At 45.9% G+C, this 69733-nt stretch overlaps 2 protein-coding genes across 3 annotated transcripts; one reads left to right on the top strand and one right to left on the bottom strand.

The window, feature by feature from the left end:
* Positions 1-15721: 15721 nt before the first annotated feature.
* Positions 15722-25767, bottom strand: LOC137347539 (mRNA decay activator protein ZFP36L3-like). Its single transcript, XM_068011999.1, has 2 exons — positions 25186-25767; positions 15722-15842 (listed from the first exon to the last, which is right to left on the bottom strand). The coding sequence occupies exons 1-2, from the start codon at positions 25626-25628 to the stop codon at positions 15824-15826; spliced, it is 462 nt and encodes a 153-aa protein (XP_067868100.1). The 5' UTR covers positions 25629-25767; the 3' UTR covers positions 15722-15823.
* On the top strand, positions 25312-59302 carry agpat2 (1-acylglycerol-3-phosphate O-acyltransferase 2 (lysophosphatidic acid acyltransferase, beta)). 2 transcript variants are annotated; one of them, XM_068011997.1, is made up of 7 exons: positions 25312-25503; positions 25543-25802; positions 30605-30738; positions 42871-43046; positions 52304-52399; positions 55461-55533; positions 57635-59302. In XM_068011997.1, the coding sequence occupies exons 2-7, from the start codon at positions 25627-25629 to the stop codon at positions 57784-57786; spliced, it is 807 nt and encodes a 268-aa protein (XP_067868098.1). In that variant the 5' UTR covers positions 25312-25503; positions 25543-25626; the 3' UTR covers positions 57787-59302. The 2 variants fall into 2 exon arrangements, with proteins under 2 accessions (XP_067868098.1, XP_067868097.1); XM_068011996.1 differs by having other exon boundaries at positions 25312-25802.
* The last annotated feature ends 10431 nt before the right edge of the window (positions 59303-69733 follow it).

Raw genomic sequence — 69733 nt, 5'->3', positions numbered from 1 at the left:
TTTGAAATTCTACCATGTTGTGATCTCTACCCCCTAGAGGATCCTTAACAACGATATCTCTTATTAATCCTACCTCATTACACATTACTAGATCTAAAATAGCCTGTTCCCGAGTAGGTTCTGCAACGTATAGCTCGAAGTAACAATCCCTGATGCACTCTACAAATTCGTCTTCCATGTTACCTCTGCCAATCTGATTTGTCCAGTCAATATGCAGATTAAAATCACCAATGACAATTGCAGTGTTCTTCTTACACGCCTCCATTATTTCCTGATTTATACTTTGTCCTACAGTGAAGCAACTTTTTAGGGGCCTATAAATGACTCCCACGCGTGACTGCTTCCCCTTGCTATTCCTTATTTCCACCCAAACTGATTCCACATCACGATCTATTGCACCTATATCACTACTCACCACCACACTGATACCTTCCTTTATTAACAAAGCTACCTCGCCTCCTTTTCCTTTTTGCCTATTTTTCCAGAACGTCAAATAGCTTTGAATATTGGGTCCCCAGTCTTGGTCACCCTGCAACCACGTCTCTGTAATAGCTATCAAGTCATATTCATTTATTTCTATTTGTGCCATCAGCTCATCTATCTTTATCTAAATGCACGCAGCATTTTTAACAAGAGCCTTAAGCCTTGACTTTTTGCCATTATTACTCATTCTGGTTCTAATTTCTGCTGCACTTTTCTGCTTATATTTTCTGCCCCTTGCTGTCACACTTTTATTACTGTTCGCCTCTTCACTACCCTGTACCTCTACTCTCGTTTCTTTTGGATTATTTTAAACTTCCCTTTAATTGAACCCTCCTCCCACTAATTAATAAAAACAAGAAATGCTGGAATCACTCAGCAGGTCTGGCAGCATCTGTGGAAAGAGAAGCAGAGTTAACGTTTCGGGTCAGTGACCCTTCTTCGGAACTGACAAATATTAGAAAAGTCACAGATTATAAGCAAGTGAGGTGGGGGTGGGGCAAGAGATAACAAAGGAGAAGGTGTAGATTGGACCAGGCCACATAGCTGACCAAAAGGTCACGGAGCAAAGGCAAACAATATGTTAATGGTGTGTTGAAAGACAAAGCATTAGTACAGATTAGGTATTAATACACTGAATATTGAACAGCAGCAAGTGCAAACTTGGAAAAAAACAGGTAGGCAACACAGCCTTCAGGACTCCCTGTCTTTGCTTCAGAGAACAGTATCTATTCCCCTAACTATGCTATCCCCTATTACTACTACATTTCTCTTTCCTCCCCCCACTTGAATGGCACTCTGAAACCACTGTGCTGTGGTCAGTTCACTCATCCTCCCTGCAGTCTGTGCCCTCGTCCACACTGGGAGCAAGAACTTCGTACCTATTGGATAAGGGCACTGGCTGAGGCTCCTCCAAAGCAAAATTCTGGATCACCCTACCTGCCTCACTTGCAGTCACACCCTCCTGTCCCTGACCACTGTCCAAATTTGATGTAATTAATCTAAGGGGTGTGACTGTCTCCTGAAACAGTGTCCAGGTAACTCTCCCCCTCCCTGATATGTCACAGTGTCCGCAGCTCGGACTCCAGCTCATCAACTCTGAGCCGAAGGTCCTCGAGCAGCCAACACTTGCTACAGATGTAAACCTGAGGATTGGGAGGATTTTAAAATACAGCAAAGGAGGACCAAGAATCTGATAAAGGTGGAATAGAATATGAATGCAAGCTAGCGAACAACATAAAAACAGACTGTAAAAGCTTCTATATGTACATAAAAAGGAAACGTTTGGCTAAGACAAATGTGGGTCCATTACAGGCAGAGTCAGGAAAATATATAATAAAAGCAAACTACTGCAGTTGCTGGAAATCTGAAATAAAAACAAGAAATGCTGGAGTTCTGATGAAGGGTCACTGACCTGAAACGTTAACTCTGCTTCTCTCTCCACAAATGCTGCCAGACCTGCTGAGTATTTCCAGCATTTCTTGTTTTTATTTCAGAAGAGTTTATAATGGGGAATAAAGAAATGGCAGAGACGCTAAATGATTATTTTGTGTCTGCCTTCACTGAGGAAGATACAAGAAATCACCCAGAATTAGAGATCCAAGGGACTAGTGAGAATGAGGAATTGAAGGTAATTAGTATTAGTAAGAAAGTTGTATTGGAGAAATTAATGGGGCCGAAGGTTGATAAGTTCCTGCGACCTGATATTCTACATCCCAGAGTGTTGAAAGAGGTAGCTATGAAGATAGTGGATGCATTGGTGATCATCTTCCAAAATTCTATAGGTTCTGGAACGGTTCCTGCAGATTGGAAGGTAGCAAATGTCAGTCCACTATTTAAGAAGGGAGGGAGAGAGAAAACAGGGAACTACAGATGTTAACCTTACATCAGTAGTAGGGAAAATGTTAGAATCTATCCGAAAGGATGTGATAAATGGACACTTGGATAATCATGATCTGATTGGGCATAGTCAACATAGATTTATGAATGGGAAATCATGTTTGACGAATCTGTTGGGAGTTTTTTGAGGATGTTACTAACAGAATTGCTAAAGGGGAGTCAGATGATGTAGTATACTTGGATTTTCAGAAGGCTTTTGATAAAGTCCCCCACAGGCGATTGGTTAGAAAAATTAAAGCACATGGGATAGGAGGTGGTATACTGGCATGCATTAAGGATTGGTTAACAGGCAGAAAACAGAGAGTAGGAATAAATTGGTCATTCTCACATTGGCAGGCTGTGTCTAGTGGGGTACCACAAGGATCAGTACTTGGGCCCCAGCTGTTCACAATAGATATCAATGATTTGAACGTGGGGACCAAATGTAATATTTCTGAGTTCTCGGATGACACAAAACTAGGTGGGAATGTGTGTTGTGAGGAAGATGCAAAGTGACTTCATGGGGATTTGGACAGACTTAGTGAATGGGCAAGAATGTGGCAAATGGAATATAATGTGGTAAAATGTGAGGTTACCAATTTTGGTAGGAGGAACAGATGTGCGGAGTATTTCTTAAATGGTAAGAGATTAGAAAGTGTAGATGTACAAAGCAACCTGGGTGTCCTTGTCAATAAGTCACTGAAAGCTAACGTGCAGGTGCAGCAAGCAATTAGAAAGGCTAATGGTATGTTAGCCTTTATCGCAAGAGAATTTGAGTACAGAAGTAGTGAAGTCTTGCTTCAATTGTACAGAACCTTGGTTAGACCTCACCTGGAGAACGGTGTGCAGTTTCGGTCCCCTTACCTTAGGAAGGACATTATTGCCATAGAGGGAGTGCAATGAAGGTTTACCAGACTTGTTCCCGGGATGGCGGGACTCTAGAGTTTTAAAGAATGAGAGGTGATCTAATTGAAACCTACAAAATACTGAAACAGATAGACAGGGTAGATGCAGGTAAGATGTTTTCCCTGTTTGTGGAGTCTAGAACCAGGGGACACAATTTCAAAATAAGGGGGAAGCCACTTAGAACAGAGATGAGGAGAAATTTCTTTACTCAGAGGGTTGTGAATCTTTGGAATTCTCTACCCCAGAGGGCTGTGGAAGCTCAGTCATTGAGTATGTTTAAAGTAGAGATTGACAGATTTCTAAATACCAATGACATAAAGGGATATGAGGATAGTGTGGGAAAAAGGCATTGAAGTGGAAAATCAGCCATGATGTATTGAATGGCGGAGCATGCTCAATGGGTTGAAGAGCCTATTCCTGCTCCTATGTCCCTATGGAAGGGCAAAAATTTCCTCCAATTAAATATTGGGAAGACTGAAGCCATTGTTTTCAGTTCCCGCTCCAAACACCGTTCCCCAGCTACCCTACCTCTCCCTGGCAACACTCTAAGATTAAGCCAGTCTGTTCGCAATTTTGGTGATACATATGACCCCAAGATGAGCTCCTAACCTCATATTCATGCCACCACTAAGACCTCCGTAATATGGGCTGACTTTGCCCGTCTCAGCTCATCTGCTGCCGAAACTCTCATTCATGCTTTCGCTACCTCTTGACGTGACTATTCCAATGCACTCCTGGCTGGTCTCCCACATTCTACTCTCCGTAAACTTGAGGTCATCCAAAACTCTGCTGCCTGTGTCATAATTCACACCAAGTCCCCTTCCATATCATAAAAGCAAAATACTGCGGATGCTGGAAATCTGAAATAAAAACAAGAAATGCTGGAACCACTCAGCAGGTCTGGCAGCATCTGTGAAAAGAGAAGCAGAGTTAACGTTTCGGGTCAGTGACCCTTCTTCGGAACTGACAAATATTAGAAAAGTCACAGGTTATAAGTAGGTGAGGTGGGGGTGGGGCAATTTTGGGGCACTTTTCACCCCATCAGCCTCCATATCCAAAGGATCATCCTCCGCCATTTCCACCACCTCCAGCGTGATGCCACTACCAGTCGCATCTTCCCCTCCCTTCCCCTGTCAGCATTCCGAAGGGATCGTTCCCTCCGCGACACCCTGGTCCACTCCTCCATTACCCCCACCACCTCGTCCCTGTCCCATGGCACCTTCCCCTGCAATCGCAGGAGGTGTAATACCTGCCCATTTACCTCCTCTCTCCTCACTATCCCAGGCCCCAAACACTCCTTTCAGGTGAAGCAGCGATTTACTTTCAATGTAGTATACTGTATTCGCTGCTCACAGTGTGGTCTCCTCTACATTGGGGAGACCAAGCGCAGACTGGGTGACTGCTTTGCGGAACATCTCCGCTCAGTCCGCAAGCAGGACCCTGAGCTTCCGGTTGCTTGCCATTTCAACACTCCCCCCTGCTCTCATGCTCACATCTCTGTCCTGGGATTGCTGCAGTGTTCCAGTGAACATCAACGCAAGCTCGAGGAACAGCATCTCATCTACCGATTAGGCACACTACAGCCTGCCGGACTGAACATTGAGTTCAATAATTTCAGAGCATGACAGCCCCCCATTTTACTTTCATTTTTAGTTATTTTTTCTTCCTTTTTTTTTACATTCTTTTTTTACATTTTTTACAACCTTTTTTTTGCATTTATTTCATTTCATCTTAGTTTGTTCAGTTTGCTTACCCACTGTTTTTTTTCAGGTTTGCACTTGCTGCTGTTCAATATTCGGTGTATTAACACCTAATCTGTACTAATGCTTTGTCTTTCAACACACCATTAACATATTGTTTGCCTTTGCTCCGTGACCTTTTGGTCAGCTATGTGGCCTGGTCCAATCTCGACCTCCTTTGTTATCTCTTGCCCCACCCCCACCTCACCTACTTATAACCTGTGACTTTTCTAATATTTGTCAGTTCCGAAGAAGGGTCACTGACCCGAAACGTTAACTCTGCTTCTCTTTTCACAGATGCTGCCAGACCTGCTGAGTGGTTCCAGCATTTCTTGTTTTTATTCCCCTTCCATATCACCCTTGTTCTCATTGACCTACATTGGCTCCCAGTCAAGCAACTTCTTGATTTTAAAATTCTCAGCCTTGTTTTCAAATCCCTCCATGGCCTCGTCTCTGCCTCTCTCTGTAATCTCCTCCAGCCCCACAACTCTCTGAGATATCTGCAATCCTATAATTCTGGCTTCTTGCGCATCCCCGATTTTAATCGCTGCACAAATGGTGGTAAAGCCTGGCTCAGGTATAAAATTAAAACCCGACCCGACAACAGCCAACCCAAACCCCACCCGGGCCCGAGTCCTTTAATTTCTTTTCATGCCCAATCCGACCCGAAAATATCAAACATATTATTGAAACAGAAAAAAATTGAAGATTAAAAAGAAAACAATACCACCAGCTAATGGGAACAACAATTAGTCGTGCAATTGGGAAATCTACATCAATAGTACTGTATCAGGGAGTTCCCAAACTCTGCTAGGGTGCCTAAGGTTGACAAGATAAGTCAAAAAGTGTGAGGATGAGCCAGACATGGTGCTGTCAGAGAGCAGAACCAACCTTTTTCTGTTTTAGATCCTCTGCTCCTTACTTCTTCCTCTACAATATTGAGGAAGGAGGTATTTGTAGCATTTGTTGCATTCAGGTCCCTGTACAATTTGAGTAGACATAGGGGGAAATTTCTAGATTACGAACTTATGGAAATGACGCAGGAAGACTAGCTGGCCCATCAAGACTGCCCTACACCAAGATAGTTGGACCATCATGGCTAAACACTTCTTCCCTCTCCCTAACTCACATCTGAATCTACTAGGAGTGGCAAAAAACATAAAAATCCTGGGCTAATGTGGGGGGAAAACTCAGTAAATGTCCTCTCCAATGCCCTGCTGCCCTGGCAGTCGAAAACCCATCCAGGAGATTACATGGACCATGTGTTACCTATAAAGAAACTTGCCTTCTATATGACACAATCTTTCTTACAGTCAGGAACTGATCGAGCTCCTTCTTGAAGCCGCTGAGAAAGACAGCACCCACCACACCAGCTGACAATGTATTCCAGAGGCCCTACATTCTCTGGGAAAAGAACCACCTAACATCCTGTCTATTCCTACATGTACGTGGTTTGATATACTTTTTTAAGTTAAGCTCATAGATGGTTTTCTCTCTGCAATGTTACTTGTCAGCTACTGTGAAACAATCAGTTGGCAACTAATGGGGCAAAGACTTGCTTTTGAAAATCAATCATCATTACTTCTACAGCCATTATAGCTTATTTGAAATTATCTACATTTGATGGGAAAATATTGCATAAATAATGCTATACTGTTTAATGTCTTCAAAATGGTTTTGACATGAACCTAAGTTTCTAGAGATAGCCAACTCTCTATTCACTCCCATGGAACAGAACACCAGCCCTTTGGGATCAGAGGAATACTTCATTCAAGGAACACAAGCTATTAGATTGACTAATATAGACTGTAATGGCAGATTAATATGTCAGGGTGTTTTAATTCATTACTGCGGAAGATTTAGAATTTATACTTGGATGGCCAGTGGTGATTATTCAACCCCCCACCCCATATATACGGGAATGCCAATTAACGTCAAGGCTAGATACAATAAATACTGGTTCTATGCATTTTCATTTTTAATATTTGCATTTGAAACACTGGATTATTAAATCTAAGATAGCTTGAGTATAATTTAGTCTCTCACCCACTCAGTAATGAAAATTAAGTCATTTATGGATGAAAATTATTAATTATTAATGAAAATGAAAATTAAGTTAATGAAAATTAATTAAAATTAATGAAAATTAAGATTTTGTCCACAAGATCCATTGATGTGGTCAATGGCACTCACTTTCAATCATAATGTGTCAGCTTTCCAGATGTACATCACACAACAGCTACAACATGACTTTCTACATAAACAATCCCATCATGGAATTCCGTGGTAGACTAATTTTTTTTGTCTTCTTTCTATAACCGGGTATATCTAATTCTTGAAAATTTTTGGGTTTTTTTAAGTTAAGACAAATCATCAACATGCTTACAACCAGGGTGGTCTGGGCAGGGCACTACAGCTATTTTTCCAAGTCTGTACTTGTAATGTTAAAACAAACAAGTTCATAAATTATATTTTAAGCATGTGTTCTGTATAAAATGAGACATTAGTATTCCTTTAGAGGCTAATTTTAACTCACATGACTGTTACTCAAATTATTCAGTAAATTTCATACCATTTTGGCTGCCACTATAACTGAAATATGAATGGACCTTACAATCTACTCCTGGGTTTCCTTTGGGCAGAGAAGGCAGCCTCTAATTTGTGTTATCGAATTTCATACTCTAAAGTCATTTTAAATACAATTGCCTTAGAAATGCAAGTCACAAAAATTTCCAGACTTAAAACCAGTCTGGAAAAATAAAACATGTGTTCCCATATTTTACATTTTTTTAAAATCATAACAGTGAAAAGTTTGGTTTAAAAATGTCACACTTAAGTTTTAATATATATGTATTTATATTGGGGTTTTCACATAAGCGGACTTGACAAGTGGCACCAAGCCAAAGCTAAACAGTACAGTACAGTCCAGCCAGCCCAGCCCGACCCGAGCCCGAATGCCAGACACAGAATATAAACCCGACCCGAACCCAACACATGTAGTCGGGTTTGGTCAGGTCCGGGTCAGGTAGCCAGTCTTTAAATGGTGGCCATGCCTTCAGTTTCCTAAGCCCTAAGCTCTCGAATACCCTCCCTATACCTCTCTACCTTGCTTTCCTTCTTTAAGACACTCCTTAAAACTACCTTTTTGACCAAGCTTTTGGTCATCTGACCTAATATCTCCTTATGTGGCTTGGTGTCATATTTTGTTTCATAACGCTCCAATGAAGAGCCTTTGGACATTTTATTACATTAAAGGCTAGTCCTTTTGGGGAGGGTTTAAACTAATTTGGCAGGGGCCTGGGATACAGAGTGGGGGTACAGTAGGGGGTGATGCTCAGTCAAATATAGAAGAGAAACTGAGTCAGTCTGGAAGGCAGAGCAAATATAGACCTGGTAAGGCACATGGGAAAAATGCAAGGCTGGATTGCATCTATTTTAATGCAAGGAGTCTTACTAGTAAGACAGATGAACTGAGGGCGTTGATTAGCACATGATTATGATATTATTGCTATCACAGAGACATGATTGAGGGAGGGACAGGACTGGCAGCTCAATATTCCAGGGTATAGAATCTTCAGGCGTGACAGGGGAGGGGATAAAAGAGGAGGTGGCATTGCATTGTTGATCAAGGAGTCAATTACTGCAGTAAGGAGGGATGATATCTTAGAAGGTTCTTCAAATGAGGCCATATGGGTAGAACTTAAAACCAAAAAGGGGGCAATCACTTGGCTGGGAGTGTACTACAGGCCTCCAAACAGTCAGGGAGAGATAGAGGAGCAGATATGTAGGCAAATCTCAGAGAGGTGTAAAAATAATAGGGTAATAATAGTAGGGGATTTCAACTTACCTAATATCAACTGGGATAGTCTTAGTGTAAAAGGCTTCAAGGGGGCGGAATTCTTAAAATGCATACAGGAGAGCTTTTTGAGTCAGTACGTAGAAAGTCCTACAAGAGAAGGGGCAGTACTGGACCGAATCCTAGGGAATGAAGCTGGACAAGTGGTAGAAGTGTCAGTGGGGGAGCATTTTGGGGATAGTGACCATAACTCTGTAAGATTTAAGGTAGTTGTGGAAAAGGTCAAAGATGGGCCAGAAATAAAGATACTGAATTGGGAGAAGGCCGATTTCAATATGATAAAACAGGATCTGGCCAGAGTGGACTGGGAGCAGCTACTTGTAGAAAAGTCTACATCAGACCAGTGGGAATCATTCAAAGAGGAAATAGTGAGGGTTCAGAGCCAACATGTACCCATTAAGGTGAAGGGTAGGACCAACAGGTTCAGGGAACCCTGGATCTCAAGGGATCCATAGAGGATTGGATCAGGAAAAAGAAGGAGGCTTATGGCAGATTTGGAGTGCTGAAAACAGTGGAGGCACTAGAGGAGTACAGAAAGTGTAGGGGGGTACTAAAAAAAGTAATTAGGAGAGCGAAAAGGGGACATGAAAAAACACAGGCAGGCAAGAGGATAACCAGGGGAAGGGTGGGGCCCATTAAGAACCAAAGTGGCAATGTGTGCGTGGAGCCGGAGGACATAGGTGAGGTTTTAAATGATTACTTTGCATCTGTGTTCATTATGGAGAAGGACGATGTAGGTGTAGAGATCAGGGAGGGGGATTAAGATATACTTGAACATAGTAGCATTGAAAGGGAGGAAGTATTAGCTGTTTTAGCGGGCTTAAAAGTGGATAAATTCCCAGGCCCAGATGAGATGTATCCCAGGCTGTTATGTGAGGCAAGGGAGGACATAGCAGGGGCTCTGACACAAATTTTCAAATCCTCTCTGGCCACAGGAGAGGTACCAGAGGACTGGAGGGCAGCGAATGTGGTGCCATTATTCAAGAAGGGTAGCAGGGATAAACCAGGTAATTACAGGCTGGTGAGTCTAACATCTGTGGTTGGGAAAATATTGGAAAAAATTCTGAGGGACAGGATTAATCTCCACTAGGAGAGGCAGGGATTAATCAGGGATAGTCAGCATGTCTTTGTCAGGGGGAGATCGTGTCTAACTAACTTGACCAGTGGTGTACCGCAGAGATTGGTGCTGGGACCCTTGCTGTTTGTAGTGTACATTAATGATTTAGATGTGCATATAGGAGGTATGATAAGTAAGTTTGCAGATGACATGAAAATTGGTGGTGTCGTAAATAGTGAGGAGGAAAGCCTTAGATTACAGGACAATATAGATGGGCTGGTAAAATGGGCAGAGCAGTGGCAAATGGAATTTAATCCTGAGAAGTGTGAGGTGATGCATTTTGGGAGGACTAACAAGGCAAGGGAATATACAATGGATGGTAGGACCTTAGGAAGTACAGAAGGTCAGGGGGATCTTGGTGTACTTGTCCATAGATCACTGAAGGTAGCAGCACAGGTAGGTAAGGTGGTTAGGAAGGCATATGGGATACTTGCCTTTATTAGCCGAGGCATAGAATATAAGAGCAGGGAGGTTATGATGGAGCTGTATAAGACGCTAGTTAGGCCACAGCTGGAGTACTGTGTACAGTTCTGGGCACCACACTATAGGAAGGATGTGATTGCACTGGAGAGGGTGCAGAGGAGATTCACCAGGATGTTGCCTGGGCTGGAGCATTTCAGCTATGAAAAGAGACTGAAAAGGCTAGGGTTGTTTTCCTTAGAGCAGAGAAGGCTGAGGGGAGACATGATTGAGGTATACAAAATTATGAGGGGCATTGATAGGTTAGATAGTAAGAAACTTTTTCCATTGGCGGAGGGGTCAATAACCAGGGGGCATAGATTTAAGGTAAGGGGCAGGAGGTTCAGAGGGGATTTGAGGAAAAATGTTTTCACCCAGAGGGTGGTTGGAATCTGGAACACACTGCCTGAAGAGGTGGTAGAGGCAGGAACCCTCACAACATTTAAGAAGTATTTAGATGAGCACTTGAAACGCCATAGCATACAAGGCTATGGGCCAAGTGCTGGAAAATGGGATTGGAACAGTTAGGTGCTTGATGGCTGGCATGGACACGATGGGCCTGTTTCTGTGCTGTAAAACTCTATGACTCTCTGGTAACTTGTCAGGGATGTGGGAACCAGGAGCAAGTATCAGAGAGGAATACCAAGGAGCACAGAATACTGGGGGAAATAGATAGCATGAGAGTAAGGAATAGTACATTATTAGGTGGGGTCAGAGTGAGGGAGAAAATAATAAAGTCTGAATCAGGGTTAATGCGCATGTATGTGAATGCACGGAGTGTGGTTAATAAGACCGGTGAGGTACAGGTGCAAATTGCTATGTGGAAATATGATGTTGTGGCTATAACAGAGGACCTGGCTCAAAGAAGGACAGGACTGGATGTTAAATATTCCTGGATACAGAAGGTGTTCAGAAAAGATAGGAAAGGAAAAAAAGGGGGAGGGGTGGCAGTATTAAGGAGAGCATTGCAGTGCTGGAGAAAAAGGAGTCCCAGAGGGGTCGAGGACAGAATCAATCTGGCTGGAGATAAGGAACAAAAAAGGTGTAGTGACATTGCTCGGTGTTATCTAGAGGCCACCAGCTAGTGGGAAGGACATGGAGGAACAAATTTGCAAGGAAATTACAGAGAGGTGCAAAAATTATAGGGTAGTTATAAATGGGGGACTGTAATTAACCAAACATAGACTGGGATAATAGTAGTGTAAAGGGCAGTGAGGGGCAAGAGTTCCTGGAGTCTGTTCAGGAAAATTTTCTACAACAGTATGTTGCTAGTCCAATAAGAAAGGAGGCACTGCTAGACCTGATTCTTGGGAATGAGGTGGGCCAAGTGGATTAAGTATCAGTAGGAGAGCATTTAGGGAATAGTGATCATTGTATCATAAGGTTTAGGCTGACTATGGAAAAGGACAAAGAGAAATCCAGGGTAAGAATAACTAAATGGGGGAAGGCCAACTTCAATGAGGTAAGAATGGAGCTGGGGCGAATAAATAGGAGTCAAAAGCTGGCAGGAAAACTGGTAGATGAACAATCTCTTCAAAGAAGAGATAGTTCGGGCACAGTCAAGGTATGTTCCCTTGAAGGGGAAAAGTAGTGCAAACAAACCCAGAGCTCGCTGGATGACAAAAGAGGTAGAGATTAAGATAGATGCTGGGTAGAAAATACTAATGAGAACCAGGCTGAATATAGAAGGTCCAGAGGGGAAGTGAAAAAGCAAATAAGAGAAGCAAACAGAGAGCATGAAAGGAGACTGGCTGCTAGCATTAAAGGAAATCCCAAAGTTTTCTCTAGGCATATAACTTGTAAAAAGGTGGTAAAAGGAAGAGTGGGGCGGATTAGGGACCAGAAAGGGGATTTACACATGGAGAAGTAGGGCATAGCTGAGATATTAAATGGACACTTTGCATCTGTCTTTATTAAGGACAAAGATGCAACCAAGGCAATGTTGAAAGAGGAGGTAAGTCAGACACTAGAGGGGTTTAAAATTAATAAAGAGTTAGTATTAGATAGGCTGTCTGTACTTAAAGTGGATAAAGCACCAGGGCTGGATGAGATCCAAAGATACTGAGGGAGGTGAGGGTAGAAATCGCAGAGGCACTGGCCAAAATTTTTCAGTCTTCCTTAGACGTGGGGTGGGGGTGGTAGAGGACTGGAGAATTGCAAATGTTACACCCTTGATTAAAAAAGGGTGTAAAGATAAGCCCTGCAACTGCAGAGCAGTCAGTTTAGCTTTGGTGGTGGCAAAACTTCTCGAAAAGATAATTCGGGACAAAATCAATAGTCATGTGGACAAATGTGAGTTAATTAAGGAAAGCCAGCATGGATTACTTAAGGGAAAATCATGTTTAACTAACTTGCTGGAGTTTTTTGAGGAGGTAACTGAGGTTGACGAGGGCAATGCTGTTGATGTGGTGTACATGGACTTTCAAAATGCGTTTGATACAGTGCCCTGCAACAGACCTGTGAGCAAACTTGTAGCTCATGGAATAAAAGGGATGGTAGCAACATGACAGGAAACAAAGAGTAGTGGTTAATGGATGTTTATTGGGCTGGAGGAGTTTTGTAGTGGAGGTCCCTAGAGATCAGTGTTGGGACCCTTGCTTTTCCTGATATATATTAATGACCCAGACCTTGGTGTACAGGGCACAATTTCAAAGTTTGCAGATGATATGAAACTTGGAAGCATTGTGAACTGTGAGGAGGATAATGTAGAACTTCAAAAGTTTTGGACACAGACAAGTTGGTGGAATGGGCAATCAGGTGGCAGATGAAGTTCCATGCAGAGAAATGTGAAATGATTAATTTTGGTAAGACGAACATGGAGAGACAATATAGAATAAACGGTACAGTTCTAAAGGGGGTGCAGGAGCAGAGGGACCTGGGTGTATATGTGCATAAGTCATTGAAGGTAGCAGGACAGGTTGAGTGCGCGGTTAATAAAGAAAACAGTATCTTGGGCTTTATTAATAGGGGCATAGAGTACAAGAGCAAGGAAGTTATGTTGAACTTGTATAAGACACTAGTTCGGCCTCAGCTGGAGTATTGTGTCCAATTCTGGGCGCCACATTTGAGGAAAGACATGAGGGCATTGGAGAGAGTACAGGAAAATGGTTCCAGGGATGAGGAATTTCAATTGTGAAGATAGATTGGAGAAGTTAGGACTGGTTTCCTTGGAGAAGAGAAGGCGGAGAGGTGATTTGATAGAGGTATTCAAAATCGTGAGGGGTCTAGGCACAGAAGATAGAAACGGTTCCCACTGTGAAAGGATCTAGAAAGAGAGGGCACAGATTTAAAGTATTTGGTAACAGAAGCAAAAGTGGCATGAGGAAAAACTTTTTCACGCAGCGAATGGTTAAGGTCTGGAATGCGCTGAGAACGTGGTGAAGGTAGGTTCAATTGAAGCATTCAAAAGGGAATTAGACAGTTACATGAATAGGAAGAATGTGCAGGGTTATGGGGAGAAGGCAGGGGAATGGAACTGAGGGAGTTGCTCTTTCGGAGAGCCGGTGTGGACACGAAAGGCCGAATGGCCTCCTTCTGTACTGTAACGAATTTTTAAAATTCATTTATGGGATGTGGGCATCACTGGCTATGCCAGCATTTATTGCCCATCCCTAATTGCCCTCGAGAAGTTGGTGGTGAGCTGCCTTCTTGAACCGCTGCAGTCCGTGTTGGGTAGGTACACCCACAGTGCTGTTAGGAAGGGAGTTCCAGGATTTTGACCCAGCGACAGTGAAGGAACGGCAATATAGTTCCAAGTCAGGATGGTGTGTGACTTGGACGGGAACTTGCAGGTGGTGATGTTGCCATGCATCTGCTGCTCTTGTCCTTCAAGGTGGTACACACTTTTGCCACTGTGCGTCGGTGCTGGAGGCAGTGAATGTTTGTGGATGGGGTGCCAATCAAGCAGGCTGCTTTGTCCTAGATGGTGTCAAGCTTCTTGAGTGTTGTTGGAGCTGCACCCATCCAGGCAAGTGGAGAGTATTCCATCACACTCCTGACTTGTGCCTTGTAGATGGTGGACAGGCTTTGGGGAGTCAGGAAATGAGTTACTCGCCACAGGATTCCTAGCCTCTGACCTGCTCTTGTAGTCACGGTATTTATATGGCTACTCCAGTTCAGTTTCTGGTCAATGGTAGCCCCTCGGAAGTTGATAGTGGGGGATTCAGCGATGGTAATGCCATTGAACGTCAAGGGGAGATGGTTAGATTCTCTCTTGTTGGAGATGGTCATTGCCTGGCACTTGTGTGGTGCAAATGTTACTTGCCACTTATCAGCCCAAGCCTGGACATTGTCCAGGTCTTGCTGCATTTCGACACGGACTGCTTCAGTATTTGAGGAGTCGCGAATGGTGCTGAACATTGTGCAATCATCAGCGAACATCCCCACTTCTGACCTTATGATTGAAGGAAGGTCATTGATGAAGCAGCTGAAGATGGTTGAGCCTAGGACACTAGGCTCTTCCTTTGCGCTAGGTATGACTCTAACCAGCAGAGAGTTTTCCCCCGATTCCCATTGACTCCAGTTTTGCTTGGGCTCCTTGATGCCATATGCAGTCAAATGCTGCCTTGATTCCGTGAAGGCGAGATATAAAAACAGTTTGTTTAGTTGTTTTTCTCATTGGAATCCAGATGTATATGTGTATAGAAAACATAGCAAAAGGGTGGTAAGAGGAGGGGTAGGCCAATTAGGGACCAAAAAGGGGATCTATGCTCAGAGGCAGAGGGCATGGCTGAGGTACTACTTTTTTAAAAATTTGTTCTTTGGATGTGAGCATCACTGACGAGGCCAGCATTTGTTACACATCCCTAATTGCCCTTGAACGGAGTGGCTTGATAGGCCATTTAAGAGTCAACCACATTGCTGAGTGTCTGGAGTCACATGTAGGCCAGACCAGGTAAGGACAGCAGATTTCTTTCCCTAAAGGACATTAGTGAACCAGATGGGTTTTTAACAACAATCTGGTAGTTTAATAATTATTATTATTGAGACTAGCATTTTATTCCAGATTTATTAATTATTTGAATTCAAATTCCCCAGCTGACGTGATGGAATTTAAACTCATGTCTCCAGATCATTAGTCCAGGCTTCTGGATTTTTAGTCCAGTAACATTGTCACGATACCCTATATGAGTATTTTGCATCTGCCTTTGCCAAGGAAGAGGATGCTGCCGAAGTGAAAGAGGAGTTAGTTGAGATACTGGATGGGCTAAAAAATGATAAACAAGAGGTATTAGAAAGGCTGGCTTTACTTAAAGTTGATAAGTCACCAGGAAGTTGAAATTTAATGCAAAAAAGTGTGAAGTGATACATTTTGGTAGGAAGAACAAGGAAAGGCAATATAAATTTGAGGATACAATTCTAAAGGGGGATTAAAACTGCTGGAAATATTCAGGAGGTCTGGCAGCATCTGTGGAGAGAGAAACAGAGCTATGTTTCAGGTCGATGACCTTTCATCAGAACTGGCAAAGGTTAGAACTATAATGTGTTTTCCCGAACCCTAACCCTTATGTCCTTCTTCCCTCACCCTTCCCCCTCCACCTCCCCCTCACCCCACAGCTCCTCCTCTATCCATCCCTCCACCCCTCATCCTCCCCCTCCCTCCTCCCCATTCGCAATCACCCCTCTCCACCCCTCCTCCCACCCTCCCCCTCTTAAACCCTGTCCTCCTTCTCCCCTCCCTGCCCTTCCCTGCTCCTTTCCCTCCCACCCCATTCTCTCCCTCCACTCCTCCCCATTATAGCAAGTTCCACATTCTCACCACTCTTTGATTCTCTTGAATTCCGTATTGGATTTTTCAGTGGCTAACCTGGACAACATTCAGGCTTGGGCTAATAAGCGGCAAGTAACATTTGTACCACACAAGTGTCAGGCAATGACCATCTTCAACAAAAGAGAATCTAACCATCTCCCCGTGACATTCAACAGCATTACCATCGCTGAATCCTCTAACATCAACATCCTAGGGGTTACCATTGACCAGAAACTTAACTGGACCAGCCATATAAATACTGTGGCTACAAGAGCAGGTCAATGGCTGGGAATCCTGTGGCGAGTAACTCACCTCTTGACTCCCCAAAGCCTGTCCACCATCTACAAGGCACAAGTCAGGAGTGTGATGGAATACTCTCCAATGGCCTGGATGGGTGCAGCTCCAACAACACTCAAGAAGTATGACACCATCCAGGACGAAGTAGCCCCCCACTTGATTGTCACCCCATCCACCACCTTCAACATTCACTGCCTTCGCCACGGACACACAGTGGCAGCAGTGTTTACCATCTACAAGATGCACTGCAGCAACGTGCCAAGACTCCTTCGACAGCACCTTCAAAACCCGCGACCTCTACCACCTAGAATTGGGTGAGCAAACTACAGCCTGCAGGCCACATTCGGCCCGTGGGAGCTTTTCATTCGGCCCTCGAGCTGCATTGTGTCGGTGCCAGGTCATCCAGTGAGTCCAGGAAATATTCTGAGGAGCAAGAATCGGAGATTTTGAGAGAAGAAGGAACTCAGATTACCTGCTTTTAGACTGACCTTTAATGAATGACAATAGGAAGTGGGTGAAAGGTAATCCAAGGAGCAGTGGCCAGAGGCGGGCATTTTGTAAGGTAGGAACGGAGTGTGGCTGTCATTTGAGAAGGGGAAGTGTACATGGAGGAGAACTGAGAGAAGCACAAAGATTTATAATGGAAGTAACCTTCTGATTGTCTCTTGATTTAGAAAGTTTAAGGCACAGAAAGAGGCCATTTTGCCCATCATGTCTGTACCGGCCGAAAAACGACCCTGTTCGAATCCCATCTTCCAGCATTTAGTCCGTAGCCCTGCAGCTTATGGCACTTGAGATGCATATCCAGACTCCTTTTGAATGAGTTGCGGGTCTCTGCCTCAACTCCCCTTTCAGGCAGAGTTCCAGACCATCACCACCCTCTGGGTGAAAAAGTTTTTCCTCATCTCCCCTCTAATTTTTCTACCAATCACTTTAAATCCATGCCCCCTCGTCACTGACCTTTCTGCTAAGGTGAATAGACCCTTCACTTCCACTCTATCCAGGTCCCTCAAAATTTTGTACATTTCAATCAGATCTCCCCTCAGCCTTTTCTGTTCCAAGGAAAACAACCCCAGCCTATCCAATCTTTCCTCATAGCTGCATTTTTCCAGTCCTGGCAACATCCTCGTAAATCTCCTCTGTACCATCTCTAGTGTAATTACATCCTTTCTGTAATGAGGTGACCAGAACTGCACAGAAGTGCAAGTTGTGGCCAAACCAATGAGTTATACAGTTCCAGCATAACCTCCCTGCTCCTGTATTCTATACCTTGACTAATAGAGGAAAGGATTCCATATGCCTTCTTAACCACCTTATCGACCTGTCCTGCTACCTTCAGGGATCTGTGGACATTCACTCCAAGGTCCCTCACTTCCTCCACACTTCTCAGTATTTTCCCATTAATCGTGTATTCCTTTGCTTTGTATTGTCCACAAACTTCTTGATCATGCCCCCGACACAAAAAGCAGGGGACCCAGTACTGAGCCCTGCGGAACGCCACTGGAAACAGCCCTCCAGTCGCTAAAACAGCAGTCAACAATAACCTTTGTTTCCTGCCACTGAGCCAATTTTGGATCCACCTTGCTGCATTTCCCTGGATCCCATGGGATTTTATTTTTTTTAACCAGTCTGCCATATGGGACCTTGTCAAAAGCCTTGCTAAAATCCATGTAGACCACATCAACTACACTACCCTCATCTATCTTCCTTGTTACTTCTTCAAAAAATTCGATCAAGTTGGTCAAACAAGATAAAAGCAAAATACTGCGGATGCTGGAAATCTGAAACAAAAACAAGAAATGCTGGATTCACTCAGCAGGTCTGGCAGCATCTGTGGAAAGAGAAGCAGAGTTAACGTTTCGGGTCAGTGACCCGAAGAAGACCCTTCTGAAGAAGGGTCACTGACCCGAAACGTTAACTCTGCTTCTCTTTCCACAGATGCTGCCAGACCTGCTGAGTGAATCCAGCATTTCTTGTTTTTGTTGGTCAAACAAGATCTTCCCTTAACAAACCTATGCTGACTATCCTTGATTAACCTGTGCCTTTCTAAGTGACAGTTTATCCTGTCTCTCAGAATAGATTCCAATAATTTGCCCACTACTGAGGTTAGACTGACTGGCCTGTAATTATTCGGTCTATCCTTCGCTCACTTTTTAAACAGAGGTACAACGTTAGCAATTCTCCAATCCTCTGGCACCACACCTGTATCCAGTGAGGACTCGAAAATGATGGTCAGACCCTCTGCTATTTCCTCTCTTGCTTCTTTTAACAGCCTGGGGTACATTTCATCCGGCCTTGGTGATTTATCAACTTTCAAGAATGCTAATCCCATTAATACGTCCTCTCTCCCTATGTTTATCACATCCAATACTTTACACTCTCCCTCCTTAACTACAATATCTGCATTGTCCCCCTCTTTTGTGAAGACAGACACAAGGTATTCATTAAGAACCATATCAATATCTTCCGCTCCTACACATAGGTTACCTTTTTGGTCTTTTATAGGCCCTACTCTCTCCTTAGTTATCCTCTTGATGTATTGATAAAACATCTTTGGATTCACCATGATTTTGCTTGCCAATATTTTTGCATGCCCTCTCTTTGCTTTCCTAATTTCCTTTTTGATTTCACCCCTCCACTTTCTATACTCCTCTCGGCTTTCTGTAGTATTGAGTTCTCAGTTTCAGACACAAGCTTTCCTTTTCTACCTTATCTTACGCTGTAAGCTCCTTGACATCCATGGGGCTCTAGGTTTGGCCACCTCACCTTTTCTCTTTGTGGAAACGTTTACCCTGAACCCCTTGAATCTCCCCTCTGAATGCCTCCCACTGCTCTGACACTGATTTACCTTCAAGTAGCTGTTTCCAGTCCACTTTCGTTAAATCACTCCTCAGTTTAGTAGAATTGGCCTTGCCCCAGTTGAGAACGCTAACTCCTGTTCTATCTCTGTCCTTTTCCATAATTATGTTAAAACTGACTTAATTATGATTACTACTGCCTAAATACTCTCCCACTCCCACTCCTTCCACCTGCCCAGCTTCATTTCTTAAAACGAAGTCTAAAACTGCTCCCTTTCTTGTTGGACTTGTTACAAACTGGGCAAAATGTTCTCCTGAATGCATCTCAAGAATTCTGCTCCCACAATTCCTTTCACACTAAAACTATCCCAGTTAATATTGGGATAATTAAAATCCCCTATTACTGCCCTATTTTTCTTGCACTTCTCAGAGATTTGCCTAAATATCTGCTCTTCTATCTCCCTCTGACTGTTTGCCGGTCTCCCAGCAGTGTGATTGCCCCTTTTTGTTCCTTAGCTCAATCCATATGGCCTTCTTTGATGAACCTTCCAACATATCATCCCTCCTCGCAGCTGTAATCGTTTCCTTGACCAAAATTGTCACACACCCTCCTTTCTTATCCCCCTCCCTATCGCGTCTGAAAACCCTGTAACCAGGGACGTTGAGCTGCCATTCCTGTCCCTCCTTAAGCCATGTTTCTGTAATAGCTATGATTATCATACTGCCACGTGTCTATCTGTGCCCTCAGCTCATCTGCTTTATTTGCTATATTCCTTGCATTGAAATAGATACGCCTTGAGCACTGCCAAACTCTTTTTTTTATTTTCTAACCCTCCTCTGTCTTCCAGACTCATCCATTAATTTTCCGCCTTCCATTTTAATTTCTGATTTTGTCCCAGCTGAGTCTCCCCTCAGGTCCCCATCGCCCTGTCAAACTAGTTTATACCCTCTCCAACAGCACTAGCAAAACATCCCACAAGCAACTCAGTCCTGGCTCTGTTCAGGTGCAACCCGGCCTGTACAGGTCCCATCTCCCCCAGAGCCGGTCCTAATGTCCCAGGAATCTGAAGCCCTCCCTCCTGCACCATCTTTCCAGCCACGCATTCATCTGTCTTATCCTTCTATTTATATACTCACCTGCGCGTGGCACTGGGAGTAATCCGAAGATTACTACCTTTGAGGTCCTGCTTGCTAATTCCTTACCTAGCTCCCTAAATTCTGACAGCAAGACCACATCCCTCTTTCTAACTATGTCATGGGTTCCGATGTGGACCACGACTGCTGGCTGTTCATCCTTCCCCTTCAGGATGCTCTGCAGCCGCTCAGTGACATCCTTGATCCTGGCACCAGGGAGGCAACGCACTATCCTGGATTCAGGTCTGCGGTCACAGAAACGCCTGTCTGTTCCCCTGACTATTGAATCACCTATCACTATGGCTCTTCCAGTCTTCCCTGTACCCCCCTGTGCAGCTGAGCCACCCATGGTGCCATGGAGTTAGCTCTAGCTGCACTCGCCAGGTGAAGCATCACTTTCCTCAGTATTTAGAACTGAATACCTGTTGGCGAGTGAGATGCATTCAGGGGTCTCCTGCGCTACCTGCCTGATTCTTTTTGACTGTCTGGTGGTCACCCATTCCCTCTCTCCCTGTATTTTTTTTAAATTCATTCATGGGATGTGGGCGACGCTGGCCAGACCAGCATTTATTGCCCATCCCTAATTGCCCTTGAGAAGGTGGTGGTGAGCTGCCTTCTTGAACCGCTGCAGTCCATTTGGGGTAGGTATACCCACAGTGCTGTTAGGAAGGGAGTTCCAGGATTTTGACCCAGCGACAGTGAAGGAACGGCGATATAGTTCCAAATCAGGATGGTGTGTGACTTGGAGGGGAACTTGCAGGTGGTGGTGTTCCCATGTATTTGCTGCCCTTGTCCTTCTAGTTGGTAGAGGTCGCGGGTTTGGAAGGTGCTCTCGAAGGAGCCTTGGTGCATTGCTGCAGTGCATCTTGTAGATGGTACACACTGCAGCCACTGTGCGTCAGTGGTAGAGGCAGTGAATGTTTGTAGATGGGGTGCCAATCAAGCGGGCTGCTTTGTCCTAGATGGTGTTGAGCTTCTTGAGTGTTGTTGGAGCTGCACCCATCCAGGCAAGTGGAGAGTATTCCATCACACTCCTGACTTGTACCTTGTAGATGGTGGACAGGCTTTGGGGAGTCAGGGGATGAGTTACTCGCCTCAGGATTCCTAGGCTCTGACCATCTCTTGTAGCCACGGTATTTATATGGCTACTCCAGTTCAGTTTCTGGTCAATGGTAACCCCTAGGATGTTGATAGTGGGGGATTCAGCGATGGTAATGCTGTTGAATGTCAAGGGGAGATGGTTAGATTCTCTCTTGTTGGAGATGGTCATTGCCTAGCACTTGTGTGGCGCGAATGTTACTTGCCACTTATGAGCCCAAGCCTGGATATTGTCCAGGTCTTGCTGCATTTCTACACAGACTACTTCAGTATCTGAGGAGTCACAAATGGTGCTGAACATTGTGCAATCATCAGCGAACATCCACACTTCTGACCTTATGACTGAAGGAAGGTCATTGATGAAGCAGCTGAAGATGGTTGGGCCTAGGACACTACTCTTAAGCTGTGGGGTGACCACATCTATAAACGTGCTATCCACATAGCTCTCATCCTCAAGAATACAGTGCCGCCAGATGCCGCTCAAGTTCCAAAACCCAGAGCTCAAGCTGCTTCAATTGATGACACTTCCTGCACAAGTGGTTCTCCAGGATACAGGAAGCATCCTGGAGCTCCCAAATAGCACAGGAGGTGCGCTCTCGAGGTTGACCATTTCTTTATTTATTAGTTGACCCTTTGCTACTTCTAAAAGAAAACTTACCAATACTACAACACTCTAGAATTATTAATAAAACCTTACTAGAACTGATAAATCCTACTAAAAATCAATACAGTTCACTAGTTTAAAATAAACCTTACTCAAAAAAAGCTACTCACTTGTTCCTTATTATTAAGCTATTTACACACACACCCCAATAGTAGTGTACTAACCCAGCTATCTGTTTGCTTGGTGTTAAATCTATTCCAGTGTTTAACTGAAGTGGTTTAAAGTTTCAGTGGGCATATAGTTTGGATAGGTTATACAATTTCCAGTAACTAAGCCAATCAAATATTTTCATTGATCTATCATTTATGCTGTTCTGATTTCAATTATTTATTGATCTTTAATTATTTCATCCCTATTGATATCATAAAAACATTGGGGGAAATCTATATATCAGGATGAATGTGCAGGGTTATGGGGAGAAGGCAGGGGAGTGGCACTATGTGCAATGCTCATTTGGAGAGCCAGTGCAGACATGATGGGCCGAATGGCCTCCATTTGCACTGTAACAATTCTGTGATATATATCAGTAAGTAAACACCTTATTTCTTAAAAACATTATTGAAATATTCCAAGTTTATATGCAGAACTTTCGGATTATGAGAAATGCATACTACAATTTAGATGGGGGTGGGGCCTGTTATCACTAATCCAAAATAACTAATAAACTAACCTAAGAAGGGTTCTTCATACAACAACTTATATTTACATAGTGCCTTTAATGTAATAAAATTCCTTCTTCTGAGAACTTGAATGCATGTGAGAGCAGCAGGGAGAAGATGATCCCAAACAGTGTAGGTGCGAGTACACAGCCCTGTTTCACGCCACTCAGGATAGGAAAGGGGTCAGATGAGGCGCCGCGATGCTGAATTGTGCCTTTCATATTGTCATGGAATGAGGTGATGATACTTAGTAGCTTTGGTGGGCATCCAATCTTTTCTAGTAGTCTGAAGAGACCACTTCTGCTGACGAGGTCAAAGGCTTTGGTGAGATCAATGAAAGCAACGTAGAGGGGCATCTGTTGTTCGCGGCATTTCTCCTGTAGTTGGCGAAGGGATAACAGCATGTCAACGGTGGATCTCTCTGCTCGAAAGCCACACTGTGCCTCAGGGTAGACACGCTCAGCCAGCTTCTGGGGCCTGTTTAAAGCGACTCAAGCGAAGACTTTTCCCACTATGCTGAGCAGGGACTTTCCCCACTATGCTGATCAGGTGGCAGGTTGTTCAACCTTGCCCGTCTAAAAGCGAAGACCAAAGTACGGAAAGTCGTCATCAGGGAACTCCTCTTTGCTGACGATGCTGCATTAACATCTCACACTGAAGAGTGTCTGCAGAGACTCATCGACAGGTTTGCGGCTGCCTGCAATGAATTTGGCCTAACCATCAGCCTCAAGAAAAGGAACATCATGGGACAGGACGTCAGAAATGCCCCATCTATCAATATTGGCGACCACACTCTGGAAGTGGTTCAAGAGTTCACCTACCTAGGCTCAACTATTACCAGTAATCTGTCTCTCGATGCAGAATTAAACAAGCGTATGGGAAAGGCTTCCACTGCTATGTCCAGACTGGCCAAGAGAGTGTGGGAAAATGGCGCACTGACACAGAACACAAAAGTCCAAGTGTATCAAGCCTGTGTCCTCAGTACCTTGCTCTACGGCAGCAAGGCCTGGACAACGTACGTAAGCTAACAGCGACGTCTCAATTCATTCCATCTTCGCTGCCTTCGGAAAATCCTTGGCATCAGGTGGCAGGGCTGTACCTCCAACACAGAAGTCCTCGAGACGGCCAACATCCCCAGCATATACACCCTACTAAGCCAGCGGCGCCTGAGATGGCTTGGCCATGTGAGCCGCATGGAAGATGGCAGGATCCCCAAGGACACATTGTACAGCGAGCTCGTCACTGGTACCAGACCCACTGGCCGTCCGTGGCTCCACTTTAAAGACGTCTGCAAACACGACATGGAGTCCTGTGACATTGATCACAAGTCGTGGGAGTCAGTTGCCAGCGATCGCCAGAGTGGGCGGGCAACCATAAAGGCGGGGCTAAAGCGTGGCGAGTCGAAGAGACTTAGCAGTTGGCAGGAAAAAAGACAGAAGCGCAAGGAGAGAGCCAACTGTGTAACAGCTCCAACAACCAATTTTATCTGCAGCACCTGTGGAAGAGTCTGTCACTCTAGAATTGGCCTTTATAGCCACTCCAGGCGCTGCTGCACAAACCACTGACCACCTCCAGGCGCTTACCCATTGTCTCTCGAGACAAGGAGGCCAAAGAATGTAATAAACATCCCAAGGTGCTTCACAGGAGCATTATAAAACAAAATACGACACCCGGCCACAAAAGGAAATATTTGTGGTTAGCACCGCAGCCTCACAGCTCCAGCGACCCGGGTTCAGTTCTGGGTACTGCCTGTGCGGAGTTTGCAAGTTCTCCCTGTGACCGTGTGGGTTTTCGCCGGGTGCTCCGGTTTCCTCCCACAGCCAAAGACTTGCAGGTTGATAGGTAAATTGGCCATTGTAAATTGCCCCTAGTATAGGTAGGTGGAAAGGGAAAGTGGGGATCCAGTAGGAATATGGGATTAATGGAGGATTAGTATAAATGGGTGGTTGATGGTCGGCACAGACTCGGTGGGCCAAAGGGCCTGTTTCAGTGCTGTATCTCTAAATAAATAAGAATAAAAATAAATTTGATTAGATGACCAAAAATGTGGTCAAATTGGTAGGTTTGAAGGATTGTTTTAAAGGAGGTAGCTGTTGTTACATTTTATGCACAGCTCACCAAAATTAGCCCAAATAATTCCACCTCTGAGCTAGAGGGACAAGGACAGCAAATACATGGGAACACCACCAGCAGCAAGTTCCCTCCCAGTTACACACCATCCTGACTTGGAACTATAATCACCATTCCTTCACTATCACTGGCTCAAAATCCCAGAACTCCCTTCCTAACAGCACTGTGGATGAATTACCTTCCAATGGGCAATAAAGGCTGGCCTAGCCAGGAACACTCACGTCTTATGAATGAATAAAAGATGAAGCTGCTTTGGGGCCTTCAGAGCGGGAGAAAGGCGATGAAAAAAATACCGCCCACCGGGAGTCACGTGGGCTCCCTGAAGCCCCGCCCCTGTCCGTGATTGACAGACCGAGCCGCACCTGCGCACGGAAACTCCCGGAAGCAACATCGCGCGGGGAAAGGCCGAGGCGGCGGAGGCACCGACACCGGGAGCGGCCGAGGCACCGACACCGGGAGCGGCCGAGGCGGCGGAGACTGAGACACCGACACCGGGAGCGGCCGAGGCGGCGGAGGCACCGACACCGGGAGAGGCCGAGGCGGCGGAGACTGAGACACCGACACCGGGAGCGGCCGAGGCACCGACACCGGGAGAGGCCGAGGCGGCGGAGGCACCGAGTTGGAGGATCTTCCCCCTGCGGGCGGGCGGGCAGGCCCAGGCCATGGTCTCGCTTTGGCTGCTGCTGCCGATCCCGCTGCTACTTCCGTTCCTGTGGCTGCTGAGCTCCGGATTCCGCTATTATTGCAAGATGGGCTTTTACTATTCCTGGATCATGGCGCTCGCTGTCCCAGTCATCCCGCTCTGCCTGAGGAGAGGCCGCGACGTGGAAAACATGAAGTGAGTGGCGGCGGGGGGGGGGAGAGAGGGGAGGGAGATGGCGGGGGGAGGGGAGAGGGGAGGGGAGAGGGGAGGGAGATGGCGGGGGGGGAGGGGAGAGGGGAGGGAGATGGCGGGGGGGGGGGGGGAGAGGGGAGGGAGATGGCGAGGGGGGGGGGGGGGGGGGGGGGAGAGAGGGGAGGGAGATGGCGCGGGGGGGGGGGGGGGGGGAGAGGGGAGGGAGATGGCGGGGGGAGGGGAGAGAGGAGGGAGATGGCGGGGGGGGGGTGGAGAGGGGAGGGAGATGGCGGGGGGGGGGGAGAGGGGAGGGAGATGGCGGGGGGAGGGGAGAGGGGAGGGAGATGGCGGGGGGGGGGGAGAGAGGAGGGAGATGGCGGGGGGAGGGGAGGGAGATGGCGGGGGGGGTGGAGAGGGGAGGGAGATGGCGGGGGGGGGGAGGGAGATGGCGGGGGGGGGAGGGGAGGGAGATGGCGGGGGGGGGAGAGGGGAGGGAGATGGCGGGGGGGGGAGAGGGGAGGGAGATGGCGGGGGGGGGGGGAGAGAGGGGAGGGAGATGGCGGGGGGGGGGAGAGAGGGGAGGGAGATGGCGGGGGGGGGGAGAGAGGGGAGGGAGATGGTGGGGGGGGGGGAGAGGGGAGGGAGATGGCGGGGGGGGGAGAGGGGAGGGAGATGGCGGGGGGGGGAGAGGGGAGGGAGATGGCGGGGGGGGAGAGGGGAGGGAGATGGGAGGGAGATGGCGGGGGGGGGGAGAGAGAGGGGAGGGAGATGGCGGGGGGGGGGGGAGAGAGAGGGGAGGGAGATGGCGGGGGGGGGGAGAGGGGAGGGAGATGGCGGGGGGGGGGAGAAGGGAGGGAGATGGCGGGGGGGGGGGAGAGGGGAGGGAGATGGCGGGGGGGGGGAGAGGGGAGGGAGATGGCGGGGGTGGGGGAGAGGGGAGGGAGATGGCGGGGGGGGGGAGAGGGGAGGGAGATGGCGGGGGGGGGAGAGGGGAGGGAGATGGCGGGGGGGGGAGAGGGGAGGGAGATGGCGGGGGGGGAGAGGGGAGGGAGATGGCGGGGGTGGGGGAGAGGGGAGGGAGATGGCGGGGGGGGGGAGAGGGGAGGGAGATGGCGGGGGTGGGGGGGAGAGGGGAGGGAGATGGCGGGGGTGGGGGGGAGAGGGGAGGGAGATGGCGGCGGGGTGGGAGATGGTGGGGGTAGATGGCGGGGGGGGGAGAGGGGAGGGAGATGGCGGGGGGGGGGAGAGGGGAGGGAGATGGCGGGGGGGGAGAGGGGAGGGAGATGGCGGGGGGGAAGAGGGGAGGGAGATGGCGGGGGGGGGAGATGGTGGGGGTAGATGGCAGAGGCGGGGTAGATGGCGGAGGCGGGGTAGATGGCGGGGGGGTGGGGGGCGATGGCGGGTGGGGGAGAGATGGTGAGGCGGGGTAGATGGCGGGTGGGGGAGAGATGGTGAGGCGGGGGAGAGATGGTGAGGCGGGGTAGATGGCGGGTGGGGGGGAGATGGTGAGGCGGGGGAGAGATGGTGAGGCGGGGTAGATGGCGGGTGGGGGAGAGATGGTGAGGCGGTGGAGATGGCGGGGGGGGGGAGATGGCGGGGCGGGGTAGATGGCGGGGGGGGGAGATGGTGGGGCGGGGTAGATGGCGGCGGGGGGGAGGTGGGGGGGTGGGGGAGCGATGGTGAGGCGGGGTAGATGGCGGCGGGGGGGGTGGGGAGAGATGGTGGGGTGGGGTAGATGGGGGGGGGAGATGGTTGGGGGGGGTAGATGGGGGGGGGGGAGATGGTGGGGCGGGGTAGATGGCGGTGGGGGGAGATGGCGGAGGCGGGGTAGATGGCGGGGGGGTGGGGGGCGATGGCGGCGGGGGGGAGATGGTGGGGGGGTGGGGGCAGATGGCGGGTGGGGGAGAGATGGTGAGGCGGGGTAGATGGTGGGTGGGGGAGAGATGGTGAGGCGGGGTAGATGGCGGCAGGGGTGGAGATGGTGGGGCGGGGTAGATGGTGGGGCGGGGTAGATGGCGGCGTGGGGGGGGTGGGGGAGCGATGGTATGGCGGGGGGTGGGGGGAGATGGTGGGGCGGGGTAGATGGCGGCGTGGGGGGGGTGGGGGAGCGATGGTATGGCGGGGGGTGGGGGGAGATGGTGGCGGGGGGGTGATGGTGGGGCGGGGTAGATGGCGGCGGGGGGGGTGATGGTGGGGCGGGGTAGATGGCGGCAGGGGTGGTGATGGTGGGGCGGGGTAGATGGCGCGGGGTAGATGGCGGCGTGGGGGGTGTGGGGGAGCGATGGTATGGCGGGGGGTGGGGGGTGATGGCGGCGGGGCGGGGTAGATGGGGGGGGGATATGGTGGGGCGGGGTAGATGGCGGCGGGGGGGGTGATGGTGGGGCGGGGTAGATGGCGGCGGGGGGGGGTGATGGTGGGGCGGGGTAGATGGCGGCGGGGGGGGTGATGGTGGGGCGGGGTAGATGGCGGCGGGGGGGGGTGATGGTGGGGCGGGGTAGATGGCGGTGGGGGGGGTGATGGTGGGGCGGGGTAGATGGCGGTGGGGGGGGTGAGGGAGAGATGGTGGGGCGGGGTAGATGGCGGTGGGGGGGGTGAGGGAGAGATGGTGGGGCGGGGTAGATGGTGGTGCGGGGGGGGGTGGGGGAGAGATGGTGGGGCGGGGTAGATGGCGGGTTAGGATTAGGGCGAGATCCTATACGGTTTATTAACTACTTTCTCAAGCTGGCTGGTAACCTTCAATGATTTGTGCACATACACCCCCAGATCTCTGCTCCTGCATCCCCTTTACAATTGTACCCTTTATTTTATATTGCCTCACCTCGTTCTTCCTACCAAAATGATTTTCTGCATTAAATTTCATTTGCCGCTTACCCACCCATTCCACCAGCCTGTCTGTGTCATCTTGATGCTTATCACTATCCTCCTTAGTTCACAATACTTCCACGTTTTGTGTTATCTTCAAATTTTGAAATTGTGCCCTGTACACCCATGTCTGGGTCATTAATATATACCAAGAAAAACAGGGGTTTCAACTCTGACCCTGGAAACCCTGCCTCCAGTCCAAAAAACAACTACTCTCTCTTTCCTGTCATTCAGCCAATTTCATGTCCATACTGCCCTGCTTACTCCATATAAACTTATATAAAACACTAGTTCGCCTCCAGCTGGAGAATTATGTCCAATTCTGGATCTCACACTTTAGGAAGGAGGTAAATGCTTTGGTGAGGATACAGAAGAAATTTACATAAATGGTCCCAGGGATGAGGGATTACAATTATGTGGCAAGACTGGAGAAGCTGGGGTTGTTCTCAGAGCAGAGAAGTTTAGTTTAGTTTAGAGATACAGCACTGAAACAGGCCCTTCGGCCCACCGAGTCTGCCGACCATCAACCACCCATTTATACTAATCCTACACAAATTCCATATTCGTACCACATCCCCACCTGTCCCTATATTTCCCTACCACCTACCTATACTAGGGGCAATTTATAATGGCCAATTAACCTATCAACCTGCAAGTCTTTGGCATGTGCGAGGAAGTGTTTAAAATTGTGAAGGATTTTGATAGCGTAAATAAAGAGAAACTATTTCCGTTAACTGAAGGGTTAATAACCAGAGCGTACAGATTAAAGGTGATTGGCAGAAGAACTAAAGGTATCATGAATATTTTTTTTAAAACGAGTGGTCAGGATTTGGAATGTGCTGCCTGATGGGGTGATGGAAGCAGATTCAATGGTAGTTTTCAAAAGCAAATTAGATAAATACTTAAAGAATAAAATAATTGCAGGGATATGGGGAGAGCACAGGATTGACTGGATTGCTCTTCGAGACAGACAGGACAGAATCAGTGGGCCAAATGACCACCTTCTATGCTGTACTATTCTATGACTCAGTCACCCTCACCCCTTAATTCTATCTGGAGTCACCCCACCCTCCAAGACACTGTACAACATGTTCGGTGCTCCGCTATTGGCTGTTTAATCCATCACTGTGCTGTTGTACTTTGTAACTGCCTAGTTTCTCTGTGCAGCTTTTAAAATCTCTTCAAACCTTTCTCTAACTCTGCTTTAGATCACCCTTCCCAGCCACTCAGTGGTCTTGTCTTTCTGCTGCTAAAGTGCTTTAAGAAGTTTTGCTGCATCTGGACAAGTGTTGTAAAGAAACAAATCCAGCAGACATTTGTCCTGCACTGACTTCAAATGCAGGTGGTAGCAGTGAAAGGACAATGTACTAACTCACTTTTATATATTTGTCTTTAATCTAATCGAAACTAACTGCTTTTTTTTTAAGGGGATTTGCTTTTTTTAATGCACTGAACATGTTGAATCTGTTACTAATACCACTTGCAGCTTTCAGATATTAATGCTTTAAAAATTATTATTCCAGTAACTTGAGTCCTCACCTCGAGAGCATAGGAACATAACTAGATGCAGGAGTAGGCCATTTGGCCCCTCAAGCCTGCTCTGCCATTCAGTAAGATCATGGCTGATCTGATCTTGTCCTCAACTCCACTTTCCTGCCGCTCCACCACACAAATCCCTTGACTTTCCGAAAGAACATAATTAAAGTTCACAAATGGCATTATTTATGGTTGTCAAAGCATTAGCCAGTTTTTGCATTATCCTAAAAAGTTGTTAATCACAGTAACCATGTAACTATGGAGTTGTTTATTGAGGAGGACTTGCACACTGTCTAACTATAGAATTTGTTCGAGGTGTCCCTCCAATCTGATAATTATCTGATGTTCCAACTTCTCCAAGTTTCATTTCTGTTAACCATATTCCTTGTTTTTTGTTTTTGTTCTAGATTAGTCCGTAGCGTGTTGCAACACATCAAGAATTTGTATGGAATTAAACTTGAAGTAAAAGGGTTGGAAAATCTGGATGCCAAGGGTCCGTATGTCATCATTTCCAATCACCAGAGCTCCCTGGATCTGATGGGTAAGGATGGGCATTGCCACTGAGTAGCCTGTCTCCATTGCAAAGTAATATTGCTTCAATTTACTCTGTTTGGTGTTGGCAGTTGGTTTTTGCAACAGTTGGGGTATTTAAGGAAGGCTACTTCTAATGGATCACAATGACCTTTGGCTGCCTGAAGATTCCCTCCATCACACTGTTTGGTATCTTGGGTAATTGGCCATTCATTGCCTGTAAAGCTAAACTTGCAGGCTGTTAAGTTTTAGGTGGCACCACAGTAGAGTCTGACCCTCTCCTCACTGGATAGAGCTCGAAAGCAAGAGCCCATAGAACCATAGAGTGGTTACAGCACAGAAGGAGGCCATTTGGTCTGTTGTGTCTGTACCGAGTCTGCAAGAGTAACTTAACCAGTCCCACTCCACCGCCTTTTCCCTGCAAACCTGCAAATTTTTTCTCTTCAGGTGCTTATCCAATTCAGTTTTGAAAGCCACAATTGAATCTTCCTCCACCATAAACCCGGTTAGTGCATTCCAGATCCTAACCACTTGCTGTGGGGGGGAGAAAAGTTTCTCCTCGTGTCGCCATTGGTTCTTTTACAAACCACCTTAAATTGGTGTCCTCTGGTTCTCAACCCTTTTACCAATGGGAACAGTTTCTGTCTATTTATTCTGTCTAGACCCCTCATGATTTTGAATACTTCTATTAAGTCACCTCTCAACTTTCTCTTTAAGGGGAACAACCCCAGCTTCTCCAATCTATCTACATAACTGAAGTCCCTTATCCCTGGAACCATTATTGTAAATCTTTCCTGCACTCTCTTTAAATCCTTTGCATCCTTCCTAAAGTGCAGTGCCCAGAATTGGACACACTACTCCAGTTGAGGCTGAACCAGAATTTTATAATGATTCATCACAACTTCCTTGCTTTGTACTCTATCCTCATATTTATAAAGCCCAGGACCCCGTTTGTCTTTTTAACCACTTTCTCAACCTGCCCTCTCACCTTCAATGATTTTTGCACATATAGCCCTAGGTCTGTCTGGTCTTACACCCCCTTTAGAATTGGGCCCTTTATTTTCCATTGCCTCCCAGAGTTATAATGGCACAGAAGGAAGCCAGTTGGCCCATTGCGTCTATGCCAGCTCTCTGTGCAGCAATCCAGCCAGTCCCATTCCACGGCTCTATCCCTGTAACCCTGCAAGCTTATTTCCCTCAAGTGCCCATCCAATTTCCTTTTGAAATCAATCATCGTTTCTGCTTCCAACACCTTTGTAGACAGTGAGTGGTAATGCCAGGTCTCTGGTGCCATGCCATCATATTTCCATGTGGCTATTTGTGCCTCCAGCTCACCAACCTTATTTACATATATGCACTGTAAACCTAATTTAGACCTTATTGCATTACTACATAGTCTGACCCCATCTAATACCTTAATATTTCTTACTCCAGTGCCATTTGCTTCTCCCAATCCTTTGTGTACCTTGTTTATCCTTCCGAATTCCCATTCCACCTGCCAAGTTAGTTTAAACCCTTCCTTATAGCACTAGCAAATGGCCCAGTGAGGACATTGGTCCCATTTCTGTTTACGTGCAACCTGTCCAGCCTGTACAGGCCCCATCTCCCCCAAAACAGGTCCTAATGTCCCAGGAATCTAAAAACCTCCCTCCTGCACCATCTGTCCAGCTATGCATTCATCTGCTTTATCCTCTTATTTCAAAGAACAAAAGAACAAAGATAATTACAGCACAGCAACAGGCCCTTCGGCCCTCCAAGCCTGCGCCGATCCAGATCCTCTCTCTAAACATGTCGCCTATTTTCTAAGGTTCTGTATCTCTTTTTTTCCTGCCCATTCATGTATCTGTCTAGATACATCTTAGCGGGTGGCACCAGGAGTAATCTGGAGATTGCTACCTTTTGAGGTCCTCCTTGCTAGTTTCCTTCCTAGATCCCTAAAACCTGCTTGCAGGACCTCATCCCTCTTTCCACCTATGTTGGTACTGATATGGACCACGACCTCTGGCTGTTCATCTCCCTCAGAATGCTTTGCGGCTGCTCAGTGACATCCTTGACCCTGACCAGGGAGGCCACATGCCATCCTGGATTCACATCTACGATCGCAGAAACGCCTGTATCTTGCGCTAAATATCAAATCCGCTATAACTATTGCTTTCCCAATCTTCCTCCTGCCCCCCTGTACAGCTGAACTAGACTTGGCTCCAGCTGCAGTCTGTAGATGAACCATCACTTTCGCCAGTATTTGGAACCCAGGCTGATTTTTTTTTTTTATTTTCACCCTGCCACTCCCCTAAGCCCAGGAGTATAGAGGCAAATTATACAGACTCAGTGCCATTTCAGCTGAATTCAGACTAGGTAAAAAGTATCTATTACTCAATGGTGCATTATTTTTATTCAGTCACAGGATGTTGCCAACAAAGCCAGTGTTTAATGTCCATCTTAATTGCTCTCGAAGGTGGTGGTGAGCTGCCACCTTGAATACAATTGAGTGGCTTGATAGGCTGTTTCAGAGGGGAGTTAAGAGTCAACCACATTGCTGTGGGTCTGGTATTGCATATTGGCCAGACCGGGTAAGGATGGCAGATTTCTTTCCCTGAAGGACATTAGTCAACCAGATGGGTTTTTCACCAATCTGGTTGTTGCATGGTCACCATTACTGATATTGGCTTTTTAGATTTATTTAATTAATTGAATTTAAATTCCTCAGGTGCTGTGGCGGGATTTGAATTCCCTAGATTCTGGAAAGGTCCCATCAGATTAGAAAATAGCGAATGTGACTCCTCTATTCAAGAAAGGAGGGAGACATAAAGTAGGAAACTACAGGCCAGTTAGCTTAACATCTGTTATAGGGAAAATGCTGGAATCTATTATTAAGGAGGGTATAGCGGGGCACTTAGAAAATCTCAATGTAATCAGGCAGAGTCAACATGGTTTTATGAAAGGGAAATCATATTTGACTAATTTATTGGAGTTCTTTGAGGAAGTAACAATGTGGATAAAGGGGAACCTATGGATGTGCTGTACTTAGATTTCCAGAAGGCATTTGACAAGGTGCCACATCAAAGGTTACCAAGCAAAGTAAGGGCTCATGGCGTTGGGGGTAACATATTAGGATGGATAGAGGATTGGTTAGCTAACAGGAAACAGAGTAGGCATAATGAGTCATTTTCGGGTCGGCATGATGTGACGAGTGGAGTGCCACAGGGATCAGTGCTGGGACCTCAACTATTTACAATCTATATCAATCACTTGGATTAAGGGACCAAATGTATGGTTGCTAAATTTGCTGATGACGTAAAAATCGGTAGGAAAGTAAGTTGTGAGGAGAACATGAGTCTGCAAAGGGATATAGATAGGTTGTGAGTGGGCAAAACATTGGCAAATGGAGTATAATGTGAGAAAATGTGAACTTATCCACTTTGGCAGGGAGTAAAGCAGCATATTATTTAAATGGAGAGAAATTGCAGAACTCGGGTACAGAGGGATCTGGGTGTCCTGGTACATGATTACTAAAGGTTGGCATGCAGATACAGCAAGTGATTAGGAAGGAAAATGGAATGTCGTCGTTTATTGCAAGGGGAATGGAAAATAAAAGGGATGTTTTTGCTATAGTTGTATAGAATATTGGTGAGACCACATCGGGAGTACTGGGTACAGGTTTGGTCTCCTTATTTAAGAAAGGACATAAATGCGTTAGAGGCAGTTCAGAGAAGGTTCACTCAACTGAAACCTGGGATGAAGAGGTTATCTTATGAGGAAAGGTTGAACAGGTTGAGTCTGTCCATTGGAGTTTAGAAGGATGAGAGGTGACCTTATTGAAGCAAAAATGATCCTGAGGGGTCTTGACAGGGTGGATGCTGAAAAGATGTTTCCCCTTGTGGAAGAGACTAGAACTAGGGTATAGAGTTTAAAAAATAAGAGGTTGCTTATTTAAGACAGATGAGAAAATTTTTGAGGGTTGTGAGTTTGTGGAACGCTCTTCCCCAGAGAGCAGTGGGCAGGGTTATTGAATACTTTTAAAGAACAAAGAACAGTACAGCACAGGAACAGGCCATTTGGCCCTCCAAGCCTGCGCCGATCTGATACCTGCCGAAACTAAAACCTTCTGCACTTCCGGGGACCGTATCCCTCTATTCCCATCCTATTCATGTATTTGTCAAGATGCCTCTTAAACGTCGCTATCGTACCTGCTTCCACCACCTCCCCCGACAGCAAGTTCCAAGCACTCACCACCCTCTGTGGAAAGAACTTGCCTTGCACATCCCCTCTAAACTTTGCCCCTCTCACCTTAAACCTATGTCCCCTAGTAACTGACTCTTTCACCCTGGGAAAAAGCTTCTGACTATCCACTCTGTCCATGCCGCTCATAACTTTGTAAACCTCTATCATGTTGCCCCTCCACCTCCGTCGTTCCAGTGAAAACAATCCGAGTTTATCCAACCTCTCCTCATAGTTAATACCTTCCAGACCAGGCAACATCCTGGTAAACCTCTTCTGTACCCTCTCCAAAGCCTCCAGGTCCTTCTGGTAGTGTGGCGACCAGAATTGCACGCAATATTCTAAGTGTGGCCTAACTAAAGTTCTGTACGGTTGCAGCATGACTTGCCAATTTTTATACTCTATGCCCCGACCGATGAAGGCAAGCATGCCGTTGCCTTCTTGACTATCTTATCCACCTGCGTTGCCACTTTCAGTGACCTGTGGACCTGTATGCCCAGATCTCTCTGCCTGTCAATACTCCGAAGGGTTCTGCCATTTACTGTATACTTCCCACCTGTATGAGATCTTCCAAAATGCATTACCTCACATTTGTCCGGATTAAACTCCATCTGCCTTTTCTCCGCCCAAGTCTCCAACCGATCTATATCCTGCTGTATCCTCTGATAATCCTCATCGTTATCCGCAACTCCACCAACCTTTGTGTCGTCTGCAAACTTACTAATCAGACCAGCTACATTTTCCTCCAAATTATTTATATATACTACGAAGAGCAAAGGTCCCAGCACTGATCCCTGCGGAACACCACTCGTCACATCCCTCCATCCAGAAAAGCACCCTTCCACTGCTACCCTCTGTCTTCTATGACAGAGCCAGTTCTGTATCCATCTTGCCAGCTCACCTCTGATCCCGTGTGACTTCACCTTTTGTACCAGTCTGCCATGAGGGACCTTGTTAAAGGCTTTACTGAAGTCCATATCGACAACATCCACTGCCCTTCCTTCATCAATCATCTTTGTCACTTCCTCAAAAAACTCAATCAAATTAGTGAGACACGACCTCCCCTTCACAAAACCATGCTGCCTCTCGCTAATAAGTTTGTTTATTTCCAAATGAGAGTAAATCCTGTCCCGAAGAATCCTCTCCAACAATTTCTCTACCACTGATGTAAGGCTCACCGGCCTATAATTTCCTGGATTATCCTTGCTACCCTTCTTAAACAAAGGAACAAGATTGGCTATTCTCCAGTCCTCTGGGACCTCACCTGTAGCCAATGAGGATGCAAAGATTTCTGTCAAGGCCCCAGCAATTTCTTCCCTTGCTTCCCTCAGTATTCTGGGGTAGATCCCATCAGCCCCTGGGGACTCATCTACCTTAATGCTTTGCAAGACACCCAATACGACCTCCTTTTTGATCATGAGATGACTGAGTCATTCTACACTCCCATCCCTAGGCTCATCATCCACCAAGTCCTTCTCTTTGGTGAATACTGATGCAAAGTACTCATTTAGTACCTCGCCCATTTCCTCTGGCTCCACACATAGATTCCCTTCTCCGTCCTTGAGCGGGCCAACCCTTTCCCTGGTTACCCTCTTGCTCTTTATATACGTATAAAATGCCTTGGGATTATACTTAATCCTGTTTGCCAATGACTTTTCATGACCCCTTTTAGCCCTCCTGACTCCTTGCTTAAGTTCCTTTCTACTGTCTTTATATTCCTCGAGGGATTTGTCTGTTCCTAGCCTTCCAGCCCTTACGAATGCTTCCTTTTTCTTTTTGACTTGGCTCACAATATCCCGCGTTATCCAAGGTTCCCGAAACTTGCCAGACTTATCTTTCTCCCTCACAGGAACATGCTGGTCCTGGATTCTAATCAACTGACATTTGAAAGACTCCCACATGTCAGATGTTGATTTACCCTCAAACAGCTGCCCCCAATCTAAATTCTTCAGTTCCTGCCTAATATTGTTATAGTTAGCCTTCCCCCAATTTAGCACCTTCACCCGAGGACTACTCTTATCCTTATCCACAAGTACCAAAAACTTATGGAATTATGGTCACTGCTCCCGAAATGCTCCCCAACTGAAACTTCGACCACCTGGCCGGGCTCATTCCCCAATACCAGGTCCAGTACGGCCCCATCCCTAGTTGGACTATCTACGTATTGTTTCAAGAAGCCCTCCTGGATGCTCCTTACAAATTCTGCCCCATCCGAGCCCCTAGCACTAAGTGAGTCCCAGTCAATATAGGGGAAGTTAAAATCACCCACCACTACAACCCTGTTACCTTTACATCTTTCCAAAATCTGTCTACATATCTGCTCCTCTACCTCCTGCTGGCTGTTGGGAGGCCTGTAGAAAACCCCCAACACCGTGACTGCACCTTTCCTATTCCTGAGCTCCACCCATATTGCCTCGCTGCACGACCCCTCCGAGGTGTTCTCCCGCAGTACAGCTGTGATATTCTCCTTAACAAGTAATGCAACTCCCCCACCCCTTTTACATCCCCCTCTATCCCGCCTGAAGCTTCTAAATCCTGGAACATTTAGCTGCCAATCCTGTCCTTCTCTCAACCAAGTCTCTGTAATAGCAACAACATCATATTTCCAAGTACTAATGCAAGCTCTAAGTTCATCTGCCTTTAAGGCAGAGTTAGACAGATTCTTGACTAACAAGAGAGTCAAAGGGTATCGGGGGTAGGCGGGAAGGTGGGATTGAGGCCACGATCAGATCAGCCATGATCTTACTAAATGGCGGAGCAGGCTCAAAGGGGCTGAATGGCCTACCCCTGCTCCTATTTCATGTGTTCATGTCGTTAAGTTGCTGGTAATCCAGAGACACCACAGTGAGCCATTCAAAGGGCTCCAAAATCCCTCTTTCAAAATTATATTTATTCCTTCAAAGGGTGTGGTACTAATTGGATTGCTCTTTGAAAGAGTTGGCACACACTTGATGGGTTAAATGGCTTATTTCTGTGCTGTACTGTTGTATTCTAATTTAGCATGCTTGAGACACTGAAGCTATGGGTCTCTGCAACACTGATAAGCACATGAAGGAATGGAGTCCTGGTTAGTCTCTGCTTAATCCGTTGTATCTGTGTATTCATAAACCAATGTTCTAATAGAACAGTAGGTTCAGGCCACATGTAATGTTTGTAAATGCAGATTTGAAATGGAATTGGACAGTTAAAGCCTGGAACATGATGGTCAGCTGTTACTTGAGTTATGGAATTGCAGAAAAGCAACTCACCAAGGTTTCTTCGACAGCACCTCCCAAACCTACAACCTCTACTACCTAGAAGGACAAAAGCAAAAGGTGCATGGGAGCACCACCACCTCTAAGTTCCTCTTTTAGTTCCACACACCATTCTGACTGAGACATATATCGCTGTTCCTTCATTGTTCTTGGGTCAAAATCCTGGAACACCCTACCTGAGAGAACTGTGGGAGCACCTTCAGCACATGGACAGTTTAAGACTGTTCACCACCTTCCCCTGGGTAACTAGGGATGGGCAATAAATGCTGGCCTTGTCAGTGATGCCCACATCCCATGAATGCATAAAAAAGGTGCGGACTTAAACCATACCTGTGGATGCTGAAGAACCATTATTGGAGATAAATTTTAAATGGGATAATATAGATCCGAGAATACTGGTGGTGGTTAGGGAGAGGATAATGGAGTTACAAATCGTAATCATCTAAAAAGTCATCGACCTGAAACGTTAACTCTGTTTCGCTCTCCAGCAATGCTGCCAGACCTGAGGATTTGTAGCATTTTCTGTTTTTATATCCGATTTCCAGCATTTTCTGTTTTTATTTCAGATTTCCAACATCTGCAGTATTTTGCTTTTGCAAAAAGTTCTGGAAATAGTAGTTGAGCTGGAGGATTGGAGATGGCAAATCTTGCAGCCCATTCAGCAAAGGGATAAGCCAGGCGATTATAGACTAGCTGATATTATCTCACTTGTGTGTAAATTTAGAATCTATAATTAGGATGAAATGAATGCACATTTGAAAAGGCATGATTTAATTGGGAGTATTCAGCCTGCGTTTGTAGAGAGTCCTACCCGGGCCCCTCCCCAACTCTTTTTCCGGTACATTGATGACTATCGGTGCCGTTTCCTGCTCCCGCCTAGAACTAGAAAACTTTTATCAACTTTGCTTCCAATTTCCACCCTTCTGTCACCTTCACATGGTCCATCTCCGACACTTCCCTTACTCGACTTCTCTGTTTCCGTCTCCGGGGATAGGCTGTCTACTAATATTCATTATAAGCCCACCGACTACACTTCACACACTACCTCCTGTAAGGACTCCATTCCATTCTCCCAGTTTCTCCATCTCCGGCGCATGTGCTCTGATGATGCTACCTTCCACAGCAGTGCTTCTGATATGCCTTCCTTTTTCCTCAACCGAAGATTCCACCCCCCACCCCCTGCCAACTGTTGTTGACAGAGCCCTCAATCGTGTCCGGCCCATTTCCTGCACCTCTACCCTCCCCCCTTCCCCTCCCTCCCAGAACCGCGACAGGGTTCCCCTTGTCCTCCGCCACTTCCGTCACCTCCAGCGTGATGCCACTACCAAACGCATCTTCCCCTCCCTTCCCCAGTCAGCATTCCGAAGGGATTGTTCCCTCCGCGACATCTTGGTCCACTCCTCCATTACCCCCACCACCTCGTCCCTTTCCCACGGCACCTTCCCCCGCTGTCGTAGGAAGTGTAATACCTGCCCATTTACCTCTTCTCTCCTCACCATCCAAAGCCCCAAACACTCCTTTCAGATGAAGCAGCGATTTACTTGTACTTCTTTCAATTTAGTATACTGTGTTCGCTACTCGCAATGTGGTCTCCTCTACATTGGGGAGACCAAATGCAGACTGGGTGACCGCTTTGTGTAACACCTCCGCTCAATTCGTAAGCATGACCCCGCACTTCCGGTTGCTGTCCATTTCAAACCCCCCCCCCTCCACACCCCACCCCGCCCCTCCGGCTCTCATGCTCCCATCTCTGCCCTGGGATTGCTGCAGTGTTCCAGTGAACATCAGTGCAAGCTCGAGGAACAGCATCTCATTTACCGATTAGGCACGCTACAGCCTGCCGGACTGAACATTGAATTCAGTAATTTCAGACCATGACGGGGCCCCCCCTTTTTATGTTTAGTTATTTTTTTTTTCTTATTTTTTATTTGGCTATTTTTTGTTTTAGTTTGGTTAGTTTCTTTCTACTGTGCCTACCCACTGTTTCTGTTTAAAAAAATTTTTTTTTTTAATGTTTGTGCTTAGAGTGCTTTGTGCTTTACAGTCAATTCACACCCTCTCTGTGCTAACGCTTTGTCTTTCAACGCACCATTAATATCGTTTGCCTTTGTTCCATGACCTGGTCAGTTATTCTCTGTGACCTTGTCCTGTCAACACCTCTTTTGTTATCTTTTCCCCCTGCCCCTACTTTACTTGCTTAAAACCTTTTACATTTCTAATGTTTTAGTTCTGAAGAAGGGTCACTGACCTGAAACATTAACTCTGCTTCTTTCTCCATGGATGCTGCCAGACCTGCTGAGTATTTCCAGCATTTCTTGTTTTTATTTCAGATTTCCAGCAGCTGCAGTATTTTGCTTTTATTTGTAGCGAGCATGTTGTGCAGGAAACATCCAACTGGATTAGATTGAGTTTATGAACAAGGAGCATTCAATGGATGTTACATCATACTTTCAAAAAGCTTTTGGTAAGGTGCCATATAGAAAGGTGAAGTCATCCCTATTAAAGGAATATAGCCACATCTTTAGAGGGATAAAATGTGGGGCGAATGAATGCTTTTCAGGCATATGAACATATGAATTAGGAGAAGTAGACCATTCGGCCCCTCGAGTCTGCTCCGCCATTCAATAAGGTCATGGATGATCTGTTTGTGTCTTGAATTCCACACTCTCATCTACCCCCGATAATCTTTGATTCCCTTGCCTAACAAGGATCTCTCTATCTACTTCTGCCTTAAAAATATTCAATGACCCCATCACCACCTTCTGAGGCAGAGTTCCAAAGTCGCACAACCCTCTGGGAAAATGTTAGTCTATTATAAAGGATGTGATAGCAGAACACCTAGAAAGCATTAATTGATTTTGGGCAAAGTCAGCATGGAATTACGAAAGCAAAATCATGCTTAACCAATCTGAAATTTTTTGTGGATGTAACTAGTAGAATAGATAAGGGAGAACCAGTGGATGTGGTGTATTTGGATTTTCAGAAGGATTTTGATAAGGTCCCACATAAGAGGTTATTGTACAAAATTAAAGCACATGGGATTGGGGGTAATATACTGGCATGGATTGGGAATTGGTTGACAGACAGGAAACAGAGAGTAGGAATAAACATGTCTTTTTCTGGGGTGGCAGGCAGTGACAAGTGGGGTAATGACTTGGGTGAGGGAACTAAATGTAACATTTCCAAGTTTGCAGACAACACAAAGCTGGGGGGAATTGAGCTGTGAGGAGGCTGCAGTGTGATTTGGGTGAGTGAGCAAATGCATGGCAGATGCAGTATAACGTGGATACATGTGAGGTTATCCACTTTGGCTGTAAAAGCAGAAAGGCAGATTATCAGAACGGTGATAGATTGGGAAAGGGGGAGGTGCAACGACACCTGGGTGTCCTTGTACACCAGTCGCTGAAAGCAAGCATTCAGGTGCAGCAAGCAGTTAGGAAGGCGAATGGTATGTTGGCCTTCATTGCAAGAGGGTTTGAGTACAGGAGCAAGGATGTCTTACTGCAGTTATACAGGGCCTTGGTGAGACCACATCTGGAGTATTGCATGCAGTTTTGGTCTCCTTATCTGAGGAAGGATGTTCTTGCATTGGAGAGAGTGCAAAGAAGATTTACTAGGCTGATTCTTGGGATGGCAGGATTGACGTATGATGAGAGATTGTGTCGACTAGGCCTATATTCCCGAGAGTTTAGAAGAATGAGAGGGAATCTCATAGAAACCTATAAAATTCTAACAGGACTAGATGCAGGGAGGATGTTCCCGATGGCTGGGGAGTCCAGAACCAGGGGTCACAGTCTCAGGATACAGGGTATGCCATTTAGAATCGAGATGAGGAGAAATTTCTTCACTCAGAGAATTCCACAGGTTCACCACCCTCTAACGCAGAAGGCAGTGGAGGCCACGTCATTAAATATATTCAAGAAGGAGATGGATATATTTCTTCATGCCAAAGGGATATGGGGAGAAAGCTGGAACAGGGTACTGAATTAGATGATCAGCCATGATCTTTTTTGAATAGCAGAGCAGGGCCGAATGGCCTATTCCTGCTCCTATTTTCTATGTATCTATGACCTGACTATACCAACGCACTCCTGATTGGCCTCCCACATTTTACCTTCCTTAAACTTGAGGTCATCCAAAACTCTGCCTGTGTCTAATTTTGCTTTAAATCGCTCTTGAGGTGTTTTATTACATTAAAGGCGCTATACAAATATAAGTTGTTGTGAAGAGCAGCTCAAACATTTGAGCTTTTTCATTGGAACAAGGAAGGTGGAGGAGGAAATACAATAAGAGGTATCCAAAAGAATGAGCGGGTTCAATCACTAATAGTGAAGGATTGTTTCCACTGGCTTGTGAATCAGGAACAAGGAGGCATAAACTGAGGATTATCACAAGAAAAGCGAAAGCTGGAATTTTCCCACACAAGCTAACAAGTATATGGAATACTATGCTACAAGTGGCTGTAGCCAAGACTTTAATAACATAATTGAAGCGTAAAGGCAGCAACAGCTGTTGAGTAACATGGATGTTGGGATGAATGACCCTCCGTGCTGCAATTTCTTTGATTAAGATGTATTTATTTCTTACTATTCAGTAAAATACCACTTGCCCATCACCTGATATTCAATCTCTAGATGTAAGAAAATTGTGATAATGGTTTTGTTTCCCAGGTATGATGGAGATCCTCCCTGATCGTTGTGTTGCAATTGCGAAGAAGGAGCTGATGTATGCTGGCACTGTTGGGTTGGTATGCTGGCTTGCTGGCATCATCTTCATCAACCGACAGAAAAAGACTGATGCTAAAAGTGTGATGACTGAGGCTGCTCAGACCATGCTGAAAGAGAATGTAAGTAAATAAGACCGCTCGTTATTAAAGAGCCTTGGTCTTGCATCAGTTTGTCTGATTCTAAATGTACAATGGGAAGCACCGCAATCTTCTTAAACCTGCCTCTATGTTTCAAATGTAAACTCGCACGGTTAACAATATTTAAACAATTTACAGATGCAAAGTAAATCTTTGTGGTGAGGACCTGCTTGAGGTCCAATGGTTGCAGCAGAATAAACTATAAATAACAAAGAACAAAGAAAATTACAGCACAGGAACAGGCCCTTCGGCCCTCCAAGCCTACGCCGATCCAAATCCTCTATCTAAACCTGTCGCCTATTATCTAAGGGTCTGTATCTCTTCACTTCCTGCCCATTCATGTATCTGTCTAGAAACATCTTAAAAGACGCTATCGTGCCCGCGTCTACCACCTCCGCTGGCAATGCGTTCCATGCACCCACCACCCTCTGCGTAAAGAACTTTCCACGCATATCCCCCCTAAACTTTTCCCCTTTCACTTTGAACTCATGTCCCCTTGTAATTGAAACCCCCGCTCTGGGGAAAAAGCTTCTTGCTATCCACCCTGTCTATACCTCTCATGATTTTGTACACCTCAATCAGGTCCCCCCTCAACCTCCGACTTTCTGATAAAAATAATCCTAATATACTCAACCTCTCTTCATAGCTAGCGCCCTCCATACCAGGCAACATCCTGGTGAACCTCCTCTGCACCCTCTCCAAAGCATCCACATCCTTTTGGTAATGTGGCGACCAGAACTGTACGCAGTATTCCAAATGTGGCCGAACCAAAGTCCTATACAACTGTAACATGACCTGCCAACTTTTGTACTCAATACCCCGTCCGATGAAGGAAAGCATGCCGTATGCCTTCTTGACCACTCTATTGACCTGCGTTGCCACCTTCAGGGAACAATGGACCTGAACACCCAAATCTCTCTGCACATCAATTTTCCCCAGGACTTTTCCATTTACTGTATAGTTCATTCTTGAATTGGATCTTCCAAAATGCATCACCTCGCATTTGCCCTGATTGAACTCCATCTGCCATTTCTCTGCCCAACTCTCCAGTCTATCTATATTCTGCTGTATTCTCTGACAGTCCCCTTCACTATCTGCTACTCCACCAATCTTCGTGTCGTCTGCAAACTTGCTAATCAGACCTCCTATACTTTCCTCCAAATCATTTATGTATATCACAAACAACAGTGGTCCCAGCACAGATCCCTGTGGAACACCACTGGTCACACGTCTCCATTTTGAGAAACTCCCTTCCACTGCTACTCTCTGTCTCCTGTTGCCCAGCCAGTACTTTATCCATCTGGCTAGTACACCTTGGACCCCATGCGCCTTCACTTTCTCCATCAGTCTACCATGGGGAACCTTATCAAACGCCTTACTGAAGTCCATGTATACGACATCTACAGCCCTTCCCTCATCAATCAACTTTGTCACTTCCTCAAAGAATTCTATTAAGTTGGTAAGACATGACCTTCCCTGCACAAAACCATGTTGCCTATCACTGATAAGCCCATTTTCTTCCAAATGGGAATAGATCCTATCCCTCAGTACCTTCTCAAGCAGCTTCCCTACCACTGACGTCAGGCTCACCGGTCTATAATTACCTGGATTATCCCTGCTACCCTTCTTAAACAAGGGGACAACATTAGCAATTCTCCAGTCCTCTGGGACCTCACCCGTGTTTAAGGATGTTGCAAAGATATCTGTTAAGGCCCCAGCTATTTCCTCTCTCGCTTCCCACAGTAACCTGGGATAGATCCCATCTGGACCTGGGGACTTGTCCACCTTAATGCCTTTTAGAATACCCAACACTTCCTCCCTCCTTATGCCGACTTGACCGAGAGTAATCAAACATCTGTCCCTAACCTCAACATCCGTCATGTCCCTCTCCTCGGTGAATACCGATGCACAGTACTCGTTTAGAATCTCACCCATTTTCTCTGACTCCACGCATAACTTTCCTCCTTTGTCCTTGAGTGGGCCAATCCTTTCTCTAGTTACCCTCTTGCTCCTTATATATGAATAAAAGGCTTTGGGATTTTCCTTAACCCTGTTTGCTAAAGATATTTCATGACCCCTTTTAGCCCTCTTAATTCCTCGTTTCAGATTGCGCCTACAATTCCGATATTCTTTCAAAGCTTCGTCTTTCTTCAGCTGCCTGGACCTTATGTACGCTTCCTTTTTCCTCTTAGCTAGTCTCACAATTTCACCTGTCATCCATGGTTCCCTAATCTTGCCATTTCTACCCCTCATTTTCACAGGGACATGTCTCTCCTGCACGCTAATCAACCTCTCTTTAAAAGCCTCCCGCATATCAAATGTGGATTTACCTTCAAACAGCTGCTCCCAATCTACATTCCCCAGCTCCTGCCGAATTTTGGTATAGTTGGCCTTCCCCCAATTTAGCACTCTTCCTTTAGGACCACTCTCGTCTTTGTCCATGAGTATTTTAAAACTTACGGAATTGTGATCACTATTCCCAAAGTAGTCCCCTACTGAAACTTCAACCACCTGGCCGGGCTCATTCCCCAACACCAGGTCCAGTACGGCCCCTTCCCGAGTTGGACTATTTACATACTGCTCTAGAAAACCCTCCTGGATGCTCCTTACAAATTCTGCTCCATCTGGACCTCTAACACTAAGTGAATCCCAGTCAATGTTGGGAAAATTAAAATCTCCTATCACCACCACTGAATTACAACGGAAAATTGAATTCTTAAAGTTGAAAGGAACCATTGGATAAAGCTGCTTGTCGCTACAATTCCTTTTCATTGCTCTGCATCAATATTATACCAACCATCCAGTGCAATCTCCACATATCTTAAGTATGATTGCATTACCTTTTGCCACACTTTCTCCTCCCTCCTTCCCTATCTCTCAATCCAAATCCAGTCAGAGGCAAAGTTTATATTTGCGTGGGGGAATTTAAAGTTAAATATTATTTACAGGCCATTTGGCCCAACAGGTCTGTATTTGTTTATGCTGCATACAGGCCTCCTCCTATCCTCCTTTCTTTATAACATATCCTATTTCTTTCATCGTTGTGTGCTTATCTAGCTTCCCCTTAAATGCATCTATGCCAATCGCCAGAACCACTTAATGTAGTATCGAGTTCCATGTTCTCACCACTCTCTGGGTAAAGAAGTAGGTTGTCATCAAAATTAAAAACCAGGGTGAACCTGGTTCAAAAACCTGCTGCAACGTTGTGAGGGAGCTCAGCCAGAACAATTAGCACTGCAACAGTGGCCCTAGTTTACTCTGCTCTGTCTCATGGACCTGCAGCGGCCACAGGAATATTGTATGGATGTGCTGCTAAATGACAGCATGAGGAGAGTGTCAGAGACTTTTAAGTCCACTTCAACTGAGTGTCTCCCACATTGCTCACCTGCCGTTCGCTGCAAAGCCATTGTGCACCATGAATGGAAAAAGTCATGAGCAACACAGACCTTTCCATTCATGAAGATTTGCAAAACCCACCAAGAAAACGCTTAAAATGACACCAGTCATTCTGGGAAACAGCAGATATTCATACAGCTGGTATTAATCCACTATCCAGATAGATGGAATTGTGGAATGAATGCAGTATAAAGAACCAACATATCATCTCTGACCCAACAGCAAAGGTTGAGGCTTTGACCTCACTCAAAGAGATTGAACTGCATTCAATCAAATCCGCACAGGGCATGGATGCTGCAGCCGCCTCTATCATAAGTGGAAGGTGAGGGACAACCCAAAGTGTAATTTGTGGCCATGAGTCCCACACCATGGAAAACATCACGTCAACTTGCCCACTAAGATCTGTAGTGGGAGGCACCTCATTTCCCCACTCAGCATCTCGGGAGGCCTTTGAATGGATAGGCAAACTAGACATCCCACTATTCCTGTTACCTAAATATAGTCATTATGCCACAGAAAGAGGCCATTTGGCCTATCGAGTACATGCTGGCTCTCTGTAGAGCAATCTAGCCAGTCCCATCCCTGCTCTATCTTCGTAGCCCCGCAGGTTTATTTCCCTCAAGTGCCCATTCAATTTCCTTTTGAAATCATTCATAGTCTCCGCTTCCACCACCCTCGTAGGCAGTGAGTGCATGGGCATTACCACTCGCTGTGTAAAAAAAAAAAAAAAAAAAAAGTTCTTCTTCACATCCCCCCCTGCATCTCTTGTTCAAAACCTTATATCTGTGTCCCCTAGTCCTTATACCATCAGCTAATGGGAACAGCTTTACTTTGTCTCCCTTATCTAAACATTTCATAATCTTGTACCCCTCTGAAATCTCCCCTCAATTTCCTTTAGTTCCAAGGAGAACAACCCCAGCATCTCCAACCTGATCTTGTCAAAATCCCTCATCCCTAGAACCATTCCGGTAAATCTCCTCTGCACCTTCTCAAGGACCCTCACATCCTTCCAAAAGTGTGGTCGTAGTCATAGAGTAAAACAGCACAGAAACAGGCCCTTCGGCCCATCGTGTCCATGCTGGCCATCAAGCACCTAACTATTCTAATCCCATTTTCCAGCACTTGGCCCCTAGCCTTGTTTGCTATGGCATTTCAAGTGCTCACCCAAATTCTTCTTAAATGTTGTGAGGGTTCCTGCCTCGACCACCCCTTCAGGCAGTGTGTTCCAGATTCCAACCACCCTCTGGGTGAAAAAATGTTTCCTCAAATCCCCTCGAAACCTCCTGCCCCTTACCTTAAATCTGTGCCCCCTGGTTATTTACCCCTCCGCTAAGAGAAAAAGTTTCTTCATATCTAACCTATCGATGCCCCTCATAATTTTGTATACCTCAATCATGTCTCCCCCCCCCCCCCCCCACCACCCTCAGCCTTCTCTGCTTGAAGGAAAACAACCCTAGCCTTTTCAGTCTGTCTTCTTGGCTGAAATGCTTCAACCCAGGCAACATCCTGGTGAATCTCCTCTGCACCCTCTCCAGTGCAATCACATCCTTCCTATAGTGTGGTGCCCAGAACTGTACACAGTTCTCCAGCTGTGGCCTAGCTAGCGTTTTATACAGCTCCATCATAACCTCCTTGCTCTTATATTCTCTGCCTCCTCCTGAGATCCCCACTATCACAGATGCCAGTCTTCAGCCAATTTGATTTGCTGCACATAATATCAAGAAACGACTGAAGGCACTGGATACTGCAAAGGCTATGGGCCTTGACAACATTCCAGCTGCAGTACTGAAGACTTGTGCTGCAGAGCTAGTTATACCCGCAGCCAAGCTGTTCCAGTACAGCTGCAACACTGACATCTACCTGACAATGTGGAAAATTATCCACATGTCCTGTCCACAAAAAGCAGGATAGATCCAATCCGGCCAATTACCGCCCCATCAGCCTACTCTCGATCATCAGCAAAGTGATGGAAGGCGTCTTTTACAGTGCTATCAAGCAGCACTTACACAGCAGAAAGCTGCTCACTGATGATCAGTTTGGGTTCGCCAGGGCCACTCAGCTCCTGACCTCATTACAGCCTTAGTCCAAACATGGACAAAAGAACTGAATTCCAAAGGTAAGATGAGAGTGACTGCCCTTGACATCAAGACAGCATTTGAGTATGGCATGAAGGAGCCCTAGCAAAATTGAAGTCAGTGGGAATCGGAGCAAAAACTGTCCACTGGTTGGAGTCATAACTAGGACAAAGGAAGATGGTTGTGGTTGTTGGAGGCTGATCATCTCGCCCTCAGGACATTGCTGCAGGAGTTCCTCAGGATAGTGTCCTAGGTCTAAACATCTCCAACATCTGAACATATGAATTAGGAGCAGGAGTAGGCCACTTGACCCCTCGAGTCTGCTCTGCCATTCAATAAGATCATGGCTGATCTGATTGTAACCTCGACTCCACATTCCTGCCTACCCCCGATAACCTTTCACCCCCTTGCTCATCAAGAATCTATCTACCTCTGCCTTAAATATAAAGACTCTGCTTCCACTGCCTTTTGAGGAAGAGAGTTCCAAAGACCCATGACCCTCAGAAAAAAATTCTCATCTCTGTCTTAAATGGGTGACCCCTTATTTTTAAACCGTGACCCCTAGTTCTAGATTCTCCCACAAGGGGAAACATCCTTTCTACATCCACCCTATCAAGACCCCTCAGGATTTTATATGTTTCAATCAAGTCGCCTCTTACTCTTCTAAACTCCAGCGGATACAAGCCTAGCCTGTCCAACCTTTCCTCATAAGGAAACCTGCCATTCCAGGTATTAGTCTAGTAAACCTTCTCTGAACTGCTTCCCATGCATTTACATCCTTAAATCAGGAGACCATACTGTACACAGTACTCCAGATTGTGGTCTCACCAATGCCCTATATAACTGAAGCATAACCTCCCTACTTTTGTATTCAATTCACCTCGCAATAAACAATGACATTCTATTAGCTTTCCTAATTACTTGCTGAACCTACATATTAACCGTTTGCGATTCATGCACTGGGACACCCAGATACCTCTGCATCTCAGAGCTCTGCAATCTCTCACCGTTTAGATAATATGCTTTTTTTATTCTTCCTGTCAAAATGGACAATTTCACATTTTCCCACATTATACTCCATTTGCCAGATCTTTGCCCACTCGTTTAGCCTTTCTATATCCCTTTGTAGCCTCCTTACGTCCTTCAGCTGCTTCATCAATGACCTTCCCTCCAACATAAGGCTAGAAGTGGGTATGTTTGCTGATTGCACAATGTTCAGTACCATTCGCAATTCCTCAGATACTGAAGCAGTCTGTGCCCGCATGCAGCAAGACCTGGACAACATTCAGGCTTAGGCTGATAAGTGGCAAGTGACATTCGCCACACAAGTGGCAGGCAATGACCATCTCAAACAAGAGAGAATCTAACCATCTCCCCTTGATATTGAACAGCATTACCGTCACTGAATCCTCCATCATTAACATCCTTGGGGTTACCGTTGACCAGAAATCCAACTGGACCAGCCATATAAATACTGTGGCTGCATCAGCAGGTCAGAGGCTGGGAATTCTGCAGCAAATAACTTACCTCTTAGCTCCCCAAAGCCTGTCTGCTATATACAAGCCATAAGTGAGGACTATGATGGAATACTCTTGCCTGGATGAATGCAGCCCCAACAACACTCAAATTGAGACTGTCCAGGACAAAGCAGCCTGCTTGATCAGAACCCCATCCACCACCTTAAACATTCACTCCTTCCCCCACCAGTGTGCAGTAGTTGTATTGTCTACAAGATGCACTGCAGCAACCTGCCAAGGCTTCTTCGGCAGCATCTTCCAAAACTACGACCTCTACCGCCTAGAAGAAAGGTAGCAGACATGGGGACACCACCACCACCTACAAGTGCCCCTCCAAATCACGCACCATCCTGACTTGGAACTAATATCACTGTTCCTTCACTATTGCTGGGTCAAAATCCTGGATCTCCCTCCGTAATGGCACTGTGGGTGTACCTACACCATATGGACTGCAGTGGTTCAAGAAGGTGGTTCACCACCACCTTCTTGCAGGCAATTAGGGATGGACAATAAATGGTGGCCTTGCCAGTAACACGCATCCCAGGGACGAATTTTTAAAAAGAAACTCACGTCTTCTATGTGGCACCTTGTCGAAGGCCTTTTGGAAATCCAAATTACATATACCACATTATTCTTGTCTACTTTTTCTGTTACTTCAAAGAATTCAATGTTTGGTCAAGTATGACATTCCCTTTTGGTGTGAAGTGTGATTTTCTATTTACAAAAAAGTTTTTCCAGAAGATTATAGGTTCTCTGAGATACAGACTAAATGACCACAGAAATTTACAGCACTAAACACTGCCATTGAGACAGTTGTGTTTGTCAGCTCTTTTCTTAGAGCAATCCAACACTTTTCCCACTCTCTACCTGTGTATTTTTCTTTGCTTCAAATATTTATCCAATGTTCCTTTTAAAATATGCAATGGTCTCTGCCTCATTCACTCCCTATGGTAAAGCTGTCCATATTCCAACAACTCTCAGTTAAGACATTTTTCCAAATTACTCTGCTTGTTCTTAAAATTGATGGTTCCTCATCGCTAACATTCCAATCAATGGAAATAATCTTTCCTTATTCAGTCCAACAAAATTACATTTAAAATATCAATTAAATATCTGCTTGGCCTTCTCTGCTCCAGTGAAAGCAGTCCCAATTTCTCAACTGCCCTCATAATAGCAAATGGACAAATCGTTGATATCTACGGAGAACAAAAGTGGACCCAGTCCCAACACTGGTACATCACTTCCAACCCTTCTCCAATCTGAGCAAACCCACTTACTCATGTCAGTTGATCAACTTTCTTTGTGCTGCTGCAGTTCCTCAGTTGTTTGCCTGAATTTTCTGGCAGCCACCTTCTGTCTTAGCCTGTATAAATTTTTGGAAGGAATTCACCCATTTGGTGCAGCTTTGCTGGATCTTGTTCTAGTGAATGAAGTGGGGCAAGTGGCTTGTTTCAGTGGGAGCACATTTGGGTAATAGTGAACATAATATAATTAAGTTTAAAGTAGTTACAAAAAAGGACAAAGGCAGCCAGTTTGTGATTTGAGAAGGCATCCTGCACAGGATGACGAAACAAAGATTGGCCAGGAAAACAGTAAGTGAGCAAAAGTAGGTCTTCAAGGTGGAATAGTTTGGGTACAAGCCAGGCATATTCCCATTAAAAAAGAAAATGCTTGCATTTCTAGAGCCCACAGGTCACCTTGGTCCTGGTGTGCTGGTGGTCACTGCCCTGCCCTGCTGAACACACACTATTTCAAAACCTCACCAAAATCTTTCCGTTTACCACCCCTGTTAAACTTTTTCTTTTTGCACTCCTGCTCTGAGGCTATATTTTCTTCAGCGTAAAGTGTTTTGGGATATTTTCCTGTCTCTGAGGAGAGCTGTGTATATTTTAAAAAAATTCTCCAAGCACTGCCCCAGGTTTTCTCTTTAATGCATTGGAATTGAGGGGTGTCTCGGGTAGAATTTCCAGGTTGTAAAAGCAAGAGCAAAATACTGGAAAGTGCTGGAAATACTCAGGTTGGGCAGCATCTGTGGAAAGAGAAACCGAGTTACTGTTTCAGTTCAATGACCTTTTGCTGGAACCTATCATAAAGGGAGAAAAATTTCTACAGTACTTTGGTTGGGGAGATTAATGTAAATTTACCGTGAATGTTTTTGGGTGCTCTTTGGTAATAAGAATCAAACTTGGTTATGCTGTGCACTTTTGGCTTGACACTATTCTGTACTGAAGTTGCCTTTGTTTCCCTCCAGATCAGATTGTGGGTGTTCCCAGAGGGGACCAGGAATCATGACGGTAACATGCTGCCATTTAAGCGTGGAGCTTTCCACTTAGCCGTGCAGGCACAGGTAAAATCAGTTAAAATGTTAGCCTATTTTACTCTCTAGGGTAGAGACTACATCTGTAATTAAAGGCTGCAGGTGATGGTGCGGTATAGAGTGTGACAGGGTGATGAAAACTCACTATATGCAAGGGTGTTAGACTGTACCCAGAGTCTGTCCAAGCTGCATGCTGGAGCCTTCTGGAACCCAGCTAATATCAAGCATTCTGTCATGTTGGGCTTTAGCATTTCTCCCCATGACGGCATGGTGATGGGTATGTGAGGTTCGAGTGAGGATTGGGAATGTGGGCTCAGATCATGTGTAAAGCAAACAAACCTCAATTTAGCATTTGTTGCCCAACCTGTTGATTGTATTGCGGCTGTCAGTACGTTATCCAAACCTGTTATATTGTACACACCAGGAAATTCAAAACAGGTTTTTGCAACCTGCCCTCATAATATAGCCCTTAATGTCCTGGTATCTTCTGGTGCGCCCTTTCTAGGCCAATATATAGTTCCTGATTGATGTGCTTCCATTTACACAGCTTACAGTGCCTCTTAACTTCGATAAACAACTCTCTTCCTTCATCCAAAGGTGAAAACTGAGGTCCAGTACAGATCCTGGGGATCCCACCAATCCGTGTATATTTTCTTTATCCAAAGTATGTCTTGCTATTACTGACCCATGTTGGTTAGAACTGAAAAGGGAAGGTGAACAAACCACTAGAAAACTGGCCAAAACAGTTGGAAGAGAACAGTTTGTTTTCAAATGTACAGAAAAGCAACAGTTGAAAGATCTAATCTTTTTTATATAACGGTTGGAGGGGTGTGGAAAATCCTACATGTGCAAGGATATTTGCGTTGAACTATGCATTTATATCAGCACCATTCGTGTCCTCAGGACATCTCAAAGCGCTTCAGAGCCAATTAAGTACTTTTGAAGTATAGTCACCGTTGTGTATGAAAGATGGCAGCTAATTTGTGCACAACAAGCTTCCACAAACAGCAGTATAGGAACGGACAGATAATGTTTATAGGTGTTAGCTGGGAGTAAATGTTGGTCAGAACACCAGGGAGAACTCCACCTGCTTCTCAAATCATGCCATGGGATCTTTTACCTCCACCCAAGAAGACAGTTGGGCCCTCGGATTAACATCTCATCTGAAAGATGGCCCCTCCAACAGTGTGGTCTAGAAGTTTGTGGGACTTGATGCCCTAACCTTGTGCTTCAAGCCAGCGTGCTACCCATTGAGCCATGGCCAACCCATTGATGTCTTTAAAAAGCCAAAGTGAGGAAACAACTCCAAAATATAAGGGGGTGATGTAAATTGGGAGGTGGGAGTCAGTTCACTTTTGAACCTTTTAAACAGAGGGTGTTCAGATGGAAGGCAGGATGCTCCTGAACATCATCATCTTTGGCCTCCTTGTCTCGCGAGACAATGGGTAAGCGCCTAGAGGTGGTTTGTGGAGCAGTGCTTGGAGTGGTTATAAAGGCCAATTCTAGAGTGACAGACTGTTCCACAGGTGCTGCATATAAAATTGGTTGTCGGGGCTGTTACACAGTTGGCGCTCTCCTTGCACCTCTGTCTTTTTCCTGCCAACTGCTAAGTCTCTTTGATTCGCCACACTTTAGCCCCGCCTTTATGGCTGTCCGCCAGCTCTGGCGATCACTGGCAGCTGACTCCCACGACTTGTGGTCAATGTCACAGGACTTCATGTCGCGTTTGCAGACGTCTTTAAAGTGGAGACATGGACAACCGGTGAGTCTGATACCTGTGACGAGCTCGCTGTACAATGCGTCTTTGGGGGTCCTGCCATCTTCCATGTGGGTCACGTGGCCAAGCCATCTCAAGCGCCGCTGGCTCAGTAGGGTGTATATGCTGGGGATGTCGGCCGCCTCAAGGACTTCTGCTTTGGAGATACGGTCCTGCCACCTGATCCCAAGGATTCTCCGGAGGCAGCAAAGATGGAATGAATCGAGACATCATCCTTGGCTGACATACATTGTCCAGGCCTCACTGCCGTAGAACAAGGTACTGAGGACACAGACTTGAAACACTCGGACTTTTGTGTTCCGTGTCAGTGCCCCATTTTCCCACACCCTCTTGGCCAGTCTGGATGTAGCAGCGGACGCCTTTCCCATGCGCTTGTTGATTTCTGCATCGAGAGACAGGTTACTGGTGATATTTGAGCCCAGGTAGGTGAACTCTTTAACCACTTCCAGAGCGTGGTCGCCGATATTGATGGTTGGAGCATTTCTGACGTCCTGTCCCATGATGTTCGTTTTCTTGAGGCTGATGGTTAGGCCAAATTCGTTGCAGGCAGCCGCAATCCTGTCGATGAGTCTCTGCAGACACTCTCCTGTATGGTTTGTTGATGCAGCATCGTCAGTAAAGAGGAGTTCCCTGATGAGGACTTTCCGTACTTTGGTCTTTGCTCTAAGACAGGCAAGGTTGAACAACCTGCCACCTGATCTTGTGTGGAGGAAAATTCCTTCTTCTGAAGACTTGAACGCATGTGAGAGCAGCAGTGAGAAGAAGATCCCAAACAGTGTAGGTGCGCGAACACAGCCCTGTTTCACACCACTCAGGATAGGAAAGGGGTCTGATGAGGCGCCGCTATGCTGAATTGTGCCTTTCATATTGTCATGGAATGGTGGACATCCGATCTTTGCTAGTAGTCTGAAGAGACCACGTCTGTTGACGAGGTCCTGAACATCACCATGAGATATGGATCAGTACCGAGTCCTGGTTATCCCTTTCGTCACTTAAATTCTTTCTATTTAGAAACTGTTACTCACTTTAGTCTTTCTGATAGCTGCTGCCTTTTTCCAGTCCTGATGAGTGATTACATCTGAAATACTACCATATTTTCACTTTGTGACTGAGAAACTTGCTGTCAGTTCCAGAATCTTTTTTTAATTTCTGATTTGACATTCACTCATTTTATCTTGTTATGGGTGTCAAACTTAAGGGCAGTTGAGTGCCTGATACCGCAGTAGAAGTCGATCCTTTTGGGGTCAAGGGGAAGCAATAGAGCCGTCCATATTCATTATTGAACTTTATTTAATCAGATCTGTTATGTTGCAGGTCCCAATTATCCCAGTGGTGTTCTCCTCTTACAATGACTTCTACAACAGGGCGGAGAAAAGGTTTACTTCCGGTACGTATCTGAAATGAAACCCTGTTGAATTGTCTGAAGAACGGCTCATTTCAGTCCTGTCCTTGCCCCAGACTCCACAGTTAGTCCCTTCTCAGAATCTCAATCTTTACAGTGCAAAAGGAGGCCATTCGGCCCATCGTGTCCACACTGGCTCTATGAAAGAGCAATTCCCTCGGTTCCATTCCTCTGCCTTCTCCACATAACACTGCACATTCTTCCTTTTCATATAACTGTCTAGTTCCCTTTTGATTGCTTCAATTGAACCTGCCTCCACCATACTCAGGTAGCGGATTCCAGACATTAACCACTTGCTGCGTGAAACATTTTTCCTTATGTCACTTTCGCTTCTCTTACCAAATACTTTAAATCTGTGCCCTCTCGTTCTCAATCCTTTCACAAGTGGGAACAGTTTCTCTCTATCTACTCTGTCCAGACCCCTCATGATTTTGAATACCTCTGTCAAATCACCTCTCAGCCTTCTCTTCTCCAAGGAAACCAGTCCTAACTTCTCCAATCTATCTTCATAACTGAAATTCCTCATCCCTGGAACCATTCTCATGAAGCTTTCCTGTGCTATCTCCAATGTCTTCATGTCTTTCCTCAAATGTGGCACCCAGAATTGAACACAACACTCCAGCTGAGGCCGAACTAGTGTCTTATACAAGTTGAACATAACTTCCTTGCTTTTATACTCTATGCCCCTATTAATGAAGCCCAGGATACTGAATGCTTTATTAACCAGGCTCTCAACCTGTCGTGCCACTTTTAATGACTTATGCACATATACACCCAGGTCCCTCTGCTCCTGCACCCCCTTTAGAATTGTACCCTTTATTCTATATTGTCTCTCCATGTTCTTCCTACCAAAATGAATCATTTCACATTTCTCTGCATTGAACTTCATCTGCCACCTGTCTGCCCATTCCACCAACTTGTCTATGTCCTTTTGAAGTCCTACGCTATCCTCCTCACAGTTCACAATGCTTCCAAGTTTCATATCATCTGCAAACTTTGAAATTGTGCCCTGTACACCAAGGTCTAGGTCATTAATATATATCAGGAAAAGCAAAGGTCCCAACACTGATCTCTAGGGACCTCCACTACGAACCTTCCTCCAGCTCGAAAAACATCCATTAACCACTACTGTTTGTTTCCTGTCACTCAGCCAGTTTCGTATCCATGTTGCAACCTCCCTTTTATTCCGTGAGCTAAAAACTTGTTCACAAGTCTGTTGTGTGGCACTGTATCAAATACCTTTTGGAAGTCCCTGTACACCACATCAATGGCATTGCCCTCATAAATCCTCTGTTACCTCTTCAAAAAACTCCAGCAAGTTTGTTGAACATGATTTTCCCTTGAGCAATCCATGCTGGCTTTCCTTAATTAACTCACATTTGTCCATATGACTCTTGATTTTGTCCCGGATTATGTTTTCTAGAAGTTTTCCCAACACTGAATTTAGACTGACTGGACTGTAGTTGCTGGGCTTATCTTTATACCCTTTTTTAAACAAGGCTGTAACATTGCAATTCTCCAGTCCTCTGGCACCACCCCCGAGGCTAAGGAAGACTGAAAAATTATGGCCAGTGCCTCTGCGATTTCCACCCTCCCTTCCCTCAGTATGCTTGGATGCATCTCATCTGGCCCTGGTGCTTTATCCACTTTAAGTACAAACAGCCTATCTAATACTTCCTCTTTATCAGGTTCTGCTGAAAGGTCACAGACCTGAAATGTTAACTCTGCTTCTCTCTCCGCAGATGCTGCCAGACCTGCTGAGTATTTCCAGCACTTTGTTTTTATTTCAGATTTCCAGCATCTGCAGTATTTTGCTTTTATATTACTACAGGATCTGACTGAATTGACTAGCATAGACTCCATGTGCTTGGAAAGGATTATGCAGTCTTCACTCCCAGTTAGGGTTGAATAGGTGAATAAATTAAGCCTTGGCTCTGAGGGGTGAATGGGTGAAAAAGGTCCCACTCCCTTCCAGCTGTGTAAGTGGGTCAGGGTCAGCAAATCTCTTTTTTCCACCCACCCCCAACCTCTCTTCCTCCCCACCTCGTGAATAGCCAGTGTGATGTGACTTTTTCTTTATTTCCAGGCAAGTGTACAGTTCAGATTCTTCCTCCAGTGGAGACTCGTGGGCTGACAACAGACGATGTGCCAGAGTTAACGGAGAGAGCGCGGAATTTGCTAATGACCACTTGGAATGAAATCTCTGCTCCTATCCTCAAAATGAGTGGGGCCCAATGAAGTCACCGTTCACTAATCTTTTCATGGAGTGTTTGCGTCAGTAATGTTTGTGCTGAGGCCTGTACTGATGCTTCAGTTCATGTAAGAGTTTTACACTAAATGGATTTTCATGAAACATTAGGAATTCCTCATTGATTAGCAAGATGCTGTCACTTGCGCCATGAGGTAGTCTCTTGCTGGACAGCATAGCAGGAGATCCTAACCAGTGGACTTGGTGCCTGAGGTGGGATCTCTTGCTTGTAACTAATAGGAAGGAGGCAGATGCTCTGTGAGCTGTTTAACTGCTGTCAGTTCTACTACCCAGGTGCTCCCTCACTCACTCAGGCTGTTTTTTGTTCACAGCTGAGTACGGCTGTCTTCCTGTTGTGTCCATGAGCAAGTTCTAGCATTAGAGGTTGATCACAAGTCAACATCTAGATTGAGGAACTAGACTGAAAACTATTGCTGCCATTCGCAATTGTATACCATTATGTCCATGAATAACATCTATAATGCTGACCAGAAGCCTGATTGTCAGTCTTCAAAACATCAGGATTTTTGTTTTCGTGCATAGAACTAGATGATCTTTGTGTGGACACAGAGGCCATTTACACATTCCGCACCCTTTCCTGATCAGGCCTCAATTACCTTTCCTAATTCACTTGTTGCTTATCCAGGGAATTAGTGTGTGTTGGTGTCTACCCTGCTCTAAGTGAGGCAGCATTACTACTCCAGTTCACACTTGCCTTGATCTCATCAATATTGATCAAGCGCTTTCATCCAAATGTATTTCAGTTGTTGAGTTAGCTACAACGTATTGAGGTGAAGATGTCTTAAGCTTCACGAGAGACAATTTCCCATGACTGAGGTCGTTGCTGTTTGCATTACTGGTAAGCTAAATTCAGTGAGTTTCAGCACTAGGGTTGGGACCTGATGTAAATTACAAGTCTCAGTATTTACAGTAATTTAAATGTACAAAATTTAATCTGCAGTCAACATGTGCAAACTTGATAGTACAACATTTATGGCACTAGAAATGAACGTCCCCGCCCCAATCTAGCGACAGGCCAAATAATGTGGAGGCCACTTGGCCTGTAGTGGCCACTCCCAAGTATCAGTGTTTAGGGCCATGAATATATGTTCAGCTTATTTTTTGCTGTATTGCTTTTGAATGTTTCTGTACCATTTGCAATTGTCTTGGTAAAATATTAAATGACGCTGCATGTAAATGTAATTTGCATTGCTTTGGGCTTTTATGTGAGAATATTTGATCCTTTGAAAATGGCAACTTTAAAATCAACTTGTGAATAAATATTTAGCTATGAAATCATCTCTTGCACCTCTCCCTCTTCCCCATTAACAATTTAGTTTTTGTCTTAATTCTGTGACTGTGGATTTCATGAACAATAAAATCATTTGGGTGGTGATGTTTCAAGAGTTGAGTAATTACAAAGCATTTGAAAGGATATTATCAAAGCTTGCCTGAAATGTTGCCATATTTGATGTAAAATAAAAGACCAGCAGTGTTTCAAAATGACATTGCCCTTTCTTCACCCTGTTGCACAAGCAACATCCTCTATTGCACACACTGGACTTTAGAATTTGAGTTTAATATATACAGATATACACCTTCTGTTTGTATTTAATATGGGAGGAAGAGGCAAAGATAGCAAACATCCCTCTCGCTTATTCACAGCACATCATTAGGTGTTCATTAGTATCCCACAGAAAGGAGTGTGGCTGTAGTTACACATCAAGCACTTCCTCTGGTGTGCAACTCTTTGGGTTGCTACTTGAAAAGATGGATTGTAATGGGGAGAGGAGGAGAATTGTTAAGAGCTGTTGATATGCAGGAGAATAAAAGCAAAATACTGCGGATGCTGGAAATCTGAAACAAAAACAAGAACTGCTGGAATCACTCAGCAGGTCTGGCAGCATCTGTGGAAAGAAGCAGAGTTAACTTTTCGGGTCAGTGACCCTTCTTCGGAACTGACAAATATTAGAAAAGTCACAGATTATAAACAAGTGAGGTGGGGGTGGGGCAAGAGATAACAAAGGAGAAGGTGCAGATTGGACCAGGCCACATAGCTGACCAAAAGGTCACGGAGCAAAGGCAAACAATATGTTAATGGTGTGTTGAAAGACAAAGCATTAGTACAGATTAGGTGTGAAGACACTGAATATTGAACAGCAGCAAGTGCAAACCTGAAGAAAAACAACCTGAAAAAAACAGTGGGTAAGCAAACTGAACAAACTAAGATGAAATGAAATAAATGCAAAAAAAGATTGTAAAAAATGTAAAAAGGAATGTAAAAAAAAAAGGAAGAAAAAATAACTAAAAATGACTAAAAATGAAAGTAAAGTGGGGGGCTGTCATGCTCTGAAATTATTGAACTCAATGTTCAGTCCGGCAGGCTGTAGTGTGCCTAATCGGTAGATGAGATGCTGTTCCTCGAGCTTGCGTTGATATTCACTGGAACACTGCAGCAATCCCAGGACAGAGATGTGAGCAGGGGGGAGTGTTGAAATGGCAAGCAACCGGAAGCTCAGGGTCCTGCTTGCGGACTGAGCGGAGATGTTCCGCAAAGCGGCCAGCCAGTCTGCGCTTGGTCTCCCCAATGTAGAGGAGACCACACTGTGAGCCCCCACCACCTCGTCCCCGTCCCAGGGCACCTTCCCCTGCAATCGCAGGAGGTGTAATACCTGCCCATTTACCTCCTCTCTCCTCACTATCCCAGGCCCCAAACACTCCTTTCAGGTGAAGCAGCGATTTACTTGTACTTCTTTCAATGTAGTATACTGTATTCGCTGCTCACAGTGTGGTCTCCTCTACATTGGGGAGACCAAGCGCAGACTGGGTGACCGCTTTGCGGAACATCTCCGCTCAGTCCGCAAGCAGGACCCTGAGCTTCCGGTTGCTTGCCATTTCAACACTCCCCCCTGCTCTCATGCTCACATCTCTGTCCTGGGATTGCTGCAGTGTTCCAGTGAATATCAACGCAAGCTCGAGGAACAGCATCTCATCTACCGATTAGGCACACTACAGCCTGCCGGACTGAACATTGAGTTCAATAATTTCAGAACATGACAGCCCCCCCATTTTACTTTCATTTTTAGTTATTTTTTCTTCCTTTTTTTTTCACATTCCTTTTTACATTTTTTACAATCTTTTTTTGCATTTATTTCATTTCATCTTAGTTTGTTCAGTTTGCTTACCCACTGTTTTTTTCAGGTTGTTTTTCTTCAGGTTTGCACTTGCTGCTGTTCAATATTCAGTGTCTTCACACCTAATCTGTACTAATGCTTTGTCTTTCAACACACCATTAACATATTGTTTGCCTTTGCTCCGTGACCTTTTGGTCAGCTATGTGGCCTGGTCCAATCTGCACCTTCTCCTTTGTTATCTCTTGCCCCACCCCCACCTCACTTGTTTATAATCTGTGACTTTTCCAATATTTGTCAGTTCCGAAGAAGGGTCACTGACCCGAAACGTTAACTCTGCTTCTCTTTCCACAGATGCTGCCAGACCTGCTGAGTGATTCCAGCATTTCTTGTGATATGCAGGAGAGTTGGGTGGAAAGCCTCGGCAACGTATCTAGGCTATTTGTTGAATGCAACACTAGTTTAAATTGGGTATCCTGGGCAAGGTATTTGTCTTGGGGTCAATAAGAATGAGACTGAAGGCAAAAGGAGTGTTTTCTGATTGTCAATGTTTTTCCTTTTTCTAGTAAGTCACTGGTATTTATGTCTAGCTCAGCCTCTTTCTATACGAAGCCAATAAAACTGCTCCTCCAATTAAGATAACTGATCCTGAACCTCAGCTCTAATTTTCTGCTCAATTCCCTATGTCACTTGATTCCCTTAGAGTCCACAAATCTATCTATCTCAGTCTTAAGTATTCTCAATGACTTGAACATCCACAGCACCCTCGACTAGAGAATTCCAAAGATTCACAACCATTGTTCCCTTTGAATATTTTTTCATGCATCCCTTCCTATTTATTTAAAGGCACAGCCTTGTATGCGCCATAACTTAAAGGGACCGTGTGCTCAGCCTGTGTTGGAATGTCCAGGTTGCTGTATTGCTTAGGGGGGAACATTGTGAAAAAAATTCTTGTTTTGGTCTGAAATGACCTGCCCTTTATCTTGAGACAGTGCCCCCTAGTTCTATACTTTCCAGCCAGGAGGAACAGCCTCTCAGTATCTACCCAGTCAAATGCTCTCAGAATTTTAAATGTTTCTGTGAGATCATCTCTTGTTCTTCTAAACCTCTGTCTGCATACCACTCTTTGAGTGGTGCTTTTGACACTGATCTTTGTGACCCTGTGCCAATTTGTGCATGGTTCAGGTAGTAGTCCAGATATTACCATTTGAGGTTCTGCTTAATAATTGGGATCCAAGCTTCTCAAACGCCCTTAGCAGGTCCTCAATTTCTCTTTCTACCTGAGTCATTGGGTCTCTGCTGCAAAGAACAGTATCCAACCCCTGCTTATATTGCCCCCTCCCACTACCATATTCCTTTTCCATCCCCCTAATTGAATGGTCAGGTTTTTTTTTCTATCATTCATGGGAAGTGGGCATCGCTGGCCAGGGCAGCATTTATTGCCCATCCCTAATTGCCCATGAGAAGGTGGTGAGCTGCATCCTTAAACTGCTGCAGTCCATGTGGGGTAGGTGCACCCACAATGCTAATAGGAAGGGAGTTCCAGGATTTTGAGCCAGCGACAGTGAAGGAACAGTGACATAGTTCCAAGTCAGGATGGTGTGTGGCTTGGAAGGGAACTTGCATGTGGTGATGTTGCCACCCATCTGCTGCCCTTGTCCTTCTAGGTGATAGAGGTCACAGGTTTGGAAGGTGCTGCCTGAGTAGTCTTGGTGCGTTGCTGCAGTGCATCTTGTAGATGGTACACACTGCTGACACCTTATTTCGGTGGTGGAGGGAGTGAATGTTTGTGGATGGGGTTCCAATCAAGCGGGCTGCTTTGTCCTGGATGGTGTTGAGCTTCTTGAATGTTGTTGGAGTTGCAACCATCCAGGCAAGTGGAAAGTATTCCATCACACTCCTGACTTGTGCCTTGGAGATGGCTTTGGGGAGTCAGGAGGTGAGTTACTTGCTACAAAATTCCTTGCCTCTGACCTACTCTTGTAGCCACAGTATTTATATGGCTACTCCAGTTCAGTTTCTAGTCAATGTGACCCCCAGGATGTTGCTAGTGGGGGATTCAGCGATCGTAATGCCATTGAATGTCAAGGGGAGATGGTTAGTTTCTCTCTTGTTGGAGATGGTCATTGCCTGGCACTTAAGTGGCACAAATATTACTTGCCACTTATCAACCCAAACCTGGTTATTGTCCAGGTCTTGCTGCATTTCTACATGGACTGCTTCAGTATCTGAGGAGTCACAAATGGTGCAATTATCAGCGAACATTCCCCACTTCTGACGTTATGATGGAGGGAAGGTCATTGATGAAGCAGCTGAGGATGGTTGGGCCTAGGACACTACCCTGAGGAACTCCTGCAATGATGTCCTGCATTGACATGATTGACCTCCAACAACCACAACCATCTTCCTTTGTGCTAGCTATGACTCCAACCAGCGGAGAGTTTTTCACCGATTCTCATTGACTCCAGTTTTGCTAGGGCTCCTTGATGCCATACTCGGTCAAATGCTGCCTTGATGTCAAGGACAGTTACTCTTGCCTCACATCTTGAGTTTAGCTCTTTTGTCCATGTTTGAACCAAGACTGTAATGAGGTCAGGTGCTGAGTGGCCCTGGCGGAACCCAAACTGAGCGTCACTGAGCAGGTTATTGCTAAGCAAGTGCCGTTTGATAGCACTGTCAATGACACCTTCCATTACTTTTCTGATGATTGAGAGTAGACTGATGGGGCGGTAATTGGCTGGGTTGGACTTGTCCTGCTTTTTGTGTACAGGACATACCTGGGCAATTTTCCACATTGCTGGGTAGATGACAGTGTTGTAGTTGTACTGGAACAGCTTTGCTCGGGGCGCAGCAAGTTCTGGAGCACAGGTCTTCAGTACTATTGCCGGAATGTTGTCAGGGCCCAGAGCCTTTGCAGTATCCAGTGCCTTCAGTCGTTTCTTGATATTATGCGGACTGAATCGAATTGGCTGAAGTCTGGCATCTGTGATGCTGGGGACTTCAGGAGGAGGCCAAGATGGATCATCAACTCCGCACTTCTGGCTGACGATTGTTGCCAATGCTTCAGCCTTATCTTTCGCACTGATGTGCTGGGCTCCCCCATCATTGCAGATGGGGATATTTGTGGAGCCACCTCCTCCAGTAAGTTGTTTAATTGTCCACCACCATTCACAACTGGATGTGGCAGAACTGCAGAGCTTAGATCTGATTCGTTGGTTATGGGACAGCTTAACTCTGTCTATTGCATGCTGCTTATACAGTTTGGCATGCAGATAGTTCTGGGTTGTAGCTTCACCAGGTTGACACCTCATTTTGAGATATGCCTGGTGTTGCTCCTGGCATGCCCTCCTGCACTTTTCATTGAACCAGGGTTGGTCTCCCGGCTTGATGGTAATAGTAGAGTGGGGGATATGCCAGTCCACGAGGTTACAGCTTGTGGTTGAGTCCAATTCTGCTGCTGCTGATGGTCCACAGCGCCTCATGGATGCCCAGTTTTGCATCTGTTCGAAATCTATCTCATTTGGCACGGTGGTAGTGCCACACAACACAATGGAGGGTATCCTCAATGTGAACAAAGAACAGTACAGCACAGGAACAGGCCATTCGGCCCTCCAAGCCTGCACCGATCTTGATGCCTGTCTAAACTAAAACCTTCTGCACTTAAGGGGTCTGTATCCCTCTATTCCCTTCCTATTCATGTATTTGTCAAGATGCCTCTTAAACGTCGCTATCGTACCTGCTTCCACCACCTCCCCCGGCAGCAAGTTCCAAGCACTCACCACCCTTTGTATAAAGAACTTGCCTCGCACATCCCCTCTAAACATTGTCCCTCTCACCTTAACCTATGTCCCCTAGTAACTGACTCTTCCACCCTGGGAAAAAGCTTCTGACTATCCACTCTGTCCATGCCGCTCATAACTTTGTAAACCTCTATCATGTCGCCCCTCCACCTCCATCATTCCAGTGAAAACAATCCGAGTTTATCCAACCTCTCCTCATAGCTAATACCTTCCAGACCAGGCAACATCCTGGTAATCCTCTTCTGTACCCTCTCCAAAGCCTCCACATCCTTCTGCTAGTGTGGTGACCAGAATTGCACGCAATATTCCACGTGTGGCCAAACTAAGGTTCTGTACAGCTGCAGCATGACTTGCCAATTTTTATACTCTATGCCCCGACCGATGAAGGCAAGCATGCCGTATGCCTTCTTGACTACCTTATCCACCTGCATTGCCACTTTCAGTGACCTGTGGACCTGTACGCCCAGATCCCTCTGCCTGTCAATACTCCGAAGGGTTCTGCCATTTACTGTATACTTCCCACCTGTATGAGATCTTCCAAAATGCATTACCTCACATTTGTCCGGATTAAACTCCATCTGCCATTTTTCCGCCCAAGTCTCCAACCGATCTATATCCTGCTGTATCCTCTGACAATCCTCATCACTGTTCGCAACTCCACCAACCTTTGTGTCGTCCGCAAACTTACTAATCAGACCAGCTACATTTTCCTCCAAATCATTTATATATACGACAAACAGCAAAGGTCCCAGCACTGATCCCTGCGGAACACCACTAGTCACATCCCTCCATTCAGAAAAGCACCCTTCCACTGCTACCCTCTGTCTTCTATGATCGAGCCAGTTCTGTATCCATCTTGCCAGCTCACCTCTGATCCTGTGTGACTTCACCTTTTGTACCAGTCTGCCATGAGGGACCTTGTCAAAGGCTTTACTGAAGTCCATGTAGACAACATCCACTGCCCTTCCTTCATCAATCATCTTCGTCACTTCGAGTCATAGAGTTATACAACACAGAAACAGGCCCTTCGGCTCATCGTGTCTGTGCTGGCCATCAAGCACCTATCTATTATAATCCCATTTTCCAGCACTTGGCCCGTAGCCTTGTATGCTATGGCATTTCAAGAGCTCATCGAAATACTTCTTAAATGTTGTGAGGGTTCCTGCCTCTACCACCTCTTCAGGCAGTGCGTTCCAGATTCCACCCACCCTCTGGGTGAAACTTACTCAAAAAACTCAATCAAGTTAGTGAGACACGACCTCCCCTTCACAAAACCATGCTGCCTCTCGCTAATAAGTTCATTTGTTTCCAAATGGGAGTAATTCCTGTCCCGAAGAATCCTCTCCAATAATTTCCCTACCACTGACGTAAGGCTCACCGGCCCATAGTTTCCTGGATTATCCTTGCTACCCTTCTTAAACAAAGGAACAACATTGGCTATTCTCCAGTCCTCTGGGACCTCACCTGTAGCCAATGAGGATACAAAGATTTCTGTCAAGGCCCCAGCAATTTCCTCCCTTGCCTCCCTCAGTATTCTGGGGTAGATCCCATCAGGCCCTGGGGACTTACCTACCTTAATGCTTTGCAAGACGCCCAACACCTCCTTTTTGATAACGACATGACCCAGACTATCTACACTCCTTTCCCCAGACTCATCATCCACCAAGTCCTTCTCTTGGGTGAATACGGATGCAAAGTACTCATTTAGTACCTCGCCCATTTCCTCTTACTCCACGCATAGTTTCCCTCCTCTGTCCTTGAGTGGGCCAACCCTTTCCCTGGCTACCCTCTTGCTCTTTATATACATATAAAAAGCCGTGGATTCTCCTTAATCCTGTTTGCCAATGACTTTTCATGACCCCTTTTAGCCCTCCTGACTCCTTTGCTTAAGTTCCTTCCTACTTTCTTTATATTCCTCAAGGGCTTCGTCTGTTCCCAGTCTTGAAAGACTCCCACATGTCAGATGTTGATTTACCCTCAAACAGCTGCCCCCAATCTAAATTCTTCAGTTCCTGCCTAATATTGTTATAGTTAGCCTTCCCCCAATTTAGCATCTTCACCCAAGGACTACTCTTATCCTTATCCACAAGTACCTTAAAACTTATGGAATTATGGTCACTGTTCCCGAAATGCACCCCTACTGAAACTTCGACCACCTGGCCGGGCTCATTCCCCAATACCAGGTCCAGTACGGCCCCTTCCCTAGTTGGACTATCTACATATTGTTTCCTGGATGCTCCTTACAAATTCTGCCCCATCCAAGCCCCTAGCGCTAAATGAGTCCCAGTCAATATAGGGGAAGTTAAAATCACCCACCACTACAACCCTGTTGCTTTTACATCATTCCAAAATCTGTCTACATATCTGCTCCTCTATCTCCCGCTGGCTGTTGGGAGGCCTGTAGTAAACCCCCAACATCGTGACTGCACCCTTCCTATTCCTGAGCTCCACCCATATTGCCTCCCTGCATGACCCCTCCAAGGTGTCCTCCTGCAGTACAGCTGTGATATTCTCCTTAACAAGTAATGCAACTCCCCCACCCCTTTTACATCCCCCTCTATCCCGCCTGAAACTTCTAAATCCAGGAACATTTAGCTGCCAATCCTGTCCTTCCCTCAACCAAGTCTCTGTAATAGCAACAACATCATATTTCCAAGTACTAATCCAAGCTCTAAGTTCATCTGCCTTACCTGTTATACTTCTCGCATTGAAACAAATGCACTTCAGACCACCAGTCCCATTGTGCTCAGCAACATCTCCCTGCCTACTCTTCCTCTTAGTCTTACTGGCCTTATTTACTAGTTCCCCCTCAGTTATTTCACCTTCTGACCTACTGCTCTGGTTCCCACCCCCCTGCCACATTAGTTTAAACACTCCTGATCAACGCTAGCAAACCTCGCAGCCAGAAGACGGGACTTCATCTCTACAAAGACTGTGCGGTGGCCACTCCTATCAATACTGTCATGGACAGATGCATCTGTAGCAGGTAGATTGGTGAAGATGAGGTCAAATATGTTTTTCCCTCTTGTTGGTTCCCTTACCTCCTGCGGCAGGCCCAGTCTAGCAGCTTTAGGACTCGGCCAGCTCAGTCAGTAGTGGTGCTACTGAGCCACTCTTGGTGATGGACATTGAAGTCTCCCCCACCAGAGTGCATTCTGTGCCCTTGCCTCAGTGCTTCCTCCAAGTGGTGTTCAATATGGAGAAATACTGATTCAGCAGCTGAGAGGGGGCGGTGGGGGGGGAGGGTGGCAGTAGGTGGTAATCAGCAGGAGGTTTCCTTGCCCATGTTTGACCTGATGCCATGAGACTTCTGGCGTCCGGAGTCAATGTTGAGGACTGCCAGGGCAACTCCCTCCCAACTGTATACCACTATGCTGCCTCTTCTGCTGGCTATGTCCTGCTGGTGGGACAGGGCATACATGGGGATGGTGATGGCAGTGTCTGGGACATTGTAAGGTATGATTTCGTGAGTATGACTATGTCAGGCGGTTGCTTGACTAGTCTGTGGGACAGCTCTCTCACTTTTGGCACAAGCCCCCAGATGTTAGTAAGAAGGACTTTGCAGGGTCGACAGGGCTGAGTTTGCCGTTGTCGTTTCCGGTGTCCAGGTTGATGCTGGGTGGTCTGGGTGGTTTCATTGCTTATCGCCTTTTTAGCAGTTTTAGCAATGTGGTTGACTCTTAAAATGCTCTGTGAAATAGCCTAGCAAGCCACTCAGTTGTACCTATTGACTTTTAGCATTAGACATTTCAGAGGGCGGCACAGTGGCGCAGTGGTTAGCACTGCAGCCTCACAGCTCCAGCGACCCAGGTTCAATTCTGGGTACTGCCTGTGTGGAGTTTGCAAGTTCTCCCTGTGTCCACGTGGGTTTCCTCCGGGTGCTCCGGTTTCCTCCCATATGCCAAAGACTTGCAGGTTGATAGGTAAATTGGCCATTATAAATTACCCCTAGTATAGGTAGGTGGTAGGGAAATATAGGAACAGGTGGGGATGTGGTAGAAATATGGAATTAGTGTAGGGTTAGTATAAATGGGTGGTTTATGTTCGGCACAGACTCGGTGGGACGAAGGGCCTGTTTCAGTGCTGTATCTCTAAATAAAATTTAAAAAACGGGCATTTTAAGAGTCAATCTCATCGCTGTGGGTCTGGAGTCACTTGTAGACCAGACCAGGTAAGGACAGCAGATTTGTTTCCCTAAAGGACATTAGTGAACCAGATGGGTTTTTGTGACTATCGACAATGGTTTCATGGCTTTTTAAGCTGTGATGCTTTTTAAGCTTTTTAATTCCAGATTTTTTATTTTATTTTATTAATTGAATTCAAATTCCGCCTTCTGTCATGATGGGATTCAAACTCACGTCCCCAGAAAAATACTCTGGTTTTCCAGGTTACTAGTCCAGTGAAAATACCACTGCACTACCGTCTCCCCATTATGCTGGGCCGTGAGGTTACAGATTGCGGTTAAATACAATTCTGCTGCTGATGGCCCAGAGTGCCTCATGGATGCCCAGTTTTGAGTTGCTAGGTTCTGTTTGAAATCTATCTCATTTAGCATGGTGAGAGTGCCACACAACAATTTTGCTTATCCACCCTGCAGACTTTGCCCTCAGCCACACAGGTGGCGAGAACTTTGTTCCTTTTAGATAAGGGCAAAGGCCAAGGTGCCTCTGACACTGCACCTGGAGTCCCCATACCTGCCTGAATTGCAAGTCACACCCTCATGTCCCTGACCAATAACCAGACTTGTAGCACTTCCTAACATAAGTGATATGACTGCCTGCTGGATCATAGTGTCCCCTCCCAGAAGCCCCTCAATGTCTGCACCTCAGACTCCAGATAATATCTCGGAGTTTAAGTTCCTCAAGATGCAGACACTTACTGCAGATGTGGTTGTCTGGGATTGCAATGCCCTCCACAAACTCTCATGCTGCAGTACACCACCTGCTCTGCCATCCCTATATAATCTTGTTTTATTTATTTAATTAATTAGTTTATGTATCTAAACT

Source organism: Heterodontus francisci, chromosome 32 (assembly GCF_036365525.1).
Source record: "Heterodontus francisci isolate sHetFra1 chromosome 32, sHetFra1.hap1, whole genome shotgun sequence".
Classification (NCBI taxonomy): Eukaryota; Metazoa; Chordata; class Chondrichthyes; order Heterodontiformes; family Heterodontidae; genus Heterodontus; species Heterodontus francisci.
This window is presented reverse-complemented; position numbering and strand designations above follow the sequence as displayed.

Bases quoted from the DNA above. Each gene is read 5' to 3' on its own strand.
- agpat2 (XM_068011997.1), top strand. From the start codon at position 25,627: ATGGTCTCGCTTTGGCTGCTGCTGCCGATCCCGCTGCTACTTCCGTTC. The intron at 43,047-52,303 runs GTAAGTAAATAA...GTTTCCCTCCAG, and splicing joins AGACCATGCTGAAAGAGAAT to ATCAGATTGTGGGTGTTCCC. The intron at 55,534-57,634 runs GTACGTATCTGA...CTTTATTTCCAG, and splicing joins GGAGAAAAGGTTTACTTCCG to GCAAGTGTACAGTTCAGATT.
- LOC137347539 (XM_068011999.1), bottom strand. From the start codon at position 25,628: ATGGCCTGGGCCTGCCCGCCCGCCCGCAGGGGGAAGATCCTCCAACTC.